This window comes from Lepeophtheirus salmonis, chromosome 8 (assembly GCF_016086655.4).
Source record: "Lepeophtheirus salmonis chromosome 8, UVic_Lsal_1.4, whole genome shotgun sequence".
Classification (NCBI taxonomy): domain Eukaryota; kingdom Metazoa; phylum Arthropoda; class Copepoda; order Siphonostomatoida; family Caligidae; genus Lepeophtheirus; species Lepeophtheirus salmonis.
In genome coordinates, this window is record NC_052138.2 from 9,474,078 (window position 1) to 9,546,166 (window position 72,089).

Sequence of the window (72,089 nt, forward strand, 5' to 3'; positions counted from 1 at the left end):
ATTTAGAATTTGCTTAATCCTTATTACAGGTACCAAAAATTATTCATTCAAGATCTTATTTTAGGGTAGGAACTATTTTATTATTCAAGTAACATCATACTATATAAAATATTCAATAATGAAAGCTCCTTTTCATTGTCAGAGATTGAGAACCGCTGTTAATGAGAATGACGAGAAGGGGGAGGAGACGTGGGATTATACAATTAGTAAGGAGATTAGTTATTCTTTTTTTTGAGTAGAATGTCAAGTTTCCTAAGAGATGCATCCTAGTAACTAAACATCTTTTTTACTCTATGATGAAAGGTCTTAAGAAGCCTTTGATTGATAAGAAAAGATTAGACTCAGGTAGTTGCTGAGACGATAAGGCTTTTAAAAGGAAGTTATTTTTTTTCTTTTTATCATAAGGGCCTACTATTACTTCTTTGGAACTAAATAGACTCTGAGACCCTATTTAAAATTGAGAATCTCTCCCTATAAATTTAAGTAATATATTGATGTGTTATTACTTTTTAGAAAAATCTGTTGTAGGATGTAAAGAGAATTGTTTTGCTTTACTTGGGTAAATTATAGTTACTCCACAAAATGAGAGATGATAAATGATGTCCACTCTCTGTGATCCGTAAAATTGGCTAAAATTGTCCATTTAGCCGAAGAGTCGGAAGGTTCAATGTTGACTTTGAAGGGATAAATTGCATGGCTAAAAGATCTAACTTTTTTTTTTAAATGACCATTATTAAAGGGTTCAATTCTCTCCATCTGACCAGTTACTCTAATCGGTTAAAATGTAATCTATCATTGGGGATGTAAAGGATCCAAAATGTTGACATCCCGTTTTAAATCTTAATGACTTGTTCAAATTTGAAGTAAATGTCGTCCCAAAAAAATAATCTTTGCTAAATAACATCATCATAGTTATACTTCATTATGAATCAAGCTTCACAAATTTTTATAATAATAGTAAATACTTGAATTAGGTCTGAATGAAAAATACTGTTAAACTATTTTCTTGTTTCAAAGTATTACTAAACTAATTCAATTGGTAACCTGAGGTACTTTTTTTCAAATATTACTTATTGAACATTTATTATGAAAAACTGTAATATCTTCAAGAATATGTCTCAAGTTCCAACTCGTATTTAATGCTGATAAATAGGAGATTTTTCAACCTTTAAATTAATAAGCAAGTCTAGAAAATTGGATACACATTTTGATGACTAAGTAGCTTCGTAATCATATATTCATTCATCACTCTTTGTGATATTTCTAACCAGGAGGTTAGTAGGATTTTTTGTCCATCACCCTTTATGATTCTCCCACGGACGTTTTATGTGGTATCTGGGGTAAGATTACCTAATACTTTAAAAGAAATTGTAAGGGAGAGTTATCCATCTTCAATTAATTGAACTTTGGGCGTATTTTCAAAAGGTATAAATTGAAAATTCTTTGTCCCTTTCGTTGAGGCGTGCCATAAATTAATCGTACATTACCCTCGATCCGAACATTCTATACTTCTGAAAACTAAATTTAAGCCTCTACCGCCTGGGTTTTGTTCAAAATGAACTCTTGAATGTGGCAACAGGGTCAAGTCTTAAAAACACATCTTTAAGCGGACCTCCCCCAAACCTATCTTAGCTTATCTTCTTTTCATTTCTAGAAGGAAACTAGGGCGTTGGGATTTAGTCTGGGACACTTATACTCGCTTTAGATCAGTGCCCTCTCTTAAAATAATATGAGTACTTAATGACAAATATAGAACATTTGTTTGACATGCTGAACCATGTCCAACAATTTGTTTGGTTCTCAGGCAAACCCAAATGTAACTTCTTTTAAAATACCCCTTTGAGTTTCCTACCCAAACATCACCATTATTTTGAGCCTCTCTGTATTACCCATGCTGAGAGTCTTCACATCTGCACTCTCTACACAATTCCATCCACTTCGTTTTCTCTCTGTACTAAATATACAATATTAAAAACACATTCTTCCAGGTGCGAAATATTTACTTAATCACTCTTTGACAGGTCTAAATACATACATAATTCTACGCATATAGAGTTTCAGAGGGAAATGATAATATATTGAAATAAAAAAGACGTTTTAAAATACGTTTATTAACTAAGTGGACTGATGATACCCTCTTTGTTTACAAGGGTAACTTTATTTTCTCATGTCTTTATTAGAAAGGGACTTATTTATTGCGATAACAATACTTATTAAAAGTTAAATAAGAAAATCTATTCTTCATTCTTTTTATCTTCACGATTTTTGTAAGGAATTAAGAAATAATAATTACAAAAATAAACTTTACTTCTGGTAGAAGTTTAAAGCTTATTAAATATTTATTAATTCAAAAAATGTTCTTGTTGTTTTTTCTCTGACTAAGTTTTGTATTCTTTTCCTTTCTACAAGGATACGTGTGCGGAGGACACCCGGTTTAGATCCGTCTAAAAGAAAAAATGCTCTTGAGGTTTTCCTTTTTTTTTCTCAACAGCAAGGTCTTTATTCATTATTATATATATATATATACAAATGAAAAAATAAATAAACAAAAGGAAAATAGTGTTTGTAAAATCATAATTTAACATTAGGCTTAAAAATTAATTTCCTTTCATAGACCAAAAAATCAAAAAACAATCATATTCAGACATCCACAATTAGAATATAAACCTTTTCTGAAAGGTATAAGACATGAAAAAATGAAAGGATCAGAACAATAAAAAGGAAAACAAACAAACAATAATTCCACAATAAGTATCATAAACTCAGACTTACATTTTTATTGTAATGTTTCCAAAACTTTTTTTCTGATAAAATTTAAAGTTTTGAAATGTCTGGCAGAGACGGAGGGATAAAATTTCATTAAATTTGCGGCAAAATCCCAATTTATTCAAGGCAACTGTGGAATTATATTGGAAAACATTGAATATTGTATGGCTTGCTAAGTTTTTATTCAGTTAATTTATGTTTCCAACATAGGCTTTGGCACTACTGATGACGACATTCAATGCCTTTTCTTCCTCAGTATTATCTGACAGGCTATAATTAATGCCGAATACCCTTCTAGCTTTTAAAACAGTGGACTGCATGTCCTTTCAATTCAAACCTAAAAACTTATTGACTATCAACAAGAGGACAGTGTATTATTAAAAAATTTCTCACAGTCTTTCCATAGCCTAATATAATTTATGATATCATTCGATATCTGTAACTGAGAGGTGAATTTCCTCCCGTCATGAATTCCTTTCATTGAACATAGTATTTTCTTCTCCCAATATAGTGGCAGATCTAGCAATGATATATACTTTTTACAAATGGTTCCCGGTTCCCCAGACTTTACAACACCATAATTAAATTTTATATACCATTGCATCAGAGGTAGATGTATTTTCAATGCTCTCTGAAGAGCAAAAAAGAATCTTCCACTATCAAAACAGGAATCAAGTTTTAGATCGTGAATCGTTAGGTTTTTTCAACCAGAGCAATACTCTCAAGCTCCTCGGGTATTGGAAGGTCTTTGAAGAAGTGTCTTCTATATCGGGTTTGTTGGATGATATCAATCGTAGTCTTGGACCGAACCATTCTTTGTACAGCTTCCCATTCAGTAGAAATCGCACTGATGGAATAATTTGTGATAACTGAAGCAAACATAAGAATCTCATAGATTAACGAGTTTGTGATAAAACTTCTCCATTATAATTGAGGCCTTTTTTTAATATCAATAAATAATTAGCATATATCTTTGGCAGAATATCTGACAATTAAGACAATTCTCCTCCCTATCTATTATGGGAAAGTATTTTCAGCCAAACTTCTTCATCTTTCATGACTTCCTCAGCTACTGAGGGAATAGGGGACACTACATTAATGATTTGTAAAACAAGTTTGTTTTTCTATAGATCGACTCTTTTTTGCAAGTTAAATTTATGCCATTCATAGCAAATTCTTTCTGTAAAAGAACGTAATTACAAGCAATTGGAGGATCCTTCAGAGTTCGATGCTATTCCCAAAGTTTTCACCTTGTTGCTACCTTTACATGAGTTGATATCCATAAGTGATAACGGTTTCCATTGGCCTAAAGGGATAATTAAGATCTTGTTCCTATTGATTTCCAATCCTGATTTCTCTGTGAACTTACTGAAGAAAGCGAGGAGGATATCTATTCTTTTCACCGGTTGAACATCTAAATTCGCCTCCACCATGAGGTAAGATCTTTAAATACAAATCCACTAAATGGCGTTTCTCAACGAGGAGATACTAAATCCTCCGTATTTACATAATAAATTAGAAGTCATTAATGTCATAGCCGCAACCAATAAGAAAGGGGAAAATGTAGAGCCCTGCTTACAACTTTTAACCAACTCAATCGGTCCACTTGGTATTTCATTGATGGGATGGATGATGTTCCATTATGTATGTGGTTGAAAAAAACGTCTTGGTAAGTATTTCTTCATAGCTCTGAGGATGAATAAATGGGAAATAGTGCCAAACACCTTCCTAAAATCAATAGTAATGAGTGCACCATATTTTTTTCTATACCTAAACGAATCCATAGAACCAGAATATTTCTAGAAATATTTGCAATGTTTCTGTTCTTAAGAAAACTGTTCTGCTCAAGACCTAGCTTTTCATATAAAATAGGTTATATTTACTTAGATAAAGTACCTGCCAATATCCTTTAAGAAAAATTTCAAAATCGTCTAGGGTCTCCAATGGCTGAGATTTGTTCCTTTCCCTTTTTTTGGGGATTCGGAATATTCTACCCCTGGTAAGGGATGTTAGAAGCTTACCCTTCTTCTACGTATAATTTCCAAACCTTCAAAGATAAGGGATCACGTCTTCAGAGCAAATAGATACATTTTTACCCTTGTCTGTACCAGAGACAATCTTCGAACTGCTTCTTCCTCTTCTTTGTTTTCATTTAAAATTATGTACAATTATGTTATACTAACGGTCGTAATCAGGGTTTACCAATCAGGGGACTGATTGGAATGACTATGGATGACTCATTATTAATTTGCCGGTAGATACTAGTACTGAAAAAATTATTGAGGGCCCACGGAGATAACAGCCATGAAGTTTAAAGTGTTTTATATTGTGTTGTGTACCGTTCGTAAACCAGAGATGGGGAGAAAATCGCTCCATAACAGAGTAAGACCCAAAAAATGGATCCATGGTCTGAGATGACAATGGTCTATACGGAAATATCCGTCAAGAAAATGTAACCTCTTAAGACAGAGCCGAAAAAAGTCGGTATGACACCGAGGCTCGTCTCTAAATGTGTAGATACCTGATTTTTTATACACATTTTTGAAGCAATAACTAACTGATATGCATTCATAGAAAAAACATATTATTATGTACAATGAATAAATACAAAAATAAATCAGCGTCATTATAACCTGAGACTTTTTTGTCTTCTTTCTTATTCATCCACTTTCTCCCGAGTATATTTTTTAATTATATTTATTTGTGATGTTTGTTATATCCAAGTACGTAGAGATATTATGTATGTATGGTATGTTATTCATTCTTAGCATCATGAAAGATGGAAGGGGGGATCGGAGATGGGGGGTTCTTTGTATAAGAGCCCTTGCTTGCTCCTTCTATGTACTTGAGCCCCTGTAGATAATGTTGTTTTTCTTAAGAAAAGAGGAAGACAACACAATACAATAAATGATTTGTCATTTTAGATGATGATAAAAAGAGAGAGAGAAGTGGATGATGACACACGATGTAATTATCTCCTGAGTAGAAAAAGCGTTCATATTCATCTACAATATATAGATTAACATACGATTAAATATTTAATTATAGAGGAAATGACTTTGAAATTGGGTCAAGGTCATATGAATCATTATGGTAATGATATATATCCCTCAAAGTAGGGATCATTATCACAATAGTGTAAATTTGAATGATTGATATAATTGTCCTAGGGTCCTTAATATGGGACTTTAAATCCCTAAAGTCCCTGAGTGTTATCGATCCTGAACAATCTTTATGTATCCTAATAGATGGTTGTCATTATTCTTACATAGTTAAGGCTGTATATAAGTATTTGAGATTCTTATCTCTAGATAGAATGTTAATTACTCAAACTGATGTTCAATATAGATTCATGATGATGTCATTTCTCTAAGAGTTTCACAAAATAGTTAGTTTGCGGTACATTTATTGCGTTTATTTCGGACGTGTCCTTGACATTTATGATGGGACGTCAAAAACAGAACGGTACAACATTGGACCGATACATCCTTGGATATAATGCTTCCTATCTTCATTTTTGAGTGACCCGAGTCCAAAAAAAAAACCTCATCCAATGCACCCTTAGAGTAGACTACCTATGTACATGTAGTTCCTCAAAAGGGGTTACGTGTCTAAGAAGGTACTTGCAAAAATCATTGTAATATTGAAAAAGTTGAAAATTCCCTTTCTGAGAACAGTGGTTCTCAAATTTTCTCAGCCACAAAATTACAATTTACAAAATTACAAGTGGGGATTGTTCCGATTGTTCCAACTTTCACACGTGTAAATTCCAATGCAAGACTTTTACCCCTCCACTGAATGTTACTCTGATTAACTGATAACCAACTTTATCTATATATAATATCATGAGAGTAAACCAAATAAAATTTTGTTAAAAGGAAAGAATATTCTTTCTTTTTTTTAATCTTGATCAAGAAACAAACCACAACCTTTTATCCTCAACACTAAATCAGATTACAGTAGAATATTACAATAGTGTTTAAAATCCTTTTTTTTTATTCCGTCTGGAGGGGAGACTTCTCTATTCATACAGAGAATAAATAAATATGTAATAAAATATGTATGTACTCTATCTATGTAGAGAGACAGGTGAACCTCGGAATCAATCAAAAGATCCAATAGAACGTACATACACAAGTGACCTCTGTCCGTTCTCAAATTTCAGCGCACTTTGACGTTCCAAAGGATCTAGAAACCCTTTTGAGTACATAAATATTATTAACATTGTACATATATACCGTGCGCTCAAGGAGATGGAGAGCAGTACCCTGTGCTACATCTGTAAGAGGGTATTTAATCCCCATCTGTGTGTGCCTGTCTCTCTTCTGCCTCCCTTCTCTGAGCTGAGTGGATTAGTAGCTGTTGTTGTAGTGGTATGTACATACATAAATACAACCATTATGAAGAAAAGGTTTCGCAATGAAAAAAGGGGAGAAAGAGGAAAGAGAGAGAGGAATAAAAAAGGAGAAAAAAATATGTATTCTATATAAATATGCATATAAAAAGGCTGGGTGTTTCCTGCATTTAGAAGAAAAAGTTTTTGAAATAATAAAAAAGTCATTATTAATACATAAAACATATCAAAAAATGAAAATAATATTTCTACATAATACACGAACAAACAAGCTGACATTCATATATAACTAAGGAAAAGTAGGGAAGAGAGATCCATCATTTTCCAATATAATCAGATGAGATGGAAGGAGAGGAAAAGAAGAGAGAGAAAATCATTCTTTTGGAACTAATTGAAAAAAATGCATGTATCTATCTATTCATTATGACAGAGTTTGAAAAGAAAGTCGAGTCTCACTCGCTTCATCACTAGAATAAGAGTTTGATTAGAGAGAGCGCGCGCACATCACTAACTCAAGTAGATGTACTTTTTTTTCCTTTTTATTACTTGGTTGGTTCCTAGGAGCAAGTTGACCAATGACGTCATCATTGGACAATTCATTATCAGGGAGTTTCAAAAAGAAACTCGACTTATCAAGTTTGATTATATAGAGCACATCACTAACTCTCCTTCTCTTTTCCTAGTAGTTGGTTGGATCTCCTTGAAGTAATAAAAGTGACGTCATGAGTGGACATATATATATCGATCCATCGCTTCTTCCTTTCTCCTATTATTATCATAGTATGGTTTTTCTTTCCTTTTTTCGGGATATATACTGCAGATTTTTCCTCCCTCCATTTTAAATAATTAATAAGTTTGAGGCAATAAACAGAAGGCTTCACCTACAAAAGAGAGGAGAAGTATTAAGTTATGGTGCAGCGCCCTCTATGACTTTTTGCTAGTGTAGATATAGACTGTATTAATATATGTATATAGATTAATATTACGGTTGTTCAATTTTAGAATAGGAGGAGTAGGAGAACGGACACAGATTATTATAAGTACGGGTGGAAAGTTATATTTCGTTTTGATTTATAAGCTACCTTATGTAGTTGTAGCTGTAGACGCTCCTCGTCCGCTTTTCCTCAGATGGAAGTACAACATAAACATTAAAGTAACATGATATAAAAACCCTGATGTTGAAAAAAGAATTTTGTATTCTTCTTCTTATTTTTATTATTGTTATTTAGGGTCGAAGCAAGAGGGAGAGAGAGAGCTGAAAAAGATCATTCGTTTTCGTTGTTTCTTTTCTCTCCTTCTGTATGTTTATACTTCTATCTCTCTCTATATAATTTTGTATATATATTTTGTATTATATTTCTTGTTTTCCTAGCTATAGTATTTTTCTCCCTCTTACCCTACGTCTTTAAAATGTTGATAATATTTTATTATACATATACCCATACATATTTTTCCTTTTTACGATAATCACCTTTTTTCTTCTTCTTCCTTCAAGAAGAAGGGCTGTAGACACACACAAAATAACAGGGGGATTCATTTCTAAGCAAAAGTACAGTGTGACTAGTTCATTTTCTTTACTACATTCACGTTACATTAAGAGTGGATATAAATGTAACTACATACATAATAGTAATATTAGAGATACGTACTAAACTGTTTATGAACTTCTACCATCCCCGGTTCGAACTTTTAATGTCGATAGGAATAACAGTCATAGTTATGAACTTGTGTTTATTTAACAAAACATATGTGTTTATTTAATCATATGAGGGGATATATTTTATGTGTTGATAAATGGCTCGGTTTGAACTTGTTGCTCTCTTTCTATCACTACAAAATAAAGAGAGATATATTTTCAACATCCAATAAGATTAATATTACTCCTCCATCCTTCATACAGCTATCTGTTCTGTAAAATGTATTACCGGTTCGAACTTGTACAGGGGGGGATAGAAATGTTTAACCGGTTCGAACTTTCAAAAAATATGTTTATCGGAGGGGATGGTTATAGTTCAGTGGAAACGAATTTATTTTTCACTTACTCTCATATTCTACTTTTTCATTATTTAAAAAAACGGTTCAAGTTTTAATTTTTTTTAATGGTAAGAAAATGGTTAGTGTTTATAGAAATGCACTCTTTCGACAATTACTCTCATTATACACGTAAATTTTCCGGTTCGAACTTTGCAGGTTTTTTTAATATGATGGTAAGGGGAAATGGCAATTGTGAGGATATAAATGGATTCATATTTTATAAATTTTCTACATTTATTCACGGTTTGAAATGTACCTGGTTCGAACTATTTAATTTTTAAACGAAATTTGTGCATTCGACATTGTACTGAACTATTTCTCTCTCTCTCTCTCTTTCCTTCCCTAACCTTTACTCAACCGTCACGTTCCACTATTCTTCATTATTATTATTATTATTGCATCTTCTTCTTGGCTCTTTTTATTAACCTGGAAGAAGAAGAAGAAAACGAAGATAGACTATCATTATTATTATTCTTGTTATTTTCAAAGCACGTTGTTTCTTAATATATAATATCGAGTCTTTTCTTCCATAAAACTTTTGTGGTAGAAGTGGAAAGAAAGAGAGAGAAAAAATACATTTTTATTTTTCTATTTCTTACGATTGATGAGGAACCTTTTTTTTCCCTTCTTTTTTTCTTTTCTATCTATGTACAATGTAGTCTGTGTTTGTAATCAAGAAGGGGGAAATAAAATAAAATAGAGAAAGAGGAAAGCGAGGATAAAATTAACCAAACGCGTTTTGTCCCGAATTTTCATTTCTTTTCATCTTTTAATATTAGTTGTTACATTTCTCCTCCTTATTTGAAGAAAATATTATTACTACCTACTACATGTTTTGACAAGGCGTCCCTATGCTAAAATTGTATGCTGTATTTTAGGGTCAGCTGCTGATATTTCTGCTTTTTTAGTAGTGTTATAAAGGATGATGCTGATATTTTAAACAATTCGAATTGGTAATGTTCAATAGCTAAGCAGTTATAGACTATGGGCCCTATTTTGGGCCATTTATCTCCCAATTTTCTTTGTTAAGAAAGAAAGGTTGACTCCTACATTTACATTTCATTTCAAACCATTACCATTATGCATTTTCAGATATTCTTTTTCCCTTCTTATGTGGACATATTTTCAACAAAGTCAATTTTAAGAGGGAGACACAGAAAAAGAGCGCGAGAGGATAGAAGAATAACAAATAGCAGAATGTGTTTGTAGGTATAAATCTAATCTAACTGAAAATGGGTGGACCCATTTTTTTCTGTCTTTCCTCCTCGTTTTCCCCTATATACATTGAACAACATATGTATATAACCTCAGAGAGAGAGAGAGAGGACTAGCTCAATTCCTACACCACTCCACTACCAAGTAGTGGCAGCATCAGCTCCCCCAATCTCCTTCAATTAGTGTACTCTCTATACATCTACGACTGGAGAATGGAAGAAAATAAAAAGTAAAAGAGAGAGAGAGATTGATTTGAAAACTAAATAAAAAACACACATTGTGAGTGACGTGACATGACGTCAACAGCCCTCCTCTATAATTATTTAAATAGAAGAAAAATACAAAAATTTTTGGAAGTTGTTATCGAGACATTATACACTCAGCCTTGGACAAAAAAAAATTACATAACCATGTAACTGGGCTCTCTAACACTATAGATAAAAAACGAATATCATTGGTTTTTCATTATCTTACATAGCTATGGTCAACCCTCGACACAAACAAAATATATTTATTGTATTAGTATCAGAGGGGGGAGACTTTTGCTTTTTTGCCTAATATAATTGATAATAGTACTAAGGCTGTTCATTTTCTCGAAAATCAAAAATATATGGAACTTTTTCGCTTTATTTTTGCACGAGGAATCCAAAAATGAAATTCCTAGAAGGATTAGATAACTTTTACCTACATCAATTTGAGTTTAAAAGTATACTTGATAGTGTTATTTATATGTATTTTCTTCGATAGGCTTTATATAAGATATAATTGAATATAGAAATTCATATTTTCTCTACTAAATCTAAAAAAATCAAAATACAAATAATTTAGATATATGTCAATCCACGGTTGTTAATTTATTCTAAAAAAAAATTAATTAAGTTATGATCATGTATGGGTATCAACATGTATATAAGAAATAAATATGTGTTTAAACGTGAAATAAAGATGTTGTCTGCTCTAAGTGCTTGAGGTGAATTCATTAATGATAATCGAAACATAGCATGGCGCAGTCGCACGGAAATTAAGAAAATTCGAAGGTGTCTTTTGAATTTTTCAAAAGGTCTAAAAGTGTAGCTTCTGAAATCCTCGAAAAAGTGTCTAAGGAAATATTCAAGAAGTGTTTTGGTTCTGACTTCATGAGCACTATATACTTAACATTAGTCCTAAAGAAGAACAAATCAAAGGATGCTATTAAAAATTACGGACCATTTCGCTCTTGAATACCTCATACAAAAAACTAACCGGAATATTGAATTGAAAACTTTTCTGGATACTGTCTTACATTATATCAACAGATCCGAAAGGATTTATGGCGTCACGCCTGCTAGAGGATACACCACGCTCTATACAAGATGGTATAGACGTATGTGCATCATCCAAGTACACTACAATTTTTGTCGACTTCGAAAAGGCATTCGATACTGTCTCAAAGGAATAGCTATATGTCACAATCCCCGATGGCTTTGTTAACATGGCCATTCTTAGGAAACCCTTATCGAGCACTGACATTCCTGGTGCTCATTCTCAGTTTTGAATTCAGCGTGGAGTTCGGCAAAGAGATTTGCTATCGCCATCCCTCTTTCTTATCGGCATGAAGGGATTGAATAAGATTATTAACCACAACTCCTATCTTGAAAGTAAATAAAGAGTTACCTGAAGTGCCATTTATTTGCAGTACAATCTTACCTTATTTCTAACGGGAACAGATGAAAAAATAGCATATTCCATCACCTACACCATTGAAGTCATTCAGGATTTAAGAACAAAATTTCGGGTCTCTCCATCAACATTGAGAAGACACGGAACTTATCCAACTTGGACGACTATCTTAAGATATATGATACTCTTAGTGCGTTATGTTTTGTTAAGTCCTTCTTACTTCTAGGGATTGAAGTTTCTAGCTACATTGCCGATGCTGAGAGAAGAAAAAAGTTAAAATTTTTATCTACTATACAGAAAAGGGTCAGATATTTTAGTGATACCCTACTCACTACATATGAAAAATTAAAGGCCTTGGATATGCATATCCTCCGAGTAACATTCAATTTCCTGAGAACGTGCCGCATTCAAAGATGATATGCGAGAGCCAATATAAAATTAAGGAAGATTTAGTATAGGGGCATGTAAGGGTATAAGTTTCAAGGTCGAGGATTAATCCTCTAATAACTCATTGGGGCCTCGGTTCTACGCACATGGAAGATATGTGGAATGCACTGAATCGCTTGTGGATAAAACGACTCAGAAGTTCTAGAGATTTTTGGGTAGTTACAATCAAAACAAAATTCTTAAAACGGATTGGTTTTCAATTTCCTAAACGGCTCTGTATTGCTCCATCTAAAATGTTTGGAGTGGTGAAAAGATCAAGTCATGATTGGAGGAAGATGTGCCATGTATGGAGTTCTATCATTTAGAATATCCTCCCTTTTCTAAGTTCAAATGAACCACATAATTATAATCCTGGACTGTACAGTAGGAGTGAGTTCCTTAGTAATGCAGGGATTACTTCTGATAGGAGCCCGTGTTGAATAACTTCTTTCTATCCCATAGAACATGGTCGATGTTCTCTAAACGAGATTTCAAAAGTAATTATATCAGTCCTCCGATCCCTGCATGCATTGCCTTAGAAGGCATTCCTAACAAAATGATAAGGCAAGCCCCGACTGTTAATATTGGTCCTGAAGAGAAGGACCTTCATCAATCACAAGGTGAAGACTGTAACGGCTTGGTATTAGCGATGGCATGGAACATGCAGATCCAAACGTCATTTTAAAGAACCAATTCACCGATCCAATTAAAAATGGCTGAGATACAGACTAGAGACGTATTGTATTTTTACAATTAAGTCCCAGGAAGATCATAAGGAAAAAATTTGTCATTTTTGCCAAAAAGAATAGGACACCTATTTTCATTTATTCTACCAATGTATAAAAATCACCCCAATCTTTAAGATGGTTGAGGAAACAATCTGGAGAAACTTTAATGTAAGACTGAGTCCCTCGGATTGGCTCATTGTAACGTCCTCACAGTATAAGGATAGGTTGAAAATTAAGTGGCTAATCTTCAAAAGTCTTTGCCGAACAGACAGTTTGCCGAATTATATAAAAATATATATTTGATGATGATTCATGCTCCAATACACTATATTTATGATTCCCATTCATGTTACTCCAAAATTAAAAGATAAAATGTTGAATTCTTTCTCCCAAAATTCCAATAATTAAGTATTAATTAATAATTAATTTATTCATTTAATTATGAGGATGGTTTAAAAGTTAATATTCATTATTGAGCATTATATGAACACAACACAGTAGCATGTAATTCGAATCTTTTACCATTCCAGTAATTTAAATTAATTAGATAATAAACAAACGCGACATTGATTTATTCATACAGACTTTAATCTCTATGGATTCGATCTAATGGAAGAAGTGCTAAGAAGTAATAACCGTAATATATCCGTTATCAATTATAACTCGACATGATGGATTATTTGTATTTGAAAAGACTCATGGATGGACGAACAAGCATAACAATTAACATCAGATCAGGGAAGAGTAGATATTTCAGATTTTTACTTTCTTATGATACAGGATGTTTCGGAAGATGAAGACGTTGACTGTGGAGAAGCAAACCACTGTGAGGATTTGGGGAGGCCCTCAACGGTGGGGACGTAGGAGAGCACGAGGAAATGAGTGACATATGCAAGGAAAACTGTAAAGCTCAGTGCTGTTGGAGCAATCTGGAATCTGAAGAGAAAGATGAGAACGACGGTTCTTTGTTTCTTCGTGAACCTTCTTTCTTACACAAAGAGTACAAAACTGGCTGCATTTCTTAGTCACTCAAGGGACTCGAATCCTCGGGGTTGTGTATCTAAGACTGTGAATGTATACCTCCATTGGATCTTTTGTTAGATACTTTTTTGATTTCATTACATTTGAAATAAGTTATAGAAATAAATCATGTAAATATATCATCTGTTGGAATAATTTTATTTCAATAGCTATTGGTTCTTAGGGAATTTAGTGTAATAATGCTGGATTTCAAGGGGGTTCCATACAAAACATCCGGCCCAAACAATGGTCCTGGGGTTCGTGGCGTTCGACGGCAAGAAGATTCTCCCTTCTTTTTTAAGGATGGTGAGAAAATCAGACAGCAGGCCTTCTACAAGGTGCTGAGGTTCACCATACTGCCATGGCTCAAGCCCACCTACCCAGAGGACAACTATGTGTTGACCCAAGAGGGTACACCCTCACACACATTGGCCAAATGCCAGAAGTTCTGCACCGACAAAATGACTGATTTTTGTCCCAAGGACATGTGGGCATCCTCTTCGCTGGATTTGAACCCATTGGACTTTGCTGTGTGGGGCACTTTGGAGAGTGAGACTAATCAGACATCTCGTCCGAATGTGGACTCTCTGAAGGCTGCCATTGCGAAGGAGTGGAATGACTTGTCGGAGAAGCTCATCATCAACTCCTACGAGGCTTTTCACCGCCGTGTGGAGGCTGTGATTGCTGCTGAAGGCGGGTATATTGAGTCAACATGTTCACAAAGGTATGTCTCAAAGTTTTGTTTAAAAAAAATTCAAAATTATTTATCAAAAACTAAAATTATTGGCATTTTCTAAAATTAGTCAATCAGTCCATGTTTTGCTTTCGAACCTGTAGAAGACGTGGAGTAAGAAATTAACAAAATGGAAGGAATGAAAATAATAAGTAAAGTCGGTGATTAAGCAGTAGATTGGTACCATCCATTTGTAGTTGTACCCAAACCTTGAAGAAAAGTGAGAATATTTGTGGATCTAAAGGGATTGAATGACCAAGTTAAGAGGGCAATCCATCCCATGAGAACACTCTGGTACATAATATCAAGTATTCCAACAAATATTGAGTTTTTTTACAATATTGGATGCAAAACAAAGATATTGGCAGATGGAACTGGAAGAAAAATCAAGAGAAATGCCGTGTTTCATGACTCCTTGCAGTAGATATTTTTTATATAAAGCTCCGATGCATATTGTCTTCGTAGAAATGAGGCACTGGAAGCTTCATCAAACACCTACAAAGTCGTAGATTACCTTATTACTCTATTAGACAATTTTGAAGACCATAATAAGAATGTCCGTAGAATCCTACAAAGATGTAGATAGAAAAAAAATAACACTAGATCCATCCAAATTCGTATTTGCACATCTTAAATTAAAAAGTTGTGGTTGTATTTTATCCAGAAAGAGTATTGAAGTGGATCTAAGTCAATTGAATGCTATTAAAGGTATTGCAGAGCCATCATCTAGAAAGAAATTGAGTATTGTGATTAGTGAACCAATTAGGACAGTTCTCACCAAGAATGAGTGAATTTGTAGGAAAAAGTAGAGTAGGTGTGAACCAAAAAATCATTATTTGGTAATGGAGGAAATTAAAGAAGGTTTAATTTATTTACCACCAACATTAGCAACCTTCGATGTAAGATTAAAAACCAAACTTGAAAGCGATGCATCGAGAATAAATGGATTACCATAGGTGTCAGAAGCGCAAGGAAGAATGGAAATTAATTCAATGTGGCTCCGGATTTTTAACAAGTGCTGAAACAAGATACTCCATGATAGAAATAGAATGTTTGGGTGTACTGTGGGCCATAAAGAAATGTCACATATATGTAGCAGGCTTACCTACATTCAGTGTGTCATTACGGATCATGTACCACTTGTTTCTTCATAATTAAACCCTGGATAACAATAGAGTATTTAGATTTAAATTGAAAATATCAATGTATCAATTTGAATAGGAGAAATATCATGATGTACCAGATACAATATGGAGATCACCGGTGTCTCATCCCGAGGAAGATGAAGAGCTGGATAGAGATGTTGAATATCACAGAGGACAAGTTATTAGAGTTGCTGTTATTAAAGGTACTCATTGAGAAAATAAAGAAAGACTCCTGGATCCATTGATGGAAGATATTAGGAAAGAGAGAATGAAAGATCAAACATAAAAAGATTTAGTCGATGCAGTGGAAGATAATTATAAAAAACGATTCAGTACAGCCATTTTCCAAGATATTAAATTATTAAGTAATGAAAATGGTCTTATTGTATTTGGTAATCAGTGAGTATTTCCAAAAGAGAGACAAGTTCAAGTTCTTCAGGGATTGCACAGTGGACATCAAGGTATCAAAAAGACAAAAATAAGAGCTAGGCAGAGGATTTTTTTTCTTTTAATTGGTCAGATAGAGTTGCACTGATTATGTATAAGTAAAAATTATAGTATTACATTTACTCCATTAAGTATATTTTCTTCTCTAGGAAGTACCAAGATGTGAACCTACGCACATTGAGTTAAGGAGAATAATCATCTCCCTAGCGTGTTGTCCATAGAGCTACGTTGTTCCATGGATAGCAACATTTCCTTGGGTTATTTCATCTTTTTACAATTGTGGCCTTCGGTCATTCTTGGAAAAACCCTCTAGAAGTCCAGACTATCAAATAAATTACAGTCAAATTTGTGAATATAACATTTCATAAAAAATCATAATGGTTTATATGAAAGCCCTTACAATTTCAAATGTTTAGGATATTTTTATAAACAAATATATGAGTTCTGAGCCGGGCTGTTGCGCAGGGTTTTGTGATTCATGCTGAGTTTGTAGAAACAGGATTTCACTCGGAGTTTTTTGATTATTTTAGTAGTAACTTAAAAAAAAATTAAAAGTCATGAAAAACTGTTTTGGAGTAATAGAAAATCCAATAAGGTTCCTACCCCAATAGAATGCATAAATGGAGATGTTCTTGCCATACACTGAACACTCTAGATTTTAGTCATCAAAATTTACCCCGAAAAGATTGCCACTTGTGCTCATTTTTGACAAAGGATCGAATCCTGTTTTTCAAATTGTTTATATGACACAATCATGCCTTATGTTGATAACTTGCTTTGACAAACATGTGTAAATCTTTTACTCTTCTGAGCTGCTTGTAAAAATTTAGGATCTGACTGAAATAAGGTAATGATGGTCAATCCCTTATTCTCCAATCGTCAAAGTTTTATAGAGTGGGTCAAAAAGCATATATATATATAAATTATATTCATTTTTTTAAATTTGAAAAAAAAAAAATATTAAAAAGGACATATTTCACAAATGAACCGCAGTTTTTTGACCAAAGGTTTTGATCACGTTTTTTTAAAGTTTTTTCTTCGGCATATGCAAGGTTAATAGAAACACAAGGTTAGACCATAACGCGTTTACGATTATGTTTGACTTCCATCACGCTTTGTAATAGTGACGTCATAGAATATGATTGGTTGCATATTTTACCCAGCAGTCGGCCCGATACATCAAATTATAAATTCTAGCAAGCCCGATTACATGATGGTTTAACCTTGTATTTCTATTATCCTTAAGACATATGTAGAATCTGAACTAGGGATACTAACAAAAAATCGTCCTGTTGCTTTTGCATATCCAGCATCTAAGAAACTTATTTTACAGAAATGATTTTTATACAAGGAAATTGTTTATTAGCTATGTATCTGTTCCAAAAATTTGACTTTGCATCGTGCATCTGAATCTAACACATAAACCATTCCATAGAACACTTTTTGTCAAATGACGTTATCATCAATACATATCAACCATCTTAAAGGTATCCCATACTTCTATATATCTTAATAAACCCTAAATTAAAACGATTGACAAACTATTTGTGTGCGTGAGGTTTTACTGAACGATCCTATTAATTCGCAAACGGACGTATATACATACTTTAATTGAATGGTATTTGTGATAATGATGAAATGTACAACAGAAGATTCAAAATCATTGAACACTTTTCAATGACAATACACAGCGTCGAGACGAACTTTAAATTCCAATTCCCTCGTGTGAATTAATAGACTCACGCTTAGGTTCATCAAATCCAACAAATAATGGCTTAACTCACTCCAGGGATTTAAAGTTGAAAGTATAATCAAATTTGTCAACTTAAAGGAACAACATACTTGTATGTATGGGGGCTGTGTTTGGGATAGCCATTAGTGTTGAGACTCAGTTTAAGACCAAATTTTTCCGCAGTTCCTTCTTTAGAGATTTTTTTTAGAGTGCTCTGAAATTGCAGACCGAAATAATTTCAATAAAACCTATTGGTTTTTTGTTGGACTTAAACAAGACAGATTTTTTATGACGACCAAATTTTACCACGAGACGTTTCAGGCTGAATTACATGGATTTTACAAAAATTATAAGGGTCTCACACCGATCTAAGATTATCAAACCTAGCCCTAAGACTTTAATGGACATAACCCATGTTGTAGAAGATGTGAACGGAAAATCAAATTGATCTATCAAAGCACCAAAATAAGATGCAGTGAGATGATTTTTAGGTCTTTCAAGCTTCTAAACTCAATGGAAATTATTTTAAGACATTTTTAAGTAGCTTTCATAGATTCAGTTTTTGAGAGGGGGGGGATATCCATTTACTTCAATATTCAGGAATCCCTGTCTTATTTTAAAAGAATTATACAGTTTTATAAATTTAGAGCTATTAACTTTTTCTTTTTCCCGTCTTTAAAATAAAAATAGAAAGAAAGAAATGGAAAATAATAACAATAAAAAGTCAAAGATACATGATAAAACTACATGCGAACCCCATAATTATTTATTTCACATTTGAGAGATTGCGAGACAACATCGAGTCCATATAAGAATTAAAAAGAACATATTAATTGAATAAATCAAATTTTTATTCGTGAAATTATTTATGCTACAAATAAATTGTTATTCAAAACTCACAAGTACACGTTTCGATAATTCTCCCTCTCTCTCTTTCTTTCTTTATTTATTTATTTAATAAATTATTCTCTTATCATACGGTTTTTTCTCTTTCTTTTTCTAAAGGAAAAAATGTATACGCTTCGTTTTAATTCGTTATTTTACACGTTCTTCCTGGATATCCCCCCCTCAACATAACATATCTTTTTTACAGCAAGAGCTAATATTTTTCAACATGTCCAATCTTTTTTTTCTCTTTTTTCCTCTATATGTATATATTATTTTTTGTGTTCTTTTACTAAAAAGAACAACGAGTGTAAAACCGGTTTAGCATGGTGAGTTGGAAGAAGAAGAAAGAGAAGGAGGAGGAGTTACCCTTCGTCGTGAGATTGCGTTCATGTTCATAAATTAATAAAGAGCGCGCTTAGCGTCTTCTCTTGGAAATATTTCTTATTTTGATCATTTTTATTATACTCTCACTCTCCTTACCTCTCGTTCTCCTTATTCCTTCCTAGGGGAATTACTGGCTGCGTGAGTGCGCGCATGTTGTGTTTGTAGTATGAAAAAATAATCTGGCTTTCCAAGGCGACCAGTTTTACATTCCCTTATTTTTTCTCTTCTTCTTCATATATGTATATAAATATGTTCTCTCTCCTTCTCTTTATTTCTCCCCCTTCTTTTTTTGTCGACTGATTCAGTTGGGTTCTTTCTCCCTACGCGTGAACATAGAGCCAGTGTTACATATGAGTGTAAATGTATCTCAGTTATTTTAAAAAAGAGATCATTTGTTTTTTGGTGAAAGAAGAAAATATGGAGCTTATCATTTCTTAGTCTAACTATTTTTTCCTTAAAAAAAAGGGAATTCTCTTTAACTGCGAAGAGTCTATTCCATTACTTGAACGTGGCTCACGCAACCTTTGCCCTTTATTATGATTATTTAGTGCTTTGATATATATTGTGCGTTTCTACAAGTCAATAAATAAGAAATTCAACATGAAAATGAGTGGAAATAGTGTAAAAGCTGGCGAAGGTTCTGCCTCTCAGATCACATATTCTCAACAAACAGGTTTTCCTACGATCGCCCCCGCCCCACAACAGACAACTCTTGGACAGGGACATCAAGGGATCATGTCCACTCATCAAGGACAATTCCAAGTGATTTCCTCTCCTCCTTATGGGACCTCAGGAGCCGCTCAAAATGCTGCATCTGCAACCACACAATACATTCCTCAATATGCGACTTATAATCAACAAGGACAACTCGTCATTTCTCCCTCCAACTTCCCTGCCTCAGCCTATGGGCAGCATCAAATCTTTCTCACAGCTGCGCCCGGAATGCAACAGGCTCAGCAAACGCAGCAGCAAGCAGTACAACAACAACAAGTTCAACAGCAGCAGGCGGCACAACATCAGCAACAACAGTCTAATCATCAGGGAGGCTCTGCCAAAGGACTTCTTACGACCACTCAGGGGAATAAACAGTCTGCTACACTTGTTCCAATCAGTCAACATCAGGGCTATACTCTCACTCACAATGGACTTGTTCAGAGTAACAGTCCGGGACAGCCAACTTTCATGTTTGCTAATACCTCTCCCCTCATGACGGCATCTCAACCCGGCCTATTCACCTCTCTATCATCGAATGAGGCGAAGAATGATTCCTCTAAACAGGGCCAATCCGGTCTAACGCAACAAAACACTGCTGGGGCAACTACAGCACAAGCTCATCAGGGGTCCTTCATTATGCATAATGGAATTGCCTATATGAATCCTCAGCATCAACAGGCCATCCTGTCATCCAATGGACAAATCATTCTGCGAGCTCCCACGTCTCATGAAACGACTCAGCAACCAATCATGTTCTCTCCCAGTGCTCTTACACAACAGAGCCATATCCAAAGTCCTGGTGCCACCAATCAGCAGCAAGGACAGCAACAAGCTGGACAACAACTTAGTCTAGCACCTCCAACATTGCAGCCTATGTCACTGAGTGCAACCAACACTGCAGGAACTATTCGTCATGTAACGACTAATTCTAACAACGTGTCTTCGCAGTCTGGAGCACCTCCCGGTAAAACTGCCATCTCTCGTGCTCTCCCTACCATTCTTCCCACCACGAATGTTCGACCCACTTACACTCTTCCTCAGATCCCTGTTTCACAGGCCTCTCTTCAAGTAAATCAACAGCAACAATCGAGCCCCAAGAGCAAGAATAAGTTTAGTCCTCGAGGTGGTATGGGTTCTAGTGCTGGACGTCAGCAGCCTGGAAAGGTCAATTCATCAGTAGGAGGAGCTACAGCCAATTCCATTCTGAAGCCCTCTATAGTTCAACAGAGAGCTACACCTCCTGGAACTGGAACCATTATGAGTTCCTCTCCAAGTCCTCTATCCATGGGCCCACCCATTTTATCTCAACAACAACCTCCTGTGAATTCTCAGAGCCAACCTCCTGTGAATTCCCATAGCCAACCTCCGACACTTCAACCCATGCTAACGGTGGCTTCTGGAGGAGTTTCTACTACACGAACTCAACTGCACAGTCAGTATCCATCCCTCATTACCTCAGCCCCTTCTCCCTCATCAGGAGCTAGTGCTACTGTCCTTGTATCCACGTCGAGCAGTACTTTAACATCAACCAAGGTTCTTTCCACTTCATCCACCGCTTCCAAAAGCAAAACTTTATCGGGGAACAATAACAGCCTCATCAAGGCTAAACCTCCCACCTCTACTCCCCCTCCAGTTAGTTCTTCTTTAAACTCATCAACAACCAATGGAGTGACTGAAAGTGGATCCGTCAACAATGGAACTAGTGGCGGCCGTGATACTCCCAAAGCCTTTGTCAAACCCAATGTTTTAACGCATGTCATTGATGGTCATATTATCCAAGAGTCCTCTCAACCCTTTCCTCTGGAGGCCGGAGATGATAAAGGTAGGTCATGAAGGAAATATTCTTTTAATACATAATAACAGTGTGTTCAGATTGTATTGATAATAACATTATGCTGCGCCCCCTCCTCTCCTAAGTTGGGGTGTTTTGGGGGTTCATGGGCTTTGTTTCCCTAGCAGTATTTATTATACTATATAACCAATGATACTTACTCGTTCAAAGTACTCAAGGTTGCGTGGTATCTCCCTCTTCTTCAAGAAAGGGAAAGTGAACCAACAAATGTTGTATATTTCTATTTGAAAAAGAGAGGGAGAGGAAGAAAGAAGTCTCTTTTAAAGACTTCTTTTTTCGCCCTATTCAATGTTAAATTACATATCTTTTCATTATTCGATAGAGGGAAAGAAGTCCTTTTATATTTAATTATATGTATATATTTGATGGAAAGAAGGAAACATCCGGTGGTGGTATAGATAATAGTATTATTAATACAAGGGAGTCAGTATAATGATGACATTTGAAGGGGGGAAAAGAGAGAGAGAGAGAGAAAAGGTAGAACAACGGCAGCTGAGCTTATTTTGTGCTAAATCCTTCTCATTAAATGTAAGATAATGCTAATGTTCAACTCAGTTGTACAGACAGATGCATCAAATCAAACGTTAGGAGGAAGGATCTTCTCATTGGATTTTACAGAATAATTGTATGGTAAGTAACGCGTACGCGCTCACTCCTTAGGCGCGCCTGTAATTGAGAGAAGGAGAGGAGAATTACTATAATCTGGCAGTCTGTACAACCATATAAACTCCTCCTGCTTTGTTCTTCTCTCCTAATATTTTTTCTGTATTTTACTTAAATAATGCTCTTCTCTCATTGGATAGCGCATTCTCTTCTTATCTTGATCATATAAGTTCCCTCCCACTTTTTTAAAATTATTAATATGTTGTTCCTTTCAAATATTACAATATGTAGAATGTACGCGCCTTGAGGGATTATAGAGTAGACTCTACGGGGCTGAGTGTGTCTACGTAGACACGTTCAATGTAGAAAATATATAAATAAAAATGTGGGTCTTCATGTAGAGGAAGAAATAGAGAGGGAGAGAGCGAGTTTCAAATTTATTTATCACGCTTATATGGAGTGTCGTCGTCATGGTTCCATGACAAACATTCTTCTCTCTATTTACACATTAATGACATGATAAGATGGATTTGTTTCTAATAAGAGGCATGACATTGATAATATTAACGAGGTGACTATATATAAGGTGTGTCGATAAGAGATTTCTTTGCTTTTGTTTACTGGTTATTTTGATGACGTCACAGAGGAGGGAATTTAGAAGTTAATTCGATAAAACAAATTGTATGAATACATAATTTAGTATTTTATTTTCTCATCTGACAATATTATTAGTGTAAATTTTTACCCTCCGACACTTACGATACTAAAATTATTTTTAAAAAAAATTAAAAGTTGTAATGAAAAATCTGTCAGAGCATAAATTTTCAAATAAATATACAAAAATAATAAATTTCTGATGGATTTGTACTGGTTACCACAGCACAAGTACGCCTAGTACTTTTAGAAGAAGACATAATTCCTGGAATAATATGAGTTAACACTTAAAACTAGTCAATAAGAATGAACTTTGCTCCGTTGTGACGTGATGAAAAAAGTTGTTTGCTAACGTCAACCAGACTGAGTTGCAAGTTTCTTATCGACCCACCTTATATATAGTCACATTATAACATAATAATAATGGGAATGAAAGTTTGTCAAAAACTCTTTTTCTTTTCCCTTTTCATACTTAAAGTAACTAAGGGGAGTGATGATGAAAAATGTACTACAACTACTCATGTTAGATGGATAGATAGAAATAGAGGGGGAGAAAGACTAAGTTAATATCATCGAATTAAACCCCTTATTTATTTATTTTTAATAATAAGTACTTTAGATAAATAAATCAAAAGATCTTCCATTTCGTCATTCCTTCCTCTATAAGTTCAGTCTTTTCCTCTCCTTCTTGCCTGCATTAATGAAATTCCTTTTACTAGCTACTATTAAAAGAGGGGACAAAGTCTCTTACAAATCTTAATACAAACACAAACCATTTCCAGATGTTTTCCTTCACAGAAGAAAAAAAAGTTTTTCTCCTAAACAAATATATGTACATAGATAATGGAAAGAAAGACTGAATAATTTTAACATATTCCTTTTTTTTTATATCTTCCAGCTCAAAATCCCGGAGGTGTACCCAAAAAGGAGTCTTTGACGGAAGAGTCCTTCTCCCACAAACATAACTCTTCTTCAAACAGTATTAGCTCCCCCGCTACCACTGGCACATGCGTTGTTTCTCTGAGTGTCTCTTCTGGGAGCAGTAGTACTCCTATTATGACCACCACCACCGCCACCACCACATCTACAAAATCAAGTACTTCCTCGACCAACTCCTCAGTGACTACAGGAACCACCACGCATGCCGAGAAAAAGCGTGGTCCTGGTCGACCGTCCGGTAGTACGCGTCAAAACATTGATAATCAACGCAACCCTGGCTCTGGGAACAATCAGAGTAGTAAAGGTATGTTGAAATATAGTTATTGTATCTTGAATCATTCTTAATCATTGATTTGTTTTTGTAGGAAATAGTCACCACATCAAAGATGGGAGTGGTCCACCCAGTGAAAAACGCAGAAAACTCACAGATGATCCAATCATCAAACCCCTACCTCTATCTACCTCAAACTCCGTTTTTGGAAAGAACGGAAATCCCCTCAAATGGTCTGTTCAACAAGTCTGTGATTTCGTCAAGAGCCTCCACGGCTGTGCTGAGTACGTGGAAGACTTTATGCTCCAAGAAATTGATGGCCAGGCTCTCATGCTCCTAAAAACAGAGCATCTCATGGCTGCCATGAGTATTAAACTCGGTCCTGCTCTTAAAATTTGCTCTGCCATTAACGAAATGCGTGAGGAGGTCAAACAGAACTGACGACGGTGTTCCACTACAAAAAGAGTTACCTTTAAGCTGGGATCCACAACCGTGGGTCAAGCGGATCTCGTCGAAGAATCTAAAAAGGATCATTATTATATCAAGGATGCTGCTGCTCGTCAACGTTGATGATTCATAAATAATGATTATCCACTTACTCTAGAACGTTCATTATTGTGTTCACACATTAAACCTTAGTCATTCATTCATTGGTAGACCTGAGAGTGGAGGATTCCTCATATATATTATTCAAAACATATTCTCCTACTCGTCTCTCCTTTTTGTTTGTGAAATCTTTATGTTGCATAGATTTATAATACATATATATATATCTCGTATGTTGTACATACGAGTGTATTTATGTAGTTTTTGTTAATTCTTTGATTTATTGTGTATATTATTTGAGTCCCTCACATTATCAAGTATTTATTAATAATCGTTGGACGTCGTTCCCTTCTCCCTACTATTTTGTCCCCATGTAGAGAAGTACATTGCAATATACTATTCAATGGTGATTCCTCTTTACAACAACTTATAATAATAGCAATGTTATTGCTCAATTTCTTTCTTATAGTTAATTAAACATGTTATACTCAAAAGAAATATTTTATATACTATACATATAATATAACAAAGACTGAAGAAATTGCACGTCGTATTTCATCTAATAGTAGTAATTTAGAATAAAGTGTACGGTTTCATTCTCGAATTTCCTTAACAAAACTAAAGTGATAAAGTGTGTATTGAGAGTATGGAGAGGCTCAAATATTTTATACTGAGCTATATAAGTGCCGTGAATGTTCTGAAGAGAAGAAGTGCTTATTTTGTTGAAGGTGGAGATTTGAAAAAAAAAAAAAATCTGAAAAATGTAATTTTTTCTGAGCAACTGTGGATCATAAAACCAAAAAATATATGTATATATATAATCCTGTGAACACTCCTGTTATATCAATAATTTAAAATATTAGTTTCCAGACCCCTTTGGACTCCAATTTGAGTTCTTCAAATTGCAAACTTTTCAGCTCCATTCTGAAGGAAGTCTTCCTTGAAATATTTAAAGAGGGAGTAATCCCCAAAGTTATCAATTTACGTAACCTTTCATACGAAAAGAAACAGAAAATGCCCCAAAATCAATTGTTAGTCGTTAGCCAATATCTCTAAATTATATAAATATTATTCAATCATTTTTGAGAAGGATTTAACAAGAACTAATTCTAATTCAACCAATCAACATTCAGAAGACTGATTGGGGAAAAGGAAGAAGAAACATCCACAACTGATAACAAAATACAATGTACATTAATTGTTTTAAGAATTTTTAGGAACTGTACTTGATCTACCCAATGCATCATATTTAAGTTAACACTTAAAACTCACAGATCAGGTTTAGACAGGAATTTTTACAAGTCATATGTTGTGTTTTATTCTAATAATCAATTTTAATTGTTATTATTTAGAAATAATGGTTGCTTTTTCAAAGTCGACAAAATGAATGCCGAAAGAATTCTTGTGCTGGAGCTTCAGCTGATGTTATTTCCGAGTTATTTCTATTATTTACCATATAACTATTTGTTGGTAATCAAAGTAAAAATAGAGTGATTTTAATGTCTGTCTTACCAAAAGTGATTAGAAAAACAAATTTGCAAATGAACTTATCAAATTTACTCCAATTATGAATAAATGGATATTCATGATTAATGTAAGATAATACTTAATACACTTGTTATTTGGGTATTATTTAATAAATAAAAACTTTTGCTTCTAGATAAAAGTATTCAAAATATTACTCAAATCAAATATATTTATGATGTCCTTTTATAAATGAACAACTTTGGTTATAATTAACTTATTGACGATGGTTTAGTAAGAAAAAATTATAGAAATTTATTAATCCAAGAACTGAAAATAAATTAATAGATAACGACTAAATGGAAAAATTACCTTGTATAAGGTATAATTGATGGACTTGTTAGTGTTTTGTTTGGTTCAGAAATCATTTAGTATGTACATCTTCAAATATTGAAAATAAATTGGCATGGCTTTTCTAAACAATCCAAAATAATTATTTTATATGTGTACCAGCATATAACTTAAAATGAATTAGAGTTTTTGTAAACTTTTTTCCGTTAAAATGTTTAAAAAGGAGAATTTGTCGAAAACTGAAAGTTAATAATTGGATAATGGAAAATATTGTTGAAAATTGACAAATTAATCTTAACTAAATAAAACATATATTCAGTAGCAATAATTTATAAAGTTGTAAAGTAGATTGCTTAGAGACAAATGTGACTTCTTGTAATTTTTTTTTTTTTCATAATAAATATTTAGAAAGTAAATTATGAAAATAAAAAAGATCAAGAGTCGAAGATTTAATATATTCATATTAAATTATATCTAATGAAAAAGGGGAAACTCACTGGTTTACAAGTCACCCGAAGAAGACATGTTCATGGTCAATATAAAATAATAATAATTAACCAACAAATTTAAATGTATTAGTTCAAAACCCTTTGCTAATGACTGTTTATTATAAATAATTATCTCATAAATAAATTAAATTCTTACAATTTGTTTGTTGCCAACAATAAAGGAAATGTATTTTAATTATAAACAAATAGCAAACAGTAGCAAATATTGATATATTAATGGAAATAATGTATAATTTGCGATTCTATTTTTTTACTGATATTTAAATAATAATTACTTTTCTATTTAAGAAATTTTGGCTTTTCACTAGAAAATATAATATTAGATTTTTTTTTGTGCAAAAAAATTTATATCAGAAATTTAATTTTAAAATTTTTTCCTAAAAAATTTATTTTTTAAAATAGTAATGGGTTTTAAAAAATTTTTCAAAAATTTAATTTTTTGCAAATTGTGGTTTTTGAAAAGAAAAAAAATATCAAATCGTGTATTTGAAAAAAATTAATATTTAAAATTTAATTATTGTAATTTTTTGGAAAAAAAAATTAATTCTATGAATTTTTTTAAAAAAATTCCAAAAACCAAGATTAAATATAATCCTGCAGATGTCCCTAATAGCAAAATAGTACTTTTTGAACTATTATTTAAAATATTAAAGAATGGGAATCGTTAATTTTTACTAGAATCACATCCGAATCGGTATGAGAATTTTTTTTTTGGAATCGTCCATTACTAAAATTGACCATAATCTTCGTATTCTTGTTTGGATATTCATTTGTTCAAGGAAAAAAAAGTTTAAAATGACTCATTTTTGTCCTAAAATAAAAACTGTTTCTGTTATTTTTTTAAATAGTTAACTGACAGTCAATTAAAGATTCTTGTTTTTCATTTTCTAGTATAATGTTAAAAAGAAAAAAACTTAATCCTATGATGTCGACAGTTAATAGTCGCATAATTTAAAATAATCAATGTAAAGTAAAATCACCTGATTGTTGAACGCCTGGAAAAATATTTTCATAATTATTCTTTTTTAAATATTTATTCAATCACTTTAGGTATTTTTTATTCACAAAGTCTTTGGCTCAAGATATAATAATATTAAACGACTTTGATTTCACGAAAATTAAACTATTCGAAAAGATAACTTTAGACAAACTGTTTAATAAAAATAACCAGATGAACAATTTATATGTAGTTGTGATTGGACTCTTAATCCTTAAATATCAGGGGGGGAATGAAGAAAATATCTAAGGTTGCATGTTCAGAAGTTAAAAACGTTGCGTATATCTTTAAAAAAATGATTCGTGTATATTGTGTAATCTCCTTTTGCTGTGCAAACCTTTTTAATATTTCTAAGTTTATCTGTTTCAATTAGTTTAATTATTATTATTTCATTTTAGTTTATTCTATTGAAATCTTGATTATATAATTTAAGAGGATTTTTATTTTTAAAAGCATCCAACAAATCTGTCAATATGACCTAAAATGAGCTTTTGTTCAACTGATGACACTTGATTTGAACAAGTGGGATAGATGATAGCTAGATGTGAATATTATATTATGCGATTAAATAGTAGGGCTGACATTGAAACGTATTATTTCCTAAACTATGTACTCATGGCATTTAAGGCTACACTTCGATTTCTAGACGCAACCCTTTCATTTACTTTCTCCAAAGTGTAGAGCATTGCCCTTGCTCTTTGAAGACCATTTTAGGTTTTGACACTCAGGATTTTCTTACATCCAATCTCATGAATCGGAAACATGGAAAGAAGTAGTGTGATGGTCTTCTGCGTTTTTAAACAACTTCACAACACTCGTCATATTTGGGAACACCCTCTATTTCTGGACATCTACTCTATCCTAGAGTCATAAAAGTTCATAAAAGTATTGGATCATCCTTTCTACTGCAACAACTTTTAACAAAACACTAATTAATACTTATTTTACGAAGGAAATGCACCTTATCACGATTCATGTTATGTTTTTACAAGAACTTTCATTAAAAAAATCTATGTTGAGTCTCTATCCATGAATTACTATACTATACTGAATGGTCTGATAAATGAAGAATCGAATGATCTTAATATATTGTTATTTTCCTAATCAGAGCCATAATTATTAATTTATAATTTATCCAACCGCCTCCTGCTTATAAATATATTAAGTGATATAGATCAATACTGTGATATTATTCAGCCTGGAAATATAAACGAGAGTTGAGTAATTAATATTTGATAGATATATTACGAGTTGTACAAGGTAGTCAATTGTGAGCATTCCATACAATATGAAGCCCTTCTTTCTCTTAATTATATGTTGTATAACCAAATCAGTATACTCGACATTATCAACAAAAGGTGATGTAATATTTATTCCAAAGGACTACTACAAGTCACAACCTCCACCCAGTGCTACTACTTCTGTGAGCCTCAGCTTTGATGTTTCAGAAATCCTCGACATTGACGACTACAAGCAAATGATTACATTAAAAATCAAAGTTGGAATTCGATGGACTGATTCTAGACTCCGCTTTAACGTGAGTTCCCAAGGGAGGATTAAAGTGGACACTGATGAATTTAGAAGCCTAATATGGTTTCCCCAATTAGTTGTTTATAACTTGGATATGTTTGAGCCCATGTTTGGAGCTTTTTATAAAGATGAAATGCTCATGATTTTAAATAATGAGGAACTTTGCCATGAAGCTCGAATTTATACTAGGATTTCGTGTCCAATGAACTTTGATAAATTTCCTTTTGACTCCCAGGAGTGTTATTTTCAAGTAATTCACGTATAATTGAGATATATTCTATTATAAGTACCACGTTTTATATCAATTTTATTTTAGATTGGATCGAAAATACCAAATACTCACATTTCCTTTAACTTGGAGTACTTAAATGGATTCAAGAATGGGAGTACGTTTTCAGAGTATTCCATGAAATTATCCCCACTCCCAAAATTAAAAAAACAAATGACAGAAATTAATTCGAGTTTTCAATTTCATGATGTTACTGGATTTATCCTATTATTATCAAGGAATCCCAAATCTTATGTCATCAATTATTTTTTCCCATCCGGACTATTTGTCGTTGTGAGTTGGATAAGCCTTGTAATTCCACCAGATAGTATTCCCGCAAGAATAGCTCTTATATTCACTACATTTATTGTTCTTGTGAACATTTCGATAACCATCTCTGCTACCTCGCCACTCAGCTCTAAAATGAATTCAATACAAGTCTGGATCCTCGTTTGTCTCGTATTTGTTGCTGCAACGGTTATCGAATATAGTATTATTTTGATTTTTCAAAGAGTAGTCAAAAAAGAAGAATTGGATACAAAGTTGAAGATATTGAAAAGTAATGTTTGCATGATGAAATCCAGAAATGCTCTTGTTGGTGCAACGGAAAATGCTTTGAATATAATACTCACTTATGCGGATTTCATCGGGTTTATTATTTTATTAGTAGCTTTTTTACTTTTTAATGCATTTTATTGGTCGATGTCGGTAAGTTGATCTTTCTAGTTGTCCATATTAATCTAAATTTGATTTTTTCATGCGAAATAAAATTTCTATAATATTATTAAAGAAACTCATCCTTTGATTTATGTAAAGTTACGGATAAATGATAATATACTAATATTAATTTTAAATTTAATTTTGGTTAACCCATTAAATTAAACATGGACGGAAATATTAATTTCAAAATGAAGTCACTCAACTTCTTCCTTTGTTATTATTTACATTACAACCGCTACATTAAATTTAATGTGAATTACATAAACATCATCCTGCCGCTCATTAAATGCATTCGAGAGGATTCCTACGTCCTCAAGATGAGGAGGATGTATTCTCTTCATGGAAAGTGGACCGATCAGACTTGGATCCACTTAAGGAAACATCCTTCATATACAACGCAACTCCATCTACTTCAATTCAAGCCCAAAGAGCCAAACTTCCGATTTCCAAATATAGGGATCACATTCATTACCTCTTGTCCCAGAATCAGGTGAGTGAATGAGTCTCCTCTATAGTTGATAGATCTAGCACTTAATTAATGTATGTGTATTTATACTGTTTTTAGACTCTGGTTGTGGTTGGCGAGACGGGGAGTGGAAAGTCCACTCAATTGCCTCAGTTTCTCTATGAGTCCGTTGAAGGAATTGTGGGAATCACGGAGCCTCGTCGAGTGGCTGCTACGACTCTTGCTGATCGTGTTGCGTCTGAGGTCGGAAAACCAGAGATTGTTGGGTATTCTGTTCGCTTTGATGATCGCTCCAGGAATGCAAAAATCAAGTACATGACAGAAGGGATTTTGATTCGAGAAATGATGGGGGATCCTCTGTTGAGTGACTATTCCATTCTCATTGTTGATGAAGCACACGAAAGAACGGTTCATGTAGACATTTTAATGGGACTTCTTAAAAAAATTTTAAACAAGAGGAAGGACTTGAAATTGATCGTTTCTTCTGCGACAGTGGATGCAGAATTTATTAGAGATTTCTTTGATAATTCTGCCATTTTGACTGTTGAAGGATCCAGCTACTCTGTGGATGTATTTTACTTGACAAATCCTTGTCCAGACTATGTTAAAGAATGTGCTGAAACGGCGGTGAAGGTTCATGCGATTGAAACGCCTGGAGACATTCTTATATTTTTAACAGGGATGGAGGAAGTGGAGAGATGTACAAGTTTCTTGAAGGAGTATGAAGTTTCTATTGGAAAGTCCAAGCATGGTCTAAGCATGTCTATCCTTCCAATGCACGGGTCACTCCCATATATGGATCAATTGAAAGTATTTAGACCTAGTCAAAGGGGTCTTCGAAAAATAATTGTTGCAACAAACATTGCTGAAACCAGTATCACAATAGAAGGGATCGTTTATGTTATCGATTCCTGTTTCGTTAGCTAAAGTGGTATAATCCGGAAACTAACATTGATTCACTTATTGTTACTGAAGTCTCTCAAGCCTCTGCTGAGCAGAGATCCGGGCGAGCGGGTAGAACAAGGCCAGGGAAATGTTATCGTCTTTGTACAGAAAGTGATTTTATGAAACTTCGAATTAACACTCCCCCTGAAATGCAAAGAACGGACCTTGCATCTACTGTTCTTCAGTTAAAGGCTCTTGGAATCGATAATATCGTTAAATTTGAATTTCCATCTGCTCCTCCATCTAAGAACTTGATATCCGGCTTAGAACTTTTATTTGCTCTTGGAGCAATCGATGAGAAGGGATCTCTTACATCTCCCCTAGGCGAAAGAATGTCAGAATTTCCAATCCATCCTAATTTATCAAAAATGTTGCTTACCTCAGAGGATTTTGATTGCTCTCAAGAAATATGTGCTATCGTTGCAATGCTTCAAGTAGAAGAAGTATTTATCAAAAAATCAAGCAATGCCAACGACTGGCGGATTGCTAAAAGGAACTTTGAGGTCTCTGAGGGAGATTTGCTCACCCTCCTTAACGTATTCAACGCATTTAAAAAGGAAAATGAATCCCGGGGATGGTGCCAAAGTCACTTTCTAAAATACAAAGTTCTTAGACGAGCGAGTGAGCTCTACGATCGTCTCATCAAAACACTTAAACGCTACAAGATCCCAATCAAGTCAACAACAGATACACAAACGCTATTAAAATGTATTGTCTCTGGATTGTTTCCAAACGCTGCATATCTTCATGTATCTGGATCTTATCGCACTGTACGAGGAAATATAGAGTTGTCCATTCACCCAACTTCCGTCCTGTATACAGTGAAACAACCCAGTTGGGTTGTTTTTACAGAGTTGACAGAAACAAATAAGACTTACATGAAAGATATCACGGTTATTGAGCCAGGATTGTTGGAGACTCTAGCACCTCATTACTACGAAAAAACGACACTACCCCCAAACAACCAAACTTAATTATACTTCATTATTAATAATCATTCATTGTAATACATACTATGCAACATACATTCAGACTAGATAACTTTTTTCAATGTGTTGTTTTGGACATTTTTGATATGCATCTGAGAAATGTTTATACATCAATTCTATGTAATTGAAGTCTACATTTGTTAATATGATATAGCTACGTTGTCCATATGCTCAATCAAGAAGTTTTGGGTGTGGGACTTATCTACTTAATATGTAATTCCAACTTTTACTGAATAAATAACTAGACAATATATTTACTACTTTAAACAAATAAAAATAACTGGGCATCGAATTTCTATTGATATTTGAGAATCCACTGACTTTTTGCTCTTTGAGTTTTAAAGAGCATTATCCTACATACAAGTATACTAAATTATTTAAAAAAAATGTCAAATATGATTTTCATCTTTTTAAAATGATACATAATTAATTTGTGTAGGTACGAATGTATTTACGTAGACGGAAACAGTAGGGTATGTTTGCGTCATCTGTAATGTTATTTAGTAACGTTTTGTTATAACAAACAATTGTATGTATATTTTTAAGAGTAGTTTCATGACCTCAATAATCTCTTGGAAATACGAAACTGATGCCCAAAAAGATCATTTGTTCAGATAACAAACATATATATATGTGACAAGTTTTAATAAATTTTGTTCATACCTAATTAAATATTTCATAGTCACATATTGTGTATTTCAAAATCCATATTTTTGCAATATTCTGCATAAAAGTTACTTTTATCATCTTTTTTACTGTATTATTATGTACCTATATATTATTATGTAAGTAATATAATTAATCATTTGAAGTTACAAATATCATATATGTCTGTTATTCGATGAATAATTAATTATCATCTTCTTCTGTCAACAATTTATTATGATGATTCCTTTAGAAGTGCAACCGTAAATTACGCATCAATTATGAAAAATTAATGCTCCCAATGAAATAATTGGAAATTGATAGACTCTATTTGAAAGGTCAAATGGTGGGAGTCAAATTAAGTTTTATGAATTACCGGGTGCAGTGAAAGAATAATTACACTTTCAATGGAGAACCTTATCAAGATATATTTCAGCAACCAGTTTTAATAGGGTATGCCAATAAAATAAAAATAACTAATATGATGTATTGGCTACCTTAATCATCGATATAGCCCCCTTGGCAGCAATGATCTCTTCCTGGCGGCCACGGAAGCCCTTGCACCCATTGCGGATGTAGTCCTCAGACATGACATCCCAGTGTTGGTTGACGGTGTCCTTGAGGTTGTTGATATTTGGGGGACGGACGATGTAGGCCTTGGACTCAACATGCACCAAAAAAGTGTATTCCAATGTTTGTATCGGGTGAGTAGGGTGCACATTTTCTTTGGATAGAAAGACAAGTTGTCCTCCAACCACTTCTGACCCTTTTTGGACGTGTTTGCAGGCGAACCATCCTACTGTCCGGGTAGCTGGTCTGGACCCATGGTAACATGTTCTCCTCTGTTGGTTTCTTACCAGCGTCCAAAATTTTTTTTTTTTTCCATTTTTTTAGTATTTGAAAGAACAATTTTACCGCATTGAAAAAACCTTGATTTATGTTGCAGACCGAAGTGTAAAGATTTTTCCCCTACACCCGGTAAATGAGGACTCTACACTATCGTTAACATTTTCCTTGGGTATGTCTGTTATTTAAAAAAATGAATACAAAGCATACAGTAGCCCAAATACATTCATGAAATATTGGGCTGTACCTATGTAGATAATAATTATGTAAAAATATAAGTTGGGAATTTTTCATTTTCTTGATTTTTGTTCCAATTTTTTTTTGTTGACGTAAGACATATTATGTATTTTTTTAAAATGTCAACAATTCCAAATAAATTACCGATAATTTTATCAATCTCGAAAAGTCTGCATTTCTAATTTATATTTGAAGTGTTGTGTAAAGTGAATTTAATGAAAGTACCTATAAGACACATGGAACTACTTCATTCATTTTTGAAAGGAAGGGAAGCTCAAAGGAAAAAGAAGCACAAATATAAATACATAAGCCTATTTATAGAGTTTCTCTCTGGAGTAGTACCTACCTATGTACACAAATTCTTCACATATAATATATCGCTCACTCAAAAAAGATTTATGGGTATTTTGTATACAACTAAAACCTTCTTCCTATTTGGGACGTATTGACCTACTCCTACGTACATATTCACATATGTATGCTGATAAAGAATAAGTGCTTTCAAACTGCAAGTAGAATACTTGTATTTGCACTCGCCCTGAATAGCTTTCTAATTTTACTTAAATACACTATCATAAAAACTACTTCTTAACATTCCCAGTCCAAATTAGTTAGTTCAATTCTACTTATATTCAAATAAGGAATGAGTGGGGCTCTTAGGATTATTACTTGTCTACTCTTCCTTCTTGGACCGCTTCCCCTCCAATCCAAGAAATCAAGGCCCAATAGTTCCTCTTCACAAGGAAAGAATAGTGAATTTGTCGAATTGGATGAGTCAGAAAATGCTCTGGAAAGTTTCATTGCAGAAAATGAAGTCTGTGGAATATATTTCTACGATAAACAAAATATAAAGAGTACAAGGGCTCTGACCAAATTGGAGAAATCAAATTTGGGGTCTCTTCTCCCTTTGGCAAAGATCGATAATGATGAAGAAGCCTTGGCCTATGGACTTAAAGTAGGTCAACTTCCATCATTGTTCATGTTTGAAAATGGGATACCAGAAGAGTATCCAGGTACCCTTGAGGAAACTGGAGATGTTATGAAATGGATACGAGAGGAACTGGATAATAAGGATGTTGAGATTATTGATGCAGATATGTTGGAAAAAGTTGTTGACACTGGTAAATATAATACATTTGGTTATATAGATTTAGACCATTAAAAAAATTGTGTTTTTTTAGGCAATGCTATATTAGCCTTATTTTTAAAGTCTGATTCAAAGGTATTTCCTGGAGAAGTAGATATTTATAGAGTAGCTGAGAGATTCGATATCAATCTTGTGAAAATTCAAAATGAAAAGGCGGCATCCAATAAATATGGCATTGATGAATTTCCAGCTGTAATTTACTTTGAAAGAGGATTGCCTACGATCTACGAAGACTCAGTTCGTTCTTTAGAAACTCTTTCAGAATGGATTGAATTTCAAAGGAGCTCAGATACAATCGAAGAGGTTTCTGACGAAATATTGAAGGCTCTAATTGTAGATCAAGAGTACTTGGCTGTGTTTTTCACTGGTCCATGCGATGAAAGAGCATCCACAGATCAGGAATGCGAAAGGGTTTTGAGAGATTTGGAGAATATTGATGATGAATTGGATGAGTATGGAATTACTTTAGTCACTACAGAAGATATTTTGTATGCTGGAAACGTTCTGAAAATTCGTAAATTTCCAGCTCTTGGAATATTTCGTAATGGAGAGTTTCTTCTATACAAGGGAAAATTAGGGAATGAAAGAGATTTGTTGAACTGGCTCCTAGATAAAGAAACCTTAGAGATACCGGGAAGGATTGAGGAAGTGGGAAGAACCATGTTAATGAAATTAATTGAAGAGGAATCAGATCTTGTAGCTTTTTTGTATGATGATGACTCGTCTGAGAACAGAAAAAAAGCAGAAGAAATTATCAAATATCTAGAAAACATTGACGATAAGTTAGAAAAGAATGATATTGAATTTGTAAAGTGCTCTGATGAGGGAATTGCTGAAGACTTTGGATTTTTCGAACAGATGCCGATACTTTTATATTTTGAGAATGGAATACCTGTGGCTTTTGATGGTGAAAACCTAAAGGATGAGGGCGAAATTTATAAATGGTCTGTAGAGCAATATGAAACGAATGAAATCCCTTCTGTGGATTTGAATGTACTTCAGAATGTGATTGAGAGGATTGATAATCTTCTTGTTATCTTTTATGATCCGAATAAGCGACGCCACACAAATCTTTTAGGTGAAATAGAGACTACGGATGATGATGCAGAAAAGTTGGACATATTCATGGTCAAAGTAGGGGATGTAAGTGTGGCCAAGTCCTTTGGGATTTATACACTTCCAGCTCTTATTTTCTATGAAAACAAAATACCAAATGTTTATGACGAAGACCTAACTTCTGATGAAATGCTCCGTTGGTTGGAAAATCAAAGAAGTGGTTCTCACATAGAGAAAGTAACCGGACTTCTCTTGGATGGACTCATTAAGGAGGTAGAGTATGTTGGTGTTTTATTCATGTCAGATTGTGAAAAGAACGAAGATGAGTGTGATTACGCTCTTAAAGATTTAGAGAAAATTGACGAGGAATTGGATGCCTTAGGAATTGCCTTCGTTTATACTGACGACACGCAGTACGCCTCTTCTAAACTACGACTGAACACATTTCCAACTATTTGTTTCTTCAGAAACAGAAATAAAATAATATATCAAGGAAGTATATCAAATGAAATTGCAATACTTAAGTTTTTTACAACTCTAGAGAACATAATCATACCTAATGAAATTGAAGATGTAAGTGTTAAACTCCTGATTCATCTCACTCAGATTCAGTCCAGTGTTTTTGCATTTTTGTACAAAGAAGATCATCAAAGAGCATTGAACCTCCTCGAAGACTATGAATCTTCCCTTGATCAAGAAATGGAGAAGGAAAATGCTCTCTTGGTTAAGTGCTCCGATGAGAATGTTGAAAAAGAATTTGGAATTGGATTTCTTCCTCGACTTATTCACTTTAAAAGACGTGTGCCCATAGCATTTCAAGGAGATGAGACAGATACTCAGGCTGTATTCGAGTGGATGAAAGAGTCCATTAGAGAAGAACTTATTCCAATGGTCACAAAATCTATTTTAGAGCAAATGATTGAGAGAGAGGAGTCCATTGGTGTGTTTTTTGTAGATGATGAAAACAAGCAGGAAATGACTATCATAAAGGAATTAGACAAAGTCTATAACAAAATTGTGGAAGATGAGCTGATGCTTGTTATGATTGATGATGCGAACTTGGCTGAAGAATTGGGATTAGAGGATCCTCCAACGCTTGTGCACTTCTCTGGCGATATCCCCAGTATTTACAGAGGGGAAGAAAACGTAAGAGATATTTTAGCCTGGCTAGATAAACTCAAAATTGAATTTATAATTGAGGAAATCACTCCAAAAATTCTTGAGGATTTGATAGAAACAAAAGAATACGTAGCTATCCTTTTCAAGGGGCAAACCAACTCTGACAAAGTTCAAGAAGTGTATGCTAGATTAGAAAATATAGACGATGATCTTCAATCAATGGGAATCACATTTGTTCAAATAAGTGATGAAGAGTATCCTTATAATGAGCATGGAATAACACATTTCCCAACTATAGGACTATACAGAAATACTGTGTTCAAGCAGATTGAAGGGATTGAATTAGAAGAGGAAAATGAATTGCATAAATGGTTCTTGGATCCCAATAATCTTTACCTTCCGGGACAGATCGAGACCGTGAATAAAGAAATGCTTTCGTTTATCTACGAACATGATGACAATTTTGCTGTTTTATTTTTTGATAAAGATGATCGTAATGCCGATGATATTATTGAGAAGTTGGAACTCGTCGACTCTGAAATGGATGCAATAAATATAACATTCGTTAAAATATATGAAGACGGAGCAGAAGAAGATTATGGGATCATCGGAACACCAAATATAGCATATATTCGTGAAGGAATCCCCAATATATACGAAGGAGAATTGGAGGATGAGAAAGCATTTGTGACTTGGATCAAGGAAGAGAGTACTACAATTCGGATTTTAGAAGTTTCGGTAATTCTATTTAGAAAATTACTTGACAAGTTTGAAAATATTGTCGTTGTATTTTTTGATATGGAAGAGGATCCGACCGTCGATGGACTTCACGAGATTGGAAAGGAGTGTCAGGATAATGATATTGCTCTTGTCAAAATAAAAGATCCAGATGAATGTCAAAAACTTGGAATCCAATCTCTTGATATGCCACAGCTTGTTTACTTTCATAAAAAGATTCCATCTTTAATGATGAATGTAAATGTAGAGAAGCCTCAGGACGTTTTGGAGTGGCTTATCAAACAGAAAACGACTTCCATAATTGAGAGACTGACGGATGAAATTTTAGAACAATTGATTGAAGAACATGAGTATGTTGCTGTGTATTTCTCAGGGGCATGTAATGCCCCTGAAGGACCTGATTGTGAATCTGTTTTGGCAAAGCTAGAGACAATAGATGATGACTTAGATGAAACCGGAATACTAATGGTTACGACTTCTGACACGCGTGTGGCAAGTGAAAAAGGTGCGTTTAGTATTTTCAGTGTAGGATTTTTCTCCCTCTAATCTATGTATTGTTCCTCTAGGTTTGCAAGATTTGCCAGGGATCGGATTCTTTAGAAATACTCATTTCCTTCCCTATGAAGGTGATGAATCAAATGAAAAGTCAATTTTCAAATGGCTTACGAATGAAGAAACTCTCAAAATCATTGGTGTCATTGATGATGTTAACACTGCTATGTTGGAAAATATCTTAGAGGATGAGGATCACGCATTTGTATTTTTCTACGAGAGCAATGACACCGATGCTCATACTATTCTTGAAGAATTGGAGTATATCGATGAGAAATTAGACCAACAGGATTTAACTTTTGTGAAAATATCTGATCCAGGGTCTGCACAGGCTTTCGGAATTGAAGAAGTTCCTTCTCTCGTTTTCTTCGAGAATGGTGTTCCAGAGTTGTATGATGGTAATTTTTTGAATGATAAAAGTATAATAAAATGGATTAAGTCCGAGCTGCAAGAGAATGAAATCAAAGAAATCACAAAGGCAATGCTGGACGTTTTGGTGGAAAAGGAAAAAAATATGGCAATTGTGTTCTACGATCCAAATGATAATGTGGACTATACCGTTGTTGATGAAATGGAGAAAATAAGGATTTCTTGCGAAAAATATGGAATTGACTTACTAAAATTAAAAGATATCGAAGAAGCGAAGAGATATGGGATCCTAGAACTTCCAGGACTTCTCTACTTTGAGAAAAGAGTTCCTTCCTTATATGATGGAGTTCTTGAGGATGAAGAAATCCTTCTTGAATGGCTCATAACTCAAAAAATGACGGACACTATTGAGGAAGTCACAGAGCAAATACTGGAATCTTTGGTTAAAGAGGAGGAATATTTAGGTGTATTTTTCAGTGGTCCTTGTGACGATGGCAATGATGAAGATCAATGTAACTTGATTTTGGAAGAATTAGAAAAAATAGACACACTTTTAGAAAATCATGGGATCATGCTCGTTACAACTGAAAACAGGGATATTGCTAAACAATATGATATCCGAAGCTTCCCTTCCATCGCTCTTTTCCGGAACGGGGAGCCTTTGATTTTTGAAGGTGATTTGAATGAAAAAATAGCAATCCTTGATTGGATGACAGATAAAAAGAACTTGATGCTTCCGGGAAAAATAGAAAAAGTGAATAACGATTTTCTTCAGCATTTATTAAATACCGAGTCTCATGTTTTAGTTGCCTTTTATAGAGAAGGAAATCTGCAAGATGAACAATTTATTGATATTCTTGAGAAAATTGATGATGATCTTGAAGAAAAGCGACTTAATTTAATCAAGTGCTCTGACAAAGGAATCGAAAAAAGATTTGGGTTGAGTGGTCTTCCTTTATTGGTCCATTTTAATAACAAGGTCCCTAACGTTCTTACAGAAAAAAGTCCCCAACCAAAGGAAATGTTGGAGTGGATGTTGAACAGTATGAAGAAACAAGAGATTGAAGAAGTTAATGGACCAGTTCTAGATTACTTAAAAGAAGATTTGGACAATTTAGCAGTTATATTTGTAAATGGGGATAGTGGGGATTTTTTGGATGGCATGGAACAAATGGACGATGAACTGGATAGCATATGCGTTCCTATGGTTAAAGTGCTTGATTTAAGTAAAGCTTTAGAGTTTGGAATTGAGGAATTCCCCACTTTGGTTTATTTCAAGGATAAAATTCCAGGACTTTTCGATGGAGATAAATCGAATTTTAAGGATATTTTTTCATGGATCTCAACACATAAGAAAGACAACGTAATGCAACTTGTATCTGACACCATTTTAAGGGATATTGTCGAAGATTTGGACTTCCCTTACGTGGCTGTTCTCTTTCAAGGACATTGTAAAGATCCAAATTGCAAACAAAAAATACAAGAGGTCGTAGAAGGCGTTGAGACCATTAATGACGAAGTAGAAAACCTTGGTATTACTTTAATCACATCCAAGGACAAACGTGCTGCTAAAATAGACTTTGGCGTAACCAGTTTTCCGAGTCTGATTTTCTTTAAAAACGGCCTTGAGGACCATGTTTTGTATACAGGGGATCTTACAGATAAGGCTAGTTTATATAATTGGTTGTCAGATACGGATAACATTCAAATCCCTGGTAAAATGGAAAGTGTAAATGGTGAACTCTTGGAACATATAATAGACTCTGAGGATGATGTTTTTGTCTACTTTTACAACGAAAGAGAGGCTAAACCAATTGATGAAAATGAAGTTCTGAAGGCTCTAGAAAAGGTTGACGATAATTTGGAGAACGATGGAGTTCAATTTATTATGGTTGCAGAGGACAAAGAAAATGTGATTGAAGAGTATGGTTTGACGTTAGTTCCTTCACTTGTATATTTTGATAGTGGCATTCCATCAGCTTTTCCAGGAGATTTGGAGAATTATGATTCTATTTTGGGTTGGACGACTAAGTTACTGAGTGAACAGAACATAATAGAAGCAAATCGGGCCATACTTGAGTCACTCCTTAAGAGGAATACATATGTTGCAGCCTTGTATTATAATGAGAAACAAGTTTTTGACAATACTGTACTAAAGAGTTTAGAAGAAATAGATGGGGAGCTGAAAGATAATGACATTAATATCGTAAAGATATCCGATGCAAGAAGCTTCACTGATCTTGGAACAGATGGAGACACTCCAATCATAGTTTACTATGAGAATGAGATTCCAAGTTTGTACCCTAATGTATTGGAAGAAGACGTTACAGCTCTCTTCCAATGGTTAGTTGAACAAAGAAACACTGCCTCTATTGAATTTGTCACTGACGAAATGCTCAATGAGCTCATTGAAGAAGAAGACTATGTAGCAGTTTTATTTATGGGCACATGTGTTGGTGATGATGAAGAAGAAGAGTGTAGAAAGATCCTGGCTGACATGGAAAACATTGATCATGTTTTAGATGAACATGGGATAGCATTTGTTGCCACAAATGATACAGCTAAGGCTAAAGAGCATTGGATATCCAGGTTTCCAGCCCTGGCACTATATAGAAATGGAGACTATTTGAAGTATAATTTGGGTGAATTAACTGAAGAAGAGACTGTTCTAAAATGGCTCACGTCAGATAAAACCCTCTCTATTCCGGGGCAAATAGAGGAAGTGAATGAAATTATGCTGAATAAAATTTTAAGCAAGAGCGAGGCTAATGCTTTTGTGTTATTTTACGAAGAGGAAGATATGTTTGCACAAAGGATTCTCAAGGAACTTGAGGAGTTAGATGGTGATCTGGAGGCAAGTGGAATTAAGTTTTTGAAGATTTCTGACAAAGATATTGAAGAAAACTATGACTTTGACGATCTACCAGCCTTGGTACACTTTAAGGAAGGTGAAATGAGAGAGTTCTTTGGTAACATACGAGAAATGAGTACAGTGGTGGAGTGGATTCATGAGGAATCCGCAGATAGGAAAAAACTCAAACTTAAGAAGAAGGGCAAGAAAAAGAAACAAAGTCGTTAAAGCAAATTAATGAAGATATTAAAAATAAATTCTTTCTGTCTATTAAATTCGCTCTGAAGCTTCATTTGGAACTACACAAGACACGGACGTATATAATTCCAGTGAAAATATCATTATTATTTTTATATGTTAATTTTTAAAATCTTCTCTCAAAATGACTGGAAATAAAAATTCAAAATTTTGAAAAGGCTTTATGACATATCGTTAAAAGTATAAACTGAAATAGGCAACATAATAATAAGTATAAAAAATAAACTATAATATCTGAGTTAGTAATAAGAAATATCTATCTTATTGTAGGAATTCCTCCAAAAGGAGCAGTAACACAGAACGTAGAAATATGTATGCATATATTGTACATATTATGTATCAATGATGAGGAGATCCATCTATATACTCAATACATGAGTGTATCACAATCATATTTTTCATATGAGAAGTGTATGTAAAGTAAAAACAAATCTATTTGTCCGTTTTCAAAAGATCACAAAGGAAGAAGAGATGCTCACTGCTCACCCTATAAAATAGTATTTCTTTCTACACCACATGTTTGAGATATTCCAGAGACAGTGTATGTAACAGTCGTTTTCTTCCTGGGTATGGAGAAGAAAAACTCATTTTGCATTCCAATGTATACAGAGATCATAATACAGTCTGCAACAACGTCATAGACAAATCCTGGACCGAATCGTATGTTTAAATGATAAAAAGGAACTCCGAATGAGGATATAACATTAAATAGGGCTAGTTGACCACCAATTACGTATAATATGCTGAATTTAGCGACTTTGCCATATGCTCGAATGATTCGAATAGGCTCCAATGGTTCGTAGACCTTCATTTGACAAAGCCAAATACATGAGGTGATTCCTCCAAATATAAGAATGAGTAGTCCAACCAAACGTGGAGCCATTAAGAGGAATCCAACATATTTAAGATCATTCGTTTGCCAAATATCATGGATTTTCCCCCCTAGAAGCTCATCCTCAATGTCAGTCACAATTTGTTTTTTGGCATCTCGTATAATGTCTCTCAGGGGCCTTGAAAATAAAATAAATAAATGTACTAATGGATTATAATTTAATGAATAACAAGGTTCGACTTACTTCAGTACCTTTTCAGTTTCGTTAAAAAACTTATTGACAGGATTGACCAGGATATTTGATTCAGCAAGTACTTCATCAAAGGTGGCATATGGAAGACATTCATCATAGGCGTCACCTTTAACTCTCTTAAGATTCTGCTCGTAGTCGTTGAAATTTGTTAGTACACTCTCAAGTATCCGCCCAAATACTCCTTTAGGCTCACGATGCATTTCTAGTTTAGGATGAATATTCGCCAAGTATCCAAATCCACAAGCTATTCCACAAAGTAATATGGGAAGAATCCAGTTCCATCCACTGATTCTGTCCTTTTTATATTTTAACTGTGTTCTTTTCTCATATTTTGCACCTAATGGTGTTCTTACGACCACTAACTCCCGCCTTTCTACTTCTCTTTTCCAATCCAATTCCTCATTTGTAATATTTGCATGATCTTTCTTAGTTTGGTAATAAAGAATGATCGTTGATATAAAGTATGACACAACTGAGCCCATTGCTAATCCACTTGCAACCATGGAAAGCGTCCAGCCTAATTTCCTTTCTAATGTTACTGTTGCTAAAGGTATATTATTATTGAGAAGGGAAGTTAATTCATCAACAATGGCTGTATTTATGAGCACAGAAAATATCAATGCTCCAAGACTAAGAAACCAGGTATGAACAAGTCCCTTTATTGTTCGAATCCGTTGAGATCGTGTAAAAAACAAAATTCTTTGTGGCCAAAAACATGCAAATAATACATAAATACCAAGGATCACTGGAGGAAGGAAGGGTAAAAGTTTTGTGAGTGTGACAGAGTTATTGGCTAAAACAAATTTTTTAAGACTCTTCCCTGTAAAAACAGATAATTTTCGTACTATACTCATGGTTTGCCACATCATATTAAGGGATTTCTTCAACTTTTTACTCAGATTTGTCAAAGCATTTGCTGCCCTGACCCCATAGTATGCTGATCTTGAGCCCATGGTAACTACAGAAGAGGCTCCCGGAAAGAAGGAAGCAAAAAGCGCAGCAGCAGAGCCTGCACCAAGAGTTTTGTAAACATCTGAACACGTAAACTTTTTATCAAGAACTTTGATTATTTCCTGGAGTATATTTTTGACCGGGCGAAATGAGACCTGAAACATTTTGCAACCATTTACAATATCCTTTACAATCCCTTCTGGATCAAAGACAAGATCATATTGATCTACAAAAAGGGAAGTTATTCCAAATATGAGTCCTGATAATGCAAATAAACTTCCTGCTGTATCAAAGAATCTGATGATCTTCTTATTAATTCCTTCTTCCTTCATATTCAAGAGCAAAAAGTTCCAACATCCGACAGCCCTGTCCTTGTGGCAGTACTTCCTTGTCATTTCAATTGAGAATAGAAGGAGTGCAAGGACCATGAGAATAGGCCAAAGAAGGGCTGTAGTCTCTCGTGCATCCTCGAAGCTTCTTTGTATAAGAATGAATTCCCCTTCAGTATATCCAAGTTCTCTTTCGAGATTGGTATCCATAAGGAATTTGGCAGAGCATGTTAAAACATAGGGAGCGACAAATTTCCATACAGAGGGTACTTTTTTCTTAGAGTCAAAGTTCGTTAAAATGCAAAGAATAACATTGTAGGACAAACTAAACAAAGTTAAGAATGACAGAGAAATCGTTCCTCCAATGACAAACCAAAACTCTGGATCTGCCGTATTCGTAGAACGATAAACAATGGTATAGAGAAAAAGAGTAAGAGCGATTATATTGAGAGCAACAATGAAAATACGATCGATCCAGTTAAACACGGCATCTAAGATGATAGCTCTCTTCTTGGTCGTCTCATCCTTTACTTTAACTGGTTTAATCCACTTATCCCCTTTATCCTCAACATTATCATCCTTGAAACGATCGTAGAGCCAAGCAACTCCGTGCCAAGGAAACTTTGAAATGATATAACCCAAAATACTTGATATCACATTGCAAAATATGAGTCCAACATACCATCGAACGTCATAAGGAGGCACTACCAACTTTGACACTTTTAAACTAATGGCAGAAGAGATTATAAAACCTGTAATGAGTCTCCAGGCCCATCGAGATTCACAAAATAAAAAGACAATTGATGTTGCGTCCGTTTGGGATTGACAAAGTTCCCCGTACTCTTTCCATCGGAATGTAACAGTTGCTATGGAATCGATCATCACCAGAATGGCTACGATGACAAGATAAAGGATCTGCACACAGGATGCAGCTAAAAGTACTCCCGCAATCGGTACATTTTCCTCTATAAAAATAGTACAGTAGGACGCGGTTAGTTATATTCGCTTGTTTGTTTGAAGTGAGCTCCAAAGGCATATATATCAACAATTTGATTAAAATAAACCAAGATACTTATTCACTGCACGAAGAAGAAAAAAAAAAAAAAAGAGCTAACCGCGTCGTACTGTAATTCAATTCATCATGCCAAAAAACAGAGAGTACAATCCCAAATACAGCACAAACTGCACCCACATAATTCGCTAACCGTAAGAACCCTACAAATGTATTCATTTTGGGATTGGGTTTGAACTCTGTGGGACTCGTAGGTAACTTTCCGTCCTCTCCATCATCAAATGTAATGAACTTGACCTCATCATCTGTGTCTGACTCAGAGTCAGATGATGATGATGACGATGACGAAGATGATCCTCTTTTGGAGGCACTGCTAAACCGAAGGATTTTCATATCCAAGAGTCTTTCTTTAATTTCATCTGAGAGTGGCTCTGGAGTTTCTTTTTTCCTACGGCGGATTTGTGCATTGATTTCATTTGTGCTGAGCTCAGTGGCTCCATTTTTCTCCTTTTCATCGATCTTGATATCACTATTATCCATCATTCTAAATATAATATACTAACTAAGGTTGTATCATGATTCAATCTCAAAATGTATTAGTAATGAAGACATGTCAGCGTGACCACGCACACCATCACACAAACAGTAACTATTTTTTTATAAAGAATTCCTTTATTTTTTAAATGAACAAGGGAGCGCCCAAATATACTTACATAGACACTACATAGGTGGTTCCAGCTTGCGAGATGATTCGCTCTACACTCTCTCTGCATCACATACACGCTTAATTGCGGTGTTCCATTTAATATTACAAATAGGCAATAGCATATATTACTAGCATATTTTGTCTCTCATACAAAGCAGCAAGTCTGAATTTTCATCAAATATTTTATGCTTTATACATTTGTTTACGCCATGTAACCTCCCTAATCCCTTCAAAGCAGACACTTTCACACACACGCCTAAAAAGAATGCAGCTGAATTTTTACATATTATGTGACTTATCAACACATAAATAAGCTCCCATGATTTTTCTCAAATTTAGTTTGGATTAGTATTAATTTAGTTTCTTCTTCGTCCATGACTACCAACAAATTATCCTTATTAATCCTTTGGAGGTGCTGGAAATTCCACTTAAAATAGGCAAAATGGATCTTTTCAATAAAAGAAGAAGAAATTAGCATATTTTAGTTGAAAGGGCCTATACCCCGGCCAATATAAATCTCTTAAATCAAATGAAGCATATAAACTTTACCTAAAATTCTTTGGTATCTACACTCATGCCACAAATTTGAATAATGAGCCTATAGTTGACTCTAATATATCTAATAAATATGGGGCAGTATGCACCTTGGAAGTAAAAAAATAAGTAGGGATTGTCTCCTTTTTTAAAAAAAAAAATCTTTGTTCAAGATTATGATTGTTTTGACCCACCACATTTTTGGGGTTCATCAACACAAAAACTATCTGGTTTGATTTTTCTCTAAAGTGAGTCTGTACTAAATTTTTTTATTATAATACAAATGAAGTGAGGAAAATAAGGGGAATTTTGGGCATGTTAAAAAAAGGAACAAAAGATAAAAATAGTAGAATTGGAGGAGAGCAGCTTAGCTGTCGTGACGTTTCATTAGATCAGCTACAAGCAACTATGACGGAGGAGGAGGGTGGAGAAGTATGTAAACAGGGCCATTTGCTAGGACGGTGTTACCTCGCTAACACAAAAATACCCCATGTATTTTGTTGTCATCTTTGTTATCTGGGCGACGGCAGCTTACTATCCATTGCTTTAGAAGCGCTGGATTTATTGGAAGTCTGAAAGTAGATGGCTACTTATAATATATACGGAATATTAAATTAACTAAAAAGGATGCCAAAACATATGATTGTTTTATAAAGTTATGAAAATACTTATTGAAAAAAGCTTATTTGAACATAATTGTGATTAAGTTCACATTTCTTCCACAATTTATTAGCAAGATCGTGCTCCAGGGATCTAGAAAAAGCTGGTGTTCTTGAAGTACAATTTTATCACTAATTTATTAAGGTTTTAAGAAATATTATTTATACCTGAAAGGCTAATGTTGACATAATAACTGAATGGTTTGATCCTTCTGTTTCTTTATTGTTCATCAGCTGAGTGCTTCAAAAAATTGGATTTGTCATTCTAGAGAGTAAGCACTCTATCCTTTATATTTCTATCTATAGGGCACATCGTTATGTTAATTATATGACGCAAACATTAAAAGAAACATTAAAAAAAGGACCGAAATCATCAGGTAGTTAGCCAAATAAGTATACCAACTGCCATTTTCTCTTATATACTCCCAGACTATCACTGTCAATGTATTTCTTCACTATTTTTAAAATAAATTACTTATTATTAAAATCTACATAATATATATTCTTAGTGATATTTTATTAAATATGATATAGTTATTATATTATTTCTATGAAGAAAATACCAAAATTTCTTCATATCAATAATAAAATGGCCAATACATATATATTATATAAGCGACGAGAGATCAACAAGAAATTATATTCCTGTTTTTTTGGAAACGGAGCTAAGTATAGAACATCTTAAAGGACTCTAGACAAAGAGTGGACACTCAAGGCAAGGAAGGTAGGGTTGAGTAGTTCTCAATTCTGATTGACTTAAAATTAGAAGCTACTATAAGTTCCTCCAGCTAGGAGTCTCCCACCCAGTGAAAAGAGAATAATAAGAGCGACTACGTCAGGAACATATTCTTCCATGTGTTTTAGATTAAATTCTTTATTTTTCCCTTGACCGCTTTTTCCCCAGAGTCTTTTAGAACAACTTATTATTTTGTTTTTTTATCAAAAATATTAAATTATGAAATAGCCATGACGTATCAACGGAGAAGAGTGAATCGACAGCTAACATCAAAATACATAGGGTATTTTTGTGTTAGTGAGGTAACGCCGTGAGAAATCTTTCAGATAAATGATCCATCAATTCTCCAATAAAAATAGGTCTAATTTTGATGTAGAACAACACATAGTTTGTTCTATTTATATCCTAAAGTATTTTGCAGGACAGTTTTCCTTTTTTTCAAATGTAAAAATATCCGCAAAATATTTATTCAAAATAATAAAATTAGTGTTTCTTTGCTAGAAAAAGTGTAAATAAATATTTCACACTGAATAGTACATAGTAGATAATTAATTGTATTTGTACATACTCTGAACACCAAAAAAAACAACGATCTATGATATGACTAATGATTCATTATTTTATTCCATTTAGTACTATAAATATATTGCTTCACCTCACAAAAAAAGCTTGAAAATTCATTTGAAAACCAAACCCATGTCTAGCGAAGAAAAAGTGTCGAAAAATGTAATTATGTTATCAAACTTTTAAAAAAATTGTCCGACAATTTAAACTTTTTATAAATTTGTTAAATAATGAAATAATTTTGTCCAACTTGTAATAAATTCCTCACAGATAATAAAATTTTGTTAAAAGGGAAATTTTGTTGTCAAAAATACTAGGGGTGTTGCAAATTAAACTTTAATATTGTTTATATACAAAATTGTTACTTTGACAAGAAATTTTATCATTCAAAATTTTTTCTAATTAAAACTAGTAATATAAAATTAACTTTGATTTTTTTTTTGGGTAGGTAAGCAAACTTTCAAGGGAAATTCCTAGTCACAACCTTGTTGAAAACAAGTACGAGGGGGGATCTGAAAAATTTATGACCTAACAAAATACAAGACATTTTTTTCTAAACTTTTATTTTTCATCTTAGTTTCCTTATAGTTATAGACACTTTTCCCAGGGATCCTCCCATCGATGTAACCCGTCTAAATAGTGCTCTGCATTTTTTTCTGTAAAATACTTGTTCACTACACACTTTTTGTTTTTGGCTCAATTACTCCGAGTTGGATTGACGTAGACGCGTCAAATTTTAACATAAGAATACTTCATAAGTCTGCTATGGTTTGAGTCTATTTAAAGATTACACTTTCTAAAATAAATATTTAATGGCAGCTAATACTCGATTTTGTACATTTTCACAAAAACACTCACTCACATCAACTCACTCAAACGACTGTTGCATCACAATTCCGCGTCCAAAATGACTGAAACTTTGGTGAGTAACTGAAAATAAATGCTAAATAGATATGACTAGCTTTTATTCACGAATTCTGCCATCTTCACTTTGTGGACGGAAACTTTTCAGACCCCCCTCGTACATCTTAATCATATAAACTATCCATAATTTGAAATTCCTATTTCAAATATTATTATTTTTATTAATTTCAAAAATCCACAGCTATTCACAAACAATCAAATATTTCGGAAAAAAATTTCAAATATTTTTTTTTTTAGAATTTGTTTTTATAAATCTATGGATGGCTATTAATAAAAATTTTCCAAAATCTATAGCTCTTCACAAAATATTTCCAAAATTCACAGCTGATAACAAAAAATTAAATTAAAATCTTTAAGAAAACAATTTTGACGACCCCTATTTTTGCCTAACTTTTTTTTTTCATCCTGAGTAAAAATGTTATAGTAAAAGGCAAAGATTCCTTAATTTGGGGGGCTACAGCCCCTCCAGTCCACCCTCTGCGGTTACCCTGGAGAGTAACGCTGAGGATGAGTGACGTGTGTATGTCTTTGTTGAACTGAGAGCAGAATTGAGGATTGAGATTGGACCAATTCCTGCTTATATCATTTCTGGTAAGGAGATTATTATTCTTTCTTTCATAGCTGATGTTAGCTAATTTAATGAAACGTGATGGCAGCTACGTGTCACTCCTCCAGAACATTATCCAGATTATCAGGGTTACCATCTGGATTTTTTGTTTTCTTTTATATTTATCATATCCGTGGAGAGTATTATTTTCATTGATGACGGTGACCATATTTTGAAAAAAATATTAATTCATTTTGACTCTTGTTTTGCTTTGGAAAATAGTTATTTTGAATCTTCTTTCTTTATAGATTCAAAACTATTTGTGATTTTGATGTTTTTTATTTCTAATTTAACGTTTTTATCTTCAACTATTTGTCCAACAATACACGGTAATTTATATTTTTTTAAATCAGTTGACGCCCCTATGATAATGGTTAAGATGATGATTATGAAGAATCATCTCTGAAAATGACATCATACATACATAGAATGGATATTCAAATTCAAATAATTTATATATATATATAGTTAATCTTTATATGTAAATATTTCCATTTTGTGTGCGTTAACGTTCCTTTTAAGAATTAATTTAAAATACTATTTGATCGATAGTGAATAAGTAAATAATAATTTGAATGAATATTTAATCCTAACACGTAAGAGTATACAATTATCTTGAGTCAATAAAATGTCTTGATATAGTTCTGATAAGATATGGCTGAACGTTAATTAATTTTTTTTATTCATGTGGCTTCTTGTTTCAGGATTGATGAGTGATGAAAATCGTGTCTATAATGGGCATATTAAAAAAAGAAACCGAAAATCAACATCGTAAACCTGACAATTTGAAGAATATTTGGAGCAGAGAAAGAATATTTCTCATGATGTTTCATTAGATCAGCTCCAATCAGCTGAAATAAGCAAGGACATAGGGAAGAAATATTCTGATGTCTATCCTTAATTTTATTTTGAGTCCAACAAGGACTTACGATTATATCTCTGCAACAAGTCTTCAAGGTTATTTATTCTCCATCTTGGTTTTGGATTCAGGATTTGAATGTTGTAGGGAAGTTAGTTCACTAGTCAGTAGTCAACTAATAATTACAGCAGCTAATGACCAAAGAATCATTCTACACCTGATTACCAATTCCAAATAACGGGTTAGCTAAATAAATAGACCGGATTTTTATCAATAATTAATTAACCTCTGTTTTCAAAAGGACTGGAATACAATTTCCTGTGGATCCCTCCTCGTATTTATTGGCACATTTTATCATAGTGAAATACAGATTCTTTTAATCAAATATTACTAAGGAATTCTATAATACAGTATGGAATAAAATACTCAGTAGATTTTTAATATTATGAAATATATATACAGGGTGCGATTTTATAATTAAGAATTTTCGAGACCAGGACATAAACCTTTTTATTTCTTAAGTTAGGTGAGATATAGAAATCCATGAACCTAATCATTCAATCCAACCACCCTCAGCCTCAAACACGGCCTCCAACCTGGCGCAGAACCTGCTGCACGCCTTAATTAGGTGATTTTTTCCCCATATTGTTCACAGCCTCAATAATGGAGGCTCTCATTGAAGCCAAATTGTTGTGAGACGATCCAAAACGGCCCAGGCGAAATATTCTAAAGGATTGCAGACCGGGGAGCTAGGGGCCCACATTTTCTTACACCAGAATATCTCCAAATTGTCCGAAAGCCAATTAAGTACACAGATCGATCTGCCTTCTTCCTTGCTGGTATTCCCATCCCTCGAGACACCTTGAACTCCTTTGCGACTTTGTACACGGTGGCAGAGGACAACTTGAGAAAGTCAATGATCTCTTTGGGCGTACGGCCCTGCATGGAGGGCGACAATGATCGCTGTACGAGAGTCGTACTTGGAGAACATTTTCAACGCTTTGTAAACATAACTTATACGAAATTGTCTCTTAAATCTGATAAACTGGTTTTTAAAGCTCTACGACTATCAGTTTAACAAAATTCTTAATTGTAAAACCGCACCCTATATACATATATATGTAACATATTTTTTAAAAAGTGGAGAAATAATGTGACAATGATTGTTTTGCAGTAATTAAGTGATCAATAGCAGTTGGTCTTGTTGACTTGTTTGTCTAACTGATTTTGGGTTTTCCTCCCGCTTTTTAAATGACAAGTTGATTCATAAAATAAAGGTAACGATGTGAATAAAGAATGAACTAAAGTGTCTTTACTTGTCTTTGTTAAAGAAGGAGGTAAAAAGTCAGCCTATTAATCTGATGGCTGTTTTGACAAAACATTAATGTCAACTGCTAAAGGCAATGGGTCAGTCTTTCGCATTGAAAGATTGTTGTGATATATATATCACCTTCCTCCATGTAGGTATGTTACAAAAAATGTCTAATTATTATTATTTTTTCCTTTTAAACCAAATTTCTAATATATAATGGTAAAAATACATTTTTATACCAAAATCATTTCTCTAACTTCAATATTAAGAAAGTTATGACCAATTAATCATCTACATTTGAAGCCTTTTTTTCGTACTGTTTATGTTATAACCTACACCAAAATCTGTGATCTAATAAAATATGATATTTCAATAGACAACACAACTTTCTTAAGCATCAAGAGAATTGAATGAAATTTCCAGGAATTACATGCAAAAGATGATACTTTTAAGTATCTGTAATTGAATGGTAGAATAATGAAATTCGAGTAAATGAATATCTTCCAACGCTCTCCAGACAATTAATGATAGTTATTGAAAAAAAAGGAGAGGTTAAAAATCAAGACAAAGTACTTTCATATTACGCAGTGATAAAGATTGAAGGTGCTAATGTCGGGTCAAAATTTACGTAATTTGCATATACAAATTAATTATAAACTTTACGAAACAATAGATTAATACAATTTTTAACGTCCATAATACCATTTGTTAAATCCATTTAACATTATTTGTAATTTTGAAAGGACTTATTTTCCAGCAAATTATGCGATTAAACAAAGCAACGGATTGAAGAAGTTTTAAACTGGGTAAAAGATTAAGAGTTTCTCTACATTAAATATAAATGATGTGAAATTGATATCTCCTATTTAAGTAATGACAATCCAGCATTTTTATGGGTATCCCAAAAATACTTATAGACTTCGACGCACGCCTCCTGCAAATCGGGTTTTTGTAACATTTTTTGTAACCATGGGTGTTACCTACTGATTTTGCCTTTTTTCTACTTCTTTTCAGAAAAAAGATTGGAGACACAATAAAGGTAAGGATATAGTATATGTGTTGGCATATCGTAAATATTTTATTATTATCAATGTAGGGTTAGTACCTTGTATTCCCGAGAGTAATTAGGCGTTGGCCAAAAGACACATTTTGCTTCATACATATTCCCACATTAAGAATGAAAGAATCATAAAAAGTGTGTGAGAGAAAAAAATTAAAATGTTGGGATGACTTATAAGTACTTTAGTCTATAGAATGCTCACTAGCATTAACAAACAAAATGCATGCAACATACCAGCGTTTATATTGAATTCAAATCTTAACATATACGGGAAATTCACATGAATTATAATTTTTGATATATATACATAAGAGACCAATAAAAAACAAATGGAAGCAATGCTTGTCATTAAAAATATTTATATCATATACATCAGGGATCGCTATGTACAGTGATCCCTGATGTATATGTTGTATGCTATATGTACACGCCTGCAATATTTCATTACTATGACTACATTGTTATTTCTTTATAACAGAAATAATAAGTTATTTATTTATATAGTTGTATTTTTTTCTTAAAAAAATTAGGGGTTTTTTGTGTACAGCCGTGAAATTTTATTAATTTTTTTTCAAAAATCAAATAAAAATTTTTATTTTTGAATTTTTTCCCAAAAATTAAATTATAATAGACTTTTTGAAATTTTTTCCAAAAAATTTGATAGCTGTATTTTTTTTTTTACAAAATTTATAAATTTTTTAATTTTTTTTAAATTTTTGTTTTTTTTCACAAAAATTTGAATTTTTGAATAGTTGGGTTGTATTTTTATTTTCAAAAAAATTTAATTATTCAGAACTTTTTTTTATTTTTAATTACAATAGATTTTTGAAATTTTTTTCCCAATTTTGTATATAATTGCTAAAAAATTCCAAAACCAACTTCTCCCCCCTAAAAAAAAAATCTTAGCAACCCCCCTGCTATATATTCTAAGTTCTCAACAAAATCCTCTTATTTGATAGCAGAAACTTAGAATCATTTTCCAATTAATCATATCTCATGAAGATTAAATACATATCCTATAACTTATAATCCTTGGAAGTTCTACATGCAAAGTGATATGAGTCAAATAACAACAACGATAGTTCCTCCATATTTCCGGACATCATTATCAAGAGAAACAATGAAATGAAACATCTGGATGGAATGACCTTATTGACTGACATCAGAGTATATTAACCTTTCTTTAGCTCTAAGTAACTAGCAACAAGAGTGAAACAAACGAAATTTGATATTACCATTACATCATCTATGTAACATTATATATCTACTTATATTTTCAAGTTTCCGCGAATTTTAATTTTAATTCAGTCGTAATAAAACTTAATAAATTATATAGCAATTCCATTAGCCTTCCATATTTTATACAGATTTGTAGACAAAGTACATTTCAATCGAGTTATTTTTTCACTTCTACAAATATTAAGTTTATATTTTGTAGTATTTATTGTATAATTAATAAACGTTTATTTTTCATTTAACATATTTGTATTAGTAGAGATATTCTTAATCAAAATTCAAACTCAAACTGATGTAAAACTCTCAAAATATATGTATGGTCAAAAGGAGATGAATAGAAAAATATTTTGACCTCATATTGCGGCTGGTATTTCCTTTGATTACTTACTTAGTGTCGTGTCGGTCCGTTTAGGATCGAGGATAATAGTCCAGCTCCACTTGTCGGTCCTAAAAGAAGGTGAAACAGATCCCTGGTGACGTCATTGAGGGTATTTTTCTTATTTTTTACTCTGTTATGTAATAAAATAAATTAAATAATTAAGTAAAAACAATATATGTGTGGCTATAACATAGAAGCAAGTTAGGATTTTTTTATAAAACTGAGAAAAACGAATTATAAGTTTCTTATTTCAATGAAAAAGGATTTTTTAAAGAGTCAAATACAATATTAAACCGCTGAAAAACTTTCCACCAGAGTTACTAATATGATTGATATTTGTTTAAATTTTTACATGAACATATTATATATTAGTTCAGTCAATTTGATTATGTGGAATTTGAACTTTATATCGAATTTTGATATCATCAATATAATCAATTTCCGGTGGGGGAGGCTTGTTCTTAACAGCTAATCCCTTTCTTCTTTTCGTTATTCTAATACTTATACATTCTTCTTTTAAAATAATTTTCCGTCATTAGGTCTCAGTATATTTTATGATCAGTGTTACGAAATAACCAATTTTTAATAAAGTTAAACTGCGGCTTCTAACGACTTTATCATTTTTTTTGAATTAATATAAATTATAGTACTCTACAGGAATATATATATTTTTTGAGAAGGGCTTGGTTTAAAAAAAAAAAAATCCAAAATTAAATTTCAAATATTAAATTTTTTTAAAAATCCATAGTTAATCACAAAAAATTAAATTTTTTGGGAAAAAAATCAAAAATCCACAACTGTTCGTTAGGTTGATGCAGTTGCTTTCGAAATTCAAAATCCTTGTCGTAATCAGCAGAACCTAATTTTGGTACTGCAACTAGGTAAGTAGGAAACAAATACAAAATTTTAGCAAATTTGGTTAACATTTACCTCTAGCACAATTGCAATTTAGAAACATTTTTAGAAAATAATTCAAAAATCTCAGTTGTTGATAAAAATGAAAATTTTTAGTAAAATTTTTCTAAAGTTAAATTTCAAATATTAATTTTTTTTCAAAAAAAAAATCAAAAATGACCAGTTATTCACAAAAAATTAAATTTTTTAGAAAAAAATGTAATATTAAATCTTTTGTAAAAATTTTGTATATTCACAAATGACTATCTGAGTCATTGTCAAATTTGAACAGTATTAGGGGATAATTCCAATGTATTAAGTATAAAATTATAAAGACCTTCAAATGTCTGAACATTTTAAGATAAATAATAATGATTTGAATGGTTATTTAATTGACTATATTTTATGACTCACCATTCAAAAGAGGTTACGTAATGAGGAGGACGTATTTCGTCTTTATCCTTTAGCTTTTTATAGAATGTTCATATTCATATTCCACATCAGGGGGGAGGGATGATTAATTATAATCATATGTGACATTAATATTATAATGCATTTGTAAAGAAATTCGTCTTTATGAGCTGATGACAAATATATTAATTCAAATATTAAGTTGTTAAGTGAATGTGCAAACGAGCCCTGTTACGTAATTACGAGTACATGTAATATATATGTGGGTCATCCGCAGGGGGAGGGCTGGAGAGACCTGTAGCCCTCCCCAAATTATGAAATTTTTCCTAATTACTAGAAAATTTAATATTTGAAATTTAAAAAAATAAATATTTGATATTTAATTTTGGAATTTTTTTGTGAATAACTGTGATTTTTGAGCTTTTTTCCAAAAAAAAAATAATTTTTTGTAAATAACTGGATTTTTGAATTTCTTTTAATGAAAAAAAAAATTAATTAATGAAATTTTTTTCCAAATATCTTTGGATTTATGAATTTTTTTGCGAATATATCTGGATTTTTTTACCAATAGCTGAGGATTTTTGAAATTTTTGACCCCCCTCCCTTCCCCCACAAAAAAAATATAAATATATATAATCCTGCGGGACCCTGCATATTGTGAGCCTTTTACTCTTATAAGTTATTTAAGTAACCTTGTGTAATAAGTATTATTCCTAGAGGCGGATCAGGCTAGAAAATATCGGTGTTCGGGCTAATTCGAGCTACAATTTGTCAATTTTTGTGCCAAAATATTGTACAATTAATTTATTCTAATATATATTCATACGAGCTAAATATGTTTTAAACATCAGAATGTAATAACTAATTTATGAAGTCAAACACTACATGTTCAATTTGTATATAAAGGCATACATTTTGAAGCTTTACCTCTTATTCAAATTTGTTTATGACTTTTTGATCTTACAAACACGCCTATCCTTTCAATTTCTAATATTGGAGGTTGGTTGATTAGTCATTTTAGGAGTTTAATGTATGTCGGTACGATATCAATCATACCAATATATTATTAAAATAAGAACAAATCTTGTTCGTCCTTCGTAGAGCCACAACTTTAGAAGATTTGAAGTTCTAGGGCGTAGTGGAATGTTCAGTAATTTTTTGTATCAATTTCAAGATAAGAAGGCTTTAAAATTTGCTCTCTCTCCTAGGAGTGATTTCTTTGTCAAAAGAAGTACACAAAATCAATGATTCATATAAAGTATTGGAAGCAGGGATTTTATCTGTAATTTGGAATATTGTATCTTTATTTTTGTACAAGTTGATTCTTCCAAATACAGCTCTTTGTTTGCTCACTTCCTCCCTGAATAATCTATCTTTAAACCTTGTGTAAAGGAGAGTTGAAATAATCCAAAATATTCATCTCTTTCAATTTATAAGGTTAACACACTTGCAAATAATCAATAACATCATCGTCAGCTTATATTTTATAAGTCCTCGATAAGTTGTATAGGTATTCCGAATGATTCCGACGGCGGGATTGAGCTGAACCCGAATACACCTCTAATCGATCCTCCCCCATGTATGTTACCAATACATAAAATACGTCCCAAATTTGAATTCAGCCTCTACACGGCATCTTTTTCCTCTCAGATAGAATGCTGTAATTACCGAATGAGCCAAAGTGTCCTTACCCAACAGTGGGTATGGTTCATCAAATTGAAAATTATAGCAAGCTCGATTACACAATGGTCTAACCTTATATTTCTATTAACCTTGTTTGCACCCTTTTCGAATCAAATTAAACTGATTTTTGTTGCAGGAACTAGCGGGAGATTTTGAAACAGTCAACTTCAGCAAAACATCACCTCTTGTGGACGTTTGCCTTGGGCCTCCTGCTCTCTTTTTACCCATATAAATACAAAATTTTACGAAATTACTGTTGGCATTGTTCACAGCTGTCTTGCTACAGCCTACATAGATTCGTGAGCTCCATGGGGGCTTAAATTAACTTGTATATACCTACCTGTGTCGTATCTGGTCTTGCCCAGCTTTAATGCCCACCTGCGGGACTAGTATTTACAGCTGTCAGACTTTGAATTAAGGACATTGCACATATCTTCTAAAAAATATTGCTGCTTTTATTAAAATTTAATACGGAAATATATTATTTTCATTTAATTATATAATTTATTCTGTTACAGGGCCGTAATCACCGGAAGGGCAGGAGGATATTTTCCAGTAGTAGTATTTATTAGTGTTGGATCGGTCTTAAAAAGTTAAAAAGACTGCAGTCCAATCAGTCCGGCTGAATAAAATTTGTCTGTCTTTGAATCGATCCTTATCGTTCTTTTATGGTAATAAACAGCTGAAGTGACGTAGTTACTGATTATGTTCTTAAACTTGTTCAACATAATCTCTTTCAAGAGACAGAATAGCTGAAGTTTAGCGTAGGGCCGCTAAAACCTAGATATGCCCTTCTCTGTATGTATAAGTCGTGCAACTCCCCACAATATTTTCAAAATAGTTACAGATAATTTGTTCTGAACATTATTTAGATAAGAAATGTACAAGAATTAGTGAACCATCGCATATTTAAAAATGTGTATCTTTTTTTAGGGAGGCGAATTTAAACATACCAAATTTGTAGATTGTTGGAATATTTCTAAATTGCAGATAATTTGTCAATATAAATGTGAGTATTCAATGCATCACTAATATGAAATAATACTAAAGTAATTCTGAGGTCCAAAAGAGTCGCCCACTTCCTTTAAAGCCTTACTCATTTATCGACAAAACTCCCATGAACATTATTGGATTATATTTTTCTTGAATATTAAGTGTCTAGTTGAATGAATAATTATGGTTATTTGAAGATACATTAGTTAACATAAATTGAGGATGCAATCCCACATTCAAGTGAAGATGAAAAGCTCATCTGCTCATAAAATGGATTGCGGAAGTGAACTATATCGAAAACAAACTATTTTTCGAACTAATAAACAATATAATTTTTTTGTTGTTGAATATTCAGGAAAAATGCCAACATTATAAATAGGATGCGGGAAAAAAAGAAAAGTGACAAAGTGGAAAAAATGGCAAAATTCTTATATTTCTTTTTAATAAAAAAAAAATCCTGTTGCCGATTCCGTTACAATTATATTAAATATTAGCGATGGTGATTCCGATTGTTTAATATTTTAAATAATAATTAAAAATTAACATTTTGCTATCAGGGGCGTCAACAGGATTATATTTTAGATGAGGCTTGTTTTTTGGATTTTTTTTCAAAAAATCCAAATTTCAAATATACAATATGATATTTAAAATTTTTTCAAGAATCAACAATGATTCACAAAAATTTTTCTAAAAATCATAGCTATGATGTAAAAATAAATTCCTTGGAAAAAAATTTAAAAAAATAATATTTTTGGAAAAAAAATTATTTTTTTGAAAAAAAAATTTCAGAAATAAATTAAGTCCTATAAATCAAATTTTCTGAGAAAAAAAAACTCAAATATTAAATTTTGTAGTAAAAGGCAAAAATTCCTTCATTGGGGGTTATTTTTTTTATAACTTAAAAAGTAATAAATAGTTAAATACCTGTAATAAATAAGAATCGGAATAGCAAATTAAACATGATTTTCCCTGATGCCGATCCTAATTCCAGAAAAAACACCCAATTCCCGGATTACGATTAATTGTCCCATCACTAGTTCTAATCAATAATTGTGTTATTTGGGATCTAAATGTATATTTAGTTATAGACATCTATCAATTTATTCATGGAACTCCTTTTTGCCGAAAATAATGATTATAATAGAAGAGGCGCGACTCCCCATTATCTTTATAACTGTACGAAAATTGGAGGGATGTGGGAAGAAGGTATTCCCCTGTTTCTTAGAAAAAATATATTATATTTATTGTATGGATTCTAACAAAAAAGTAATATCAAACTTTCTATCTCCGAATGAACATTTCCATTTATCATTTGCTATTCAAGCGAACAAAATATCCTCTTGGTAGCTTCAAGGATGGGGAAATATAGGATGTACATAGCAGGTTTATAGCTCGTAATTTATCGAGTTTTTTTATAAACTCGAAAATACTCGAGTAGTAAAATTCAACTTGCGACACATCACTATTAATTCATATAAATACAAGGAAGACATTTTGTAATGATTTTGCATAAAAAATCTTTGATAGACATTTTTTTAACCTATATAAAGTGTTTAACATGTTTATTTTCAAAAATTGTGCTATGAGACAAAAAAAAAAGAGATAAAAGTTAGGAAAATTTGATGACAGCCCCATCATTTTTTGACATTTTCAGAAAGGAAAGATAAAAAATTTCCTATGTTATTCATAGGGTAGTTGTTGTGTCTTGACGAGGTTGAGGAGACACAAACTATTTAAGGTGGAGAGATCCAGGACGACCGAGAGAAGTGAGGAGAAGGATAGGCGATGAGGAATAATACAACGGTTATTTATAAGAACATCTGTAATCTTATTAATACAAAAACCTACTCTGCTACATACATAAAATACACGACTATTTATACTTAAAACGAGGTAAAAGACTGTACTTTACATACAATATATATATACAAGAAAACAAGAGAAGAGAACAAGGGGAAGAAAACACTAATACATTACAGTAGCTTATAAAAAAAATTAATATTTTTTATAGGTTAGAATAATGTCTATCATAATTAATTTATGTAAAATAAGGATAAATGTTGTATCTTAATTTTATTGACGAAATAAATAACTTTTGTCTCTTTTCAAACTTTGAACTGGATGTGTTACCTAAAGATGACATCGTAGGAAAATGAAATTTTGCATGAATGTTTTTCTGACCACATCACAATTTTCCAAACTAGTTGTAATCGAAATTCGAAAAAAGTTGAAAAACAAATCACTCCCTTATTAGCTTAATAATATTTTTATAAGCAACACATTTTAAATATTAATTTTTTGTCTTATTTTTGTAAATTAAGAAGAATTTGGTAATCGTCGAATTATTATTTTTGCCCGCATTTTTTAATATTGCCCATAAGGACTTGGTACGGATAGTGTATAGCCTATTCTATATATGAGGCTATTGACTGAAAAACATTTATTTGTTCTTGGGACTATCTATCTTGATCTCTCAGTCTTTTTTGAACGTTGGGGACAAGGGAGGGGCAGCAAAATACTGTAATTAAAAAGCTGCTATTTAATAACTGTAGATTCTCAAAATTGGAGAGTCACAACCCCTTATTACGTAGCTTTTTCTCCTTTGACATGAATCTCTGCCTAAACAAGTTAGTTTAAATACATTTGAGGATTACTTAACCTCATTATTCAAGTAAGGAACATCAAAGTTCAGGCAAGAGTTTAATGATATATGGAGAAGTTTTTTGTATAAAGTAAGTTCATACAGAAACGTACAAAATATAGTATAAAGTGGATCAGAAAATGAGCTTCAATGAGTCCAAAGTTAAATGACTAACTAGTCTTGTATTCAAACTAACTTACTCAAGACTCTAAGGTATCGAGACTTGAGAAAATAACTCATCCTGCTCTTTTATTTTATAATAAAAGATACTTTTTACGTCTAGAAGTAGTTATTTTAGTCTTGGTCTTGAGAACAAGTCCTACCTCGCGAACGTATTCATTGCTGATGTTGAACTTGACTATCAATTAGTTTGGCAAATGGAGTCTCAAATAATCTAACTCAGGGCCTCAAATCTATGAACAAATCAAATAAGTTCTGAGTGGCTTTACATACACTTTTATAAAAATAAAATCAATGATCTATTTGATGCAAACGAATGACAAAGGAGTAGGGGGAGTGGGAGTAGGGCTAGTTGACACGAAATCGCTTCTGGACATGTTATTTAGCTTGTAAAAGTTATTTTGAAACAACTTGACATTTTTGCAATGTTTAAAACAATTCCCAACTTTTGGGACCAATTAAATGCTTGAATATTCATTTTGATGTTTACAATTTTGGAGGTAAACTTCCCCTCCCCCCATTGATGGAGTTAGACAGTTTCTGGGGCACACTGAGACAGTATTGATTATTATCAAACAGTAATAATTTTGTTTATCGGTAAAATTGGAAAAAAACTTACTTCCTCTAAAAATACATATACCTACTCAGGATGTTGGCAGGGGTTGGGCTGGAAGAGCATTATTCCCCCAAATTTTGGAATTTTTTGTGAATAGCTATGGATTTTTGGATTTTTTTTAATATTCGAAATAAATTTTGTCAAATTTTTTGGAAAAAAATTTAACTTTCTCTGCAAAGCTGTGAGTCCACCAAAGACTTACAATTACAATTCTGCAACAAATCCTCAGGATTATGCTTCGTCTTTTATGAACCAACATGAATGTTTAATCAGGGGTTGAATGTAGTTGGAAAGGAAGTTCAAAGCTTAGGAGTTAAATAATAATAACAAAAGACTAAGGAAAAGAAAAAAAATCATTCTTCAGCTAAAAAATACTAATAATTTACATCTCTAAGCATGAATGTTCCCTCCCTCATGCTTAGTGACTGCAACAGAGAGTGGAACAGTCTCCTGGCAAATAACTTTACTCCCTGAATGAAAATATTATTTAATACTAATTATAACCTCTACGTATGTTTCTCACATTGAAGGGGCTATCAAAACTCTTCTGAGGCCACTTATACGTAAAATTGTGTTATTTGTAAATAATAATTAAATTATTAAAAGCAATATCCATTTTTATTTATCATTGAAAAGAACTGGAATAAATTCCAATATGAAAAACATCTTACATTTCCTCATTCAAAACTTGTTCATGTAGTGTACTCGTATTATATGATGAATCAACTTTGCTTATGATAGTTCATGGAATTAACATAACATATGAATTCTATGTAACTCTTAGCAATCAAAGTTAATGCGTCATTACATTGGTATATGCAAATCATGTTTCATCCATTACAGATTCCAGAGTTAACACATTACGTAAGAACAGGCGTTTATACTAAGGTATATGTTCAAGATAGGTAGAAGGAACAAAAGGGATTTTGTGTAAAATAGGAGGTTACAGATGTAAAAACTTTCCATACGAAATATAAATATGATATCCATTTGGAAGTAAAAGATAAAGAAACAAATTGCGTTCGACACCCAATTGATACTTGTAATGACACCATTTCAAAAATGCATTTGTCATATAAAATAAGGATTGCTGACATGAGCTTCAAGTTAATTTCCATTTCTAGCGTACGTATACACGTCAACACTATATACTATTTCGGAACGACCCCATGAGTAATATATTTCTAAGCACTTTACATATTACAATCTTCAAACTGCCGCAATCATCTTACTCAAAATGGAGAGGTTTTGTGATTCAGTGTTAATTTCCTCTTGTTCATTTTTCTTCCCATTTTCTTCATATTCCTCCACGTTTATTAGTCATGCCCAGTTCAGTCTCGGGGTGGTCCAGTTCACTCCTTAATGACGTCAATCAACTTTATTTCTCCATTTTTTAGTCAGTTCTAGTATTGACAGTACAAAGGACCGACAGTCTTAAGGACCAGTGTCATGGATTGATAGGCCCAGTCCTAATAATGAACTGGACCGAACGAAAAAGGACTGACACAACACTAAAGCTTGTACTAGTAATTGTACTATTTAAAAAAAAAAAAAAAAAAAAAAATTCTGATGCGATTCTAGTAAAAATTCACGATGCTGATTCCAATTCTAGAAAATAGTAAAACATACCATTTTTCTATCAGCGAAGTCCAAATGATTATATTTGGAGGGTAGCTTGGTTATTAGGTATAATTTTTTTGGAAAAAAATCCCAAAATTAAAACACAAATATTAATGTTTTTGGAAAAAGATCTCCAAAACCTCCAGATGCTCTTAAAAAAATAGTTTTTTTGGAAAAAAAGTGGAAAAATTAAATTTTTTGGAAAAAAGCTCAAAAATGTAATTTTTTGGAAAAAAGGTCAAAAATTAAATTTTTTGGAAAAAAGTTCAAAAATTAAATTTGTTTTTTAAAAGTTATTGAAAAAAATATCAAATACTAAATTTTTTGTATTAAAATTTCAATATTATATAGTTATCTACAGATAAATATATCTTTCGGATATAAATTTGAAAATTAAAATAAATTTCAAATTTTTGAAAAAAAAATTTCAAATATTAAATTTTTCTAGTAAAATGATAAAATTTGTTAGTATGGGTGGGGGCGGGTTATTTTTTTTTTATAACTTAAAAAAGTTATAAATAATAATCGGAATCGCAAATTAAACATTATTTTCCCGATGTTGATCTTGATTCCGATTACAAAAAAAAAACCTGATTCTCCGATTTCCAATTAATCGTATCATTACTAATTTGTACTCGGTTATTGTGAAAAAAAAAAAATAATAATTTAGTCAGACGATGAACTTAGAAAAAGTTGTTTCCTTTGGTATTCGTCCTCGACATTATCATCCAAAAAACATTTGTTAATGAATATATTTTGTCCAGCGATTGTTCACGAAATTTGAAATTTAATATTGTAATCACTACCCCTCCTAAGCCCCTTATCCCCCCTTGGATGAGAGGTCAACCATGAAAATTTTCTCACCAGAAAAAATCTCAAGAATCCTCCTGTTAATTTCATAAAGTTGATGATTGTGTTGCCACTGATGCCAGTGCTGGTCTTATTGTCCCCAATGAGATGTTTGACAGCCCTGAGACTAGAAAGATACCCCAGGTCAACACTTGTGGCTCCTGTGATGGTTGTCTTTCTCACGTTCCTGATCTTGGAGCCTGCGAGCTTGGTAATGGGGGTGTTCCAATTTGCATCGGTGCACTTTTTGATCCATGCTACGAACTTAAGCAATTGTTTTTTCTGACCTTTGTGATGTGTACTCTGGGTCTTCTCCTCGTAGTCAAATTCATCACAAATCTAGTGAACTGTACATTTTGATAACTTAAGTGTTATGTATATGTGCCTTTTATATACTTTTAGCTCATGACGTAGGGATTTGTTTTAAATAGATAGTAATGTACCTTTTGTTTTACGTATTGATATATTTTAATAGTTATGTCAATGTTCATCCTTTTTAAGTGTAATCCCTTATGGAATATATATTTAGTGTATGATTGTACCCCCAATCAAAAGGTCTTCTTATTGGCTTTACTCCTGTCCGTTACTTCCGTCTGTTGGGGGTGTTCGTAGAACACTACATTAAGACACTTGATACTATCATGTGGAGTTAATCCTGCGCGACGCAATTTATATACATATTATATAACAGTTCTTCTGATCTGCAACATCTCTAAGTGTCGACAGGTTTTTTCTATTTTTTGTCTGTTTAGTAACAGCACACTTGACTACATCGGAACTAAATGAATTTTTTATGATAACACCTATATAAGCCGGGATATAAGCGATTTAAATTGTTCCACATTTATCTAGAACACCTTGTACAATGTACATTCATATGCTTTGTTCTCATATTGTAACACCAGTTCTTCAATAATAGATTTTAAATATGTAATTAAAGGTTTATTAATAAATTTTGTTCCATCAGGTTGTGAATATGTACTCATATAAGCAATATATTACGATCTCGGTTCGACTTTGTCGGTTCTGGTTCTAACAGTTTAAGAGTCGGAACCGCTAGACCGATAAGGGCACAACCTTGATCTTTGAGTTCAAAATCCAAAACTGATCTCAGTTTTTCTCTAAATTATCTTAATTCTAAAATATCTGGGATTATAGTAATTCGGGACTATTATCGTTCAAATCCATTTTCTACCCTTAAAACAAAACCCAAATTAAAAGTTAGATTAATGAAAATTATGTAAAAGTTTTTTTATTGATTCTGTATCTTGAACTCGATATATTTCCATTTTCCAAAAATTATGATAAACGACAGCCTTCTGTTGACCTTATAACTTATTCATTCATATTGATGAGGAATATCATAGCTCATAGTATAAAAAAATATTCAATGTAGAGTTTAAAAAAAAGATATGTTTAAAAAAAATTTTTTTGATCCTGGTAAATTTCCTAGGAAGGAGTTCACTCTACTACCTTATGAGGTCTGGTAGTTTTCTTGGGATGAATTCTCCTCTCGTCGTTCCCCGTGGAATTTTGAATCCAAATTCGAACATCTCTTGACATAAATGATCAAGTTAGAAGTATCTTCCTTCGATTGACTCGATCTTCCTTTTACGAGGCATGTAAATTTCATAATAATGTTGACTATTTGCTAGTACACTCCCACAAACAATGGGATCACTACAAAATGGAACATGGAATCCCAGATATTTTAGAATTCATATGATTAACAGAAAAACTGAGATCAGTTTTGATTCTATTCGATTATTGTCTACAATTCATTTGTACAAATCTCCCCCCTCCCACCCTAATTGTTCCCTGGTGTAATCTTTTTTTTTATCGAGAAGAGAATTACTCAAAAATAGCAAATTAATTTCTCAAATTTCTCAGTTAATTTTTCTACATCATATAAATGTGAATAAATACAGCCCAACATTTCAGGGACATATTTAGGTACACGATAGGTTTTGAAGACACAATTCTGGGATGAGAGTAGATACCCAATAATTTTATCTATAGTTTAAAACCCTTATTTGATTTCAGATTCTTATAATGACGCCGATATAGTCTTTCAAACAAAATCTTCTCAATTTCTCACTCATCTTAAAATCAATTTTGGCTACTTTAAGTACAATTTGCAACACACCCAATAGTATTTATATAAATAATCTGTTTATAGGAACTGACGATCATTCAAAGAAAATCATTCTAGCTTGCTTTTTAATTGACGGGCTACGTATGTAGAATCTTAGTAATTCCAGTTTTTAAACCCTCAATTTCACAACTTATCATCATTGAACTATTTATAATATATTACAAGGCCAAAAAAATGACATACGATGATGTTTTTTTTTTTTTTTTTTTTCTAACCCCATGAATAAATCACTCAACAAATGACTTACATTATAATATGTTATAGAGATAAAAAAGAGTTTTCTTGAGAACATCATTCACTTCACAAGAAGTGGGCGAGTCTTGATAAAATACGACACAATATGTAGTACTAATATGTAATGCTGAGAATCTTTTTAATTCAAAGAATCATGGGTCATACATTAATCTCTATGTAATCTATCAGAGGCGTCTGGAGGGAGTGGACTGGAGGGGCTGTAGCTCTTCCTTCCGAAATTGAGGAATGTTTGCTCTTTACAAGAATTTTTTTGGTCAGGATGAAAAAAAAAGTTACGAGAAAATAGGGGTAAAAATTACTTTATTTTAGTATTATTTTCTTAAAAAAGGTCATTCGCGCAAGTTATGCACCGGAGAGAAATTTTCTTTTATTATTTTTTTGTAAATAGCTATGAATTTTTGGAAAAATATAATTTTTTTGTGAATAGCTTTGGATTTTGAATTTAATATTTGAAATTTATTATCAAAATAAAAGCTCAATTGTTGCAATTTTAAGAGCATTATTATTAAACAAAAATAACTAATTTTTTTGGGCCCAATTGCAAGGTTTGGACTTGGTAAACATGCAGTTTCAATAAGACGGCGTAACTTGTTACATAACAATCGATTGATTTCAGAGCGAATTTGTGAGCGAGTTATTCCAAGAAATTGAGCAGTTAAAATGGCGCCTGATGAAAGAGAAGAAGGTAGGGAGATTTAAAAAGAGAGAAGGAAAATGATATAATATTTCGGTCAAAAATTGGCTCTTAATGACCTTGGAGGCCCAAAAAGATATCATAAAAACATACTTGATTATTTTTAGGTCTACTTGTTAAATTTCTATTTGCTCATTTGAATTCTATATGTGATAACATCAAAACAGACTCATATATAAAATATTATAAAATTAAATTGGGGGGGGGGGGCTTCAGAAACTTTTGGGGAAACTCAAGTCCCTCTAAAAAAAGGGGGTTTAGTGACGACATTGATTTACAGTATATCTTCTTATATTCGTTGTGATTGTTGATTTTGGGGTGGAAGACACATTACAAATAGTTTGTAAAAGAAAAAAATTAAGAACTACAGAGGAATTAAATACCAAATACAGAATAAAATATATGCATAGAATGATGTTTAAGAGCAATTTAAAAACATTTGTCAAATATTAAATATGTAGTATGTACACTTACTTCCCACATTGGGCTCATAAACAATTGATTAACATCTTATAACTATGTAATGAATAGCTCGCTTCTTCAATTAAGTAGACATGTCTACATACATGTTAGGTAGATGAAGACTCAATCATTTTATAATTTGAATCATAAGTCGCATAAAATAAGACAAGATTTGTGATATTCTACTTAAGGCTTTATTGTCCAGTCTATGACATAAATTTCGTAACACCTGGACCATCATCAACTACGTAACCTTTTGTAGAGGAACCATGAACAAACTTTGTTTACATTTAGTTCCTTCAATAAACTCTTGCAAAGAATAATAGTTTTGAATATACTTTGGAGAATTTGTTCCTAGTTCTTTTCTTGAGGGCATACAGAGAATTTAAGTGAACGTGATTTATAATGCCTTCTGTGGTGAAATATTATTTATTTAACTTCAAAACGTTCTTCAGGCATTCACACTGTGGAGTATTTTAATTTTTTTATGATGTCAGATAGTTCATTAAAATAGAAAAAAGTGTGAGATACGATTCAAGCTTAGAAAAATGTGACAGACCTACGCGAAAACTTTTTTCACCGAGAGATGTCACTTTTGGGATACCAAAGATGGCGTTACTTTATCATTTTCCCTCATGACGTATGCAACTTTTCCTTCCCTTTACATAATTTCCCTAATAAATTCTATTAAAAGAGTGAATTGATTAAAGCTGTCTAGTTTTTATAGATTAATATTTAAAACAGCATCAACGCCTTAGGGGAATTAAGTTGTCTCATAGGGAACTATAATGGAACAAATAATGATTATATGGTCTGTGTTTTGGCACTTGGTTCCTCACTTTAGGGTGAACATAAGAGAGAGGTCTGAAAATTTTCCAACCTAACAAAGATAAAAAACCTTTTTTCTCAATTTTATTTTTCAACGTGGTCTCCCTGTAACTCACCACACTTCCCCCAGCGATTCTCCCCCTCTGTAACCCGTCCCGTCTGTAAATTTTGACAGCGTAAATGTAAAGAGTTACAAGGTAAAAAAACAAGAATTAGCTATGATGAATTAGTTGATGACGGCTAATTTCCGATTTACAGCACAGGGCCATGTTGGATTGAGCCAGAAAACAGCTGGTAAAAGTCCTTGTCGCACAGGATGTTAGGTCGAAATTAATACCAAGTGCCGGGTTTCCTTGGTACTTTGTGGTCAGCTCTGGATGTTTCTGCTTCTTTTCTCCTAATCAGTTTTCTGAATGTTGATTGGTTGAATTCGAATTATCTCTATTTAATATGTGTATAATTCCTAGCAATGATTGAATAATAACTCCATGGTTGGATTAATTGGTTAATTACGATTATGGGTTTTTTTTTCTGTTTCTTTTCCAATATAACAGCGTATTAAATCTCTGTTAATTCGATAAATTTTCTTTGTACATAACTTTGGCACAAATGTATGTGTAGTGACAAAATTAAAAAAAAAAAAAAAAACTACAATAAAGAACAACAGGATTAAGTAAAAATAATTTCAAGCATGATTTTATTAACGATAAAAAAAATGCAATCTCAGGTTTTATATTTCGATTAATTATTGAATTACATTGATACTTTATGTTGTATATGCACATTTACGAGGGTGGTCTGAAATGTTTACGACCCCAATGTGAAGATGGCAGCAATCGTAAATAGAAGTTAGTCACAACTATCTAACATCGGTTGATAATTACTCACCACCAAAGTTTCAGCCATTTTGGACGCGCAGCTGTTATGTAACAGTCGTTTGAGGGAGTTGGTGTGAGTAATTTTGTGAAAATGGTTAAAATCGAGTATTATATATCCGTCATTAAGTTTTTTGGTTTATTTTTTAAATGTAACCTTTAAATAGATTCAAATAATAGCAGACATGTTATGTTAAAATTTGACGCGTCTAATAGGGTGTTTTGGTTCTCTTTTTTTTGTTCGATGTTGGGATTTGGTAAGCAAGAAACCAATGCAAAATTTCACTTTCTTACGACTTTATCTTTAGGTGGTACATCTAGTTCAAAGTTTGAAAGGAGACTAAAGTTATTTACTTCATCAATAAAGATTAAAAAACAGCATATATCCTTATTTGACATTAATGTACGATGAAAGATATTAATTTAACCTATAAAAAAGTTTTATAAAGTTTTTTTCTTAATAATTTCAATTTTAAAAAAAAATGCCTTTAAAAAAGGTCGATTTTGATTGATTAATTATGAGTCTAGTTAATTACATAATTTATATGTAAGGGAATTAAAACAAGTTAATAGATGATTCATATTCAAATTAATTGATTAATATTTACTAACTGTGAATAATGATATATTAGTGAAGCATGGCGTCTAAAATGTGTAAAAATAAAGTAGATTATGTAATTATTAGACTCTTATGTAATTTTTTTTGTCGGAATATTATTATAATGTATATTCACGCAACTTAACCAGCTTATTATATTTAATTTTTTTGATAGATATTATAAACTTAATTGGCCATATATCAATCAAAATCGA

At 32.8% G+C, this 72,089-nt stretch overlaps 6 protein-coding genes and 1 long non-coding RNA gene across 11 annotated transcripts in view; 5 read left to right on the forward strand and 2 right to left on the reverse strand.

The window, feature by feature from the left end:
• Positions 1-7,222: 7,222 nt before the first annotated feature.
• LOC121123048 (uncharacterized) lies at positions 7,223-8,302 on the reverse strand. The gene is made up of 2 exons (XR_005865897.2): positions 8,203-8,302; positions 7,223-8,001 (listed from the first exon to the last, which is right to left on the reverse strand). It is a non-coding gene; the product is annotated as an uncharacterized lncRNA (long non-coding RNA).
• An 11,306-nt stretch (positions 8,303-19,608) lies between these two features.
• LOC121122494 (uncharacterized) lies at positions 19,609-25,651 on the forward strand. Its single transcript, XM_040717506.2, has 3 exons — positions 19,609-22,067; positions 24,253-24,597; positions 24,659-25,651. Exons 1-3 carry the CDS (start codon positions 20,132-20,134, stop codon positions 25,003-25,005), a joined length of 2,628 nt encoding a protein of 875 aa, XP_040573440.1. The 5' UTR covers positions 19,609-20,131; the 3' UTR covers positions 25,006-25,651.
• Positions 25,652-29,264: 3,613 nt separating this feature from the next.
• LOC121123678 (pH-sensitive chloride channel 2) lies at positions 29,265-30,975 on the forward strand. The gene is made up of 2 exons (XM_040718804.2): positions 29,265-30,211; positions 30,278-30,975. Exons 1-2 carry the CDS (start codon positions 29,720-29,722, stop codon positions 30,944-30,946), a joined length of 1,161 nt encoding a protein of 386 aa, XP_040574738.1. The 5' UTR covers positions 29,265-29,719; the 3' UTR covers positions 30,947-30,975.
• A 255-nt stretch (positions 30,976-31,230) lies between these two features.
• Positions 31,231-34,168, forward strand: LOC121123143 (probable ATP-dependent RNA helicase DHX35). The gene is given in 3 exon segments (XM_040718262.2): positions 31,231-31,439; positions 31,515-32,334; positions 32,337-34,168. Coding segments are annotated over 3 exon segments (2,022 nt in total). The 5' UTR covers positions 31,231-31,235; the 3' UTR covers positions 33,335-34,168.
• A 1,296-nt stretch (positions 34,169-35,464) lies between these two features.
• LOC121123140 (uncharacterized) lies at positions 35,465-43,324 on the forward strand. The gene is made up of 3 exons (XM_040718256.2): positions 35,465-36,198; positions 36,259-39,642; positions 39,704-43,324. The coding sequence occupies exons 1-3, from the start codon at positions 35,721-35,723 to the stop codon at positions 43,135-43,137; spliced, it is 7,296 nt and encodes a 2,431-aa protein (XP_040574190.1). The 5' UTR covers positions 35,465-35,720; the 3' UTR covers positions 43,138-43,324.
• LOC121123142 (uncharacterized) lies at positions 43,316-47,330 on the reverse strand. Of its 5 annotated transcripts, none has more exons than XM_071890724.1 (4): positions 47,258-47,330; positions 46,658-47,193; positions 44,252-46,497; positions 43,316-44,202 (listed from the first exon to the last, which is right to left on the reverse strand). In XM_071890724.1, exons 2-4 carry the CDS (start codon positions 47,085-47,087, stop codon positions 44,170-44,172), a joined length of 2,709 nt encoding a protein of 902 aa, XP_071746825.1. In that variant the 5' UTR covers positions 47,088-47,193; positions 47,258-47,330; the 3' UTR covers positions 43,316-44,169. The 5 variants fall into 5 exon arrangements, with proteins under 5 accessions (XP_071746825.1, XP_040574193.1, XP_040574191.1 ...); XM_040718259.2 differs by having other exon boundaries at positions 43,316-44,177; positions 47,258-47,325; XM_040718257.2 differs by having other exon boundaries at positions 43,316-44,177; positions 44,244-46,497; positions 47,258-47,325.
• Positions 47,331-68,537: 21,207 nt separating this feature from the next.
• The window catches only part of LOC121123626 (uncharacterized), a 23,179-nt gene continuing 19,627 nt past the window's right edge, over positions 68,538-72,089 (forward strand). The window contains exons 1-2 of the mRNA XM_071890617.1: positions 68,538-68,705; positions 69,034-69,102. Of these exons, the coding sequence (XP_071746718.1) occupies positions 68,643-68,705; positions 69,034-69,102 (132 nt within the window). The 5' untranslated portion in view covers positions 68,538-68,642. The remainder of the gene's footprint in view (positions 68,706-69,033; positions 69,103-72,089) is intronic.

Excerpts from the sequence above, each read along its gene's own strand:
- LOC121122494 (XM_040717506.2), top strand. The coding sequence starts at position 20,132 with ATGAAAATGAGTGGAAATAGTGTAAAAGCTGGCGAAGGTTCTGCCTCT. Across the intron at positions 22,068-24,252 it reads GGAGGCCGGAGATGATAAAG|CTCAAAATCCCGGAGGTGTA; the intron begins GTAGGTCATGAA and ends TATATCTTCCAG. Across the intron at positions 24,598-24,658 it reads GAACAATCAGAGTAGTAAAG|GAAATAGTCACCACATCAAA; the intron begins GTATGTTGAAAT and ends TTGTTTTTGTAG.
- LOC121123678 (XM_040718804.2), top strand. The coding sequence starts at position 29,720 with ATGAAGCCCTTCTTTCTCTTAATTATATGTTGTATAACCAAATCAGTA. Across the intron at positions 30,212-30,277 it reads CCCAGGAGTGTTATTTTCAA|ATTGGATCGAAAATACCAAA; the intron begins GTAATTCACGTA and ends ATTTTATTTTAG.
- LOC121123140 (XM_040718256.2), top strand. The coding sequence starts at position 35,721 with ATGAGTGGGGCTCTTAGGATTATTACTTGTCTACTCTTCCTTCTTGGA. Across the intron at positions 36,199-36,258 it reads GGAAAAAGTTGTTGACACTG|GCAATGCTATATTAGCCTTA; the intron begins GTAAATATAATA and ends GTGTTTTTTTAG. Across the intron at positions 39,643-39,703 it reads GCGTGTGGCAAGTGAAAAAG|GTTTGCAAGATTTGCCAGGG; the intron begins GTGCGTTTAGTA and ends TTGTTCCTCTAG.
- LOC121123142 (XM_040718257.2), bottom strand. The coding sequence starts at position 47,087 with ATGATGGATAATAGTGATATCAAGATCGATGAAAAGGAGAAAAATGGA. Across the intron at positions 46,498-46,657 it reads GCATGATGAATTGAATTACA|AGGAAAATGTACCGATTGCG; the intron begins GTACGACGCGGT and ends CTATTTTTATAG. Across the intron at positions 44,178-44,243 it reads GAAACTGAAAAGGTACTGAA|GCCCCTGAGAGACATTATAC; the intron begins GTAAGTCGAACC and ends TTTATTTTCAAG.